The 60,948-nt window shown below is 43.9% G+C and overlaps 2 protein-coding genes and 1 long non-coding RNA gene across 5 annotated transcripts; 1 reads left to right on the plus strand and 2 right to left on the minus strand.

The window, feature by feature from the left end:
• Positions 1-14,638: 14,638 nt before the first annotated feature.
• LOC143487044 (cholecystokinin-like) lies at positions 14,639-18,885 on the plus strand. The gene is made up of 3 exons (XM_076986353.1): positions 14,639-14,688; positions 15,181-15,413; positions 18,366-18,885. The coding sequence occupies exons 2-3, from the start codon at positions 15,182-15,184 to the stop codon at positions 18,500-18,502; spliced, it is 369 nt and encodes a 122-aa protein (XP_076842468.1). The 5' UTR covers positions 14,639-14,688; position 15,181; the 3' UTR covers positions 18,503-18,885.
• Positions 18,886-24,703: 5,818 nt separating this feature from the next.
• trak1b (trafficking protein, kinesin binding 1b) lies at positions 24,704-45,904 on the minus strand. 3 transcript variants are annotated; one of them, XM_076986378.1, is made up of 16 exons: positions 45,739-45,904; positions 43,708-43,902; positions 32,986-33,062; positions 32,422-32,538; positions 32,006-32,100; positions 30,775-30,883; positions 30,005-30,083; positions 28,900-29,030; positions 28,556-28,630; positions 28,160-28,297; positions 27,885-27,961; positions 27,439-27,645; positions 26,816-27,075; positions 26,120-26,407; positions 25,651-25,753; positions 24,704-25,547 (listed from the first exon to the last, which is right to left on the minus strand). In XM_076986378.1, exons 3-16 carry the CDS (start codon positions 33,034-33,036, stop codon positions 24,776-24,778), a joined length of 2,502 nt encoding a protein of 833 aa, XP_076842493.1. In that variant the 5' UTR covers positions 33,037-33,062; positions 43,708-43,902; positions 45,739-45,904; the 3' UTR covers positions 24,704-24,775. The 3 variants fall into 3 exon arrangements, with proteins under 3 accessions (XP_076842493.1, XP_076842485.1, XP_076842479.1); XM_076986370.1 differs by lacking the exon at positions 45,739-45,904 and having other exon boundaries at positions 32,973-33,062; positions 43,708-43,747; XM_076986364.1 differs by lacking the exons at positions 43,708-43,902; positions 45,739-45,904 and adding an exon at positions 34,196-36,406.
• Positions 45,905-51,864: 5,960 nt separating this feature from the next.
• Positions 51,865-59,326, minus strand: LOC143487068 (uncharacterized). Its single transcript, XR_013123891.1, has 2 exons — positions 58,338-59,326; positions 51,865-53,574 (listed from the first exon to the last, which is right to left on the minus strand). It is a non-coding gene; the product is annotated as an uncharacterized LOC143487068 (long non-coding RNA).
• Between the last annotated feature and the right edge of the window lie 1,622 nt (positions 59,327-60,948).

Consider the following 60,948-nt stretch of genomic DNA (forward strand, 5'->3'; position numbering starts at 1 on the left):
TCATGCAGGAATAAACACGCGTAAATGCAACACAAACATGTTAGACATCTGGGGGGTATTCCAAGAAGCGGGTTAAGCGAGAAAACCGGGTAAGTTAACTCAGAGTTCACGGAAACTCGAGGTTTTCCGTTCCAGAAACCGAGCTTAGAGAGAACCTGAGTCAGTTACTATAGCAACTTATGCTCTGAAGCTAACCTGCTCGCTGGCAGGTTAACTTGGACCTAAACATGAATTACAAACACGTCATCATGACGTGTCCTTTCCTCTAGGATCATGTGGATATTAAAGCTCAGTTTATTCGCCGAGCTCTTTGTCGGGAACGCCTTATAAAATCCCGAATAGACATAGTATCTACTACTATCATTTTCAGATTATTTTTTTATGAACGTTATCATTTTTCAGCACAATCCATTACTTACATCAATAACATTATTAAGCGTCACATTTCAAATATTACACATCGCGGATCAGCCCTCAATTCTCTCCAAATTTTTATACATCGCTCTTCGTTTTTTTGCTAGTGGAAGTTTTTTTTATAGTGTAGGAGATGCGGAATCTGTCAGCAAAGCTACTGTATGTCGGTCTGTCCGAAAAGTATGTCTGGCATTAAAATGACTAGTGCCCAGTTTTGTGGTGTTTCCTGGGCTTAAGCCAGTTATGGACATCAAAGAGGAATTCCACAGCATTGTTGGTTTGTCTTTAATTCACACGGACAATAAAGAAATTAAGCAAAGGAGAAGCAATATATAACGAACTTAATTCCATTTAAATTTTAAGGATTTCCTAGAGTGATTGGCTGCATTGATGGAACCTACATACATGGGTGTGGTAGTGGGGGGAAAAGTGGACCTGGCTACCCAGTGCCCGAGTAGGGAGAGGGGCCCATTTTGCTCATGTGCCTCATTTTCTGGCATTTATAGGGACCCACTGACATTATATGAGTGTACAGGGCCCAGAATTAACTGCTACTCCCCTGCCTAAATATGCTACATATTACAGCACCATTAGAACATGAAGGTGATTACATAAACAGAAAATCCATCCATAGCATTAATGTACAGGTACTAACCTTTATAATCCTTCATGAATAATGTACTTATCTTTAATGGTAACAAAAATAACGTAGCTATTGTAACTGACCATTCTCCCCATCAAGATCATATGTGATGCTTCCCACCTCATCACAAATGTTGAAGCCAGATGGCCAGGATCCATGTATGATTCCACACTGTACAACAAATCTGAAGAGAGTAGGCCTGAGGTAGTTATGCTAGTTGTTCACATGCAGTGTAATAGTTAAATCATTGCAAACCCTAGTGCGATTATAGGACACTATGACGGCCTCCTTCATGGAGACAGAGGGTGTCCCTGCCTGTCCTATACCTCATGACTCTCTATTCAGATCCTGCACCTGGACCACAGTCCCACTACAATCAGGCCCACAGCAAAACCAGGGCAAGAATTTAAATGACCCTAGGAATCCTCAAGGCCAGGTTCCAGTGCCTGAAGGAGGTCAGAGTTACCCCTGAGAGGGCGTGCCACATAATAATGGCATATGTGGTATTACACAGCATTGCAACAATCCAGGAAGAGCGACAGCCTACCATCTCTGACATGCCCACAGATGAGGAACCTTAAATGCATGTGGGTGACAACAGAGATGGTGGAGTTGTCAGAGACTCCATCTGCAATCACAGCTTTCCACATTAAATCATGCACCACCACCACCCACCCCACCATCCACTCTGTAACCTTTTAATATACATTACAGTCACATTCACTGTAATGTTTCATTATTTCATTTTTCCTGTAAATAAATATATTTTATAATATATTTTAAGAATAAGATATAGTTATGTACAGCCATACCACTTTGTACAATATTCTTATACTTCATTTTTATCTGATGCCATGTGTGTTTCACACCACTCAGATTAGACCTGGAATTAGTAAGTGTTCAATTAAAAAAATATTTAAAAACTCAATACAGTATTATAAAGGTGGAGAAAAATAATAATATAATCGCACCCTTCTGCTAAATATAAAAAATATCATTTTCACTCATGCATTAACTCTGTTGGCAATTTTTTGACATGCTGACTGCCTTTCTCTAGCAGCTACCGCAGTATTACATTTACGTTTAATAATATCTAAATATTCTGCATACGCAGTCATTAATACTTCACGCTACAGTGGTGTGAAATACGATGTTCGGCTGATTTTCGCGTTTAAGTCCATGATAAATCCTATTTATCTGCGTTCCATTAAGAATGCCTTTCATAGTTACGCGTGAACGCGCTTCTGTCTGGGTCAACCTACTCAAAGTTGAGCGACCCTGATTACTTTAACTCCGATCAGCCGTTTTGGAACCGAAAATCGGGGTAAGACAACTCAGAGTTCAGGGTTAAGTTTAGAGTTTGTTAACCCCGCTTTGTGGAATACCCCCTGTAGTCAGACCACTGTTTACTGGTATAGCTCAATACAGCTGTTTATCTGTTTTTTGGCTGATTTGTGGCTGTTGTTTTGGTACAGGTTTAGTTTTTTGCTTTATATAATTTATGTGGTTGGTCTTGTGTGGTTGATTAGTGGCTGTTCTTGTAGTGTGGCTGATATGTGGCTGTTCTTTTATTGTGGCTAATTTGTGGCTGTAATTTTATTCTATTGTGACTGATTTTTGGCTGTTCTTTTAGTGTGGCTGATTTTTGGCTGTTCTTTTAGTGTGGCTGATTTGTGGCTGTTATTTTAGTGTGGCCGATATATGGCTGTTCTTTTAGTGTGTCTGATATATGGCTGTTCTTTTAGTGTGTCTGATATATGACTGCTGTTTTGGTGCAGCTGATGTGAGGCTGTTCTTTCGGACTGACAGACCTGTGATGCAGGTTTTTCAGGTGCCCAGTTGCAATGCCAGTTTTAGAATCCAAAGCAAAAACAGGCTGCTTTATAATTCTTTAATTCCTTATAGGACAAAAGCAAACAATATTGATTCATTTAAAACTACCATATATTCACAGCTCTACTTATATGTCAAATCCAGTGCTGCCAGGTGATATCCTGTGTAATTTAGCAATGATTCATACAGTCCAAATGCAATAGTCTATCAATATTGGGTGCAATTAACAATAGACACTGACTCTACATGTTGACTTTGCCTGATACGAACAAGCCTCAATGTCATATCGTAAAAGCTCAAATCAAACCGGTTCGTCAGACAAGTTGGAGACTAACCCCTTCCCCAGGCAAATTAGGTCCACAGTGCATGCCTAATCAGATAACCTTTAACGAACCAGGATTGCTTATTGATAAATCAATTAACGTATTTGTTTTTCTGACTGTGGGTTTTATGAGCTGGTTCAGACAGAGCAGAGTTGTGACCAAACGGCCAGAGCTCGACCCCAGAGGAAACGACGCTCAGAACATTCCGGAGAGGGACTGAGGGATCGGAGGGAATGTCATGCTCTCCAGACGTGGCTTAATTAAATGTGTAGTGGAGGTACAGGTGCACATTAACAAGGCAAGAGAACAGCCATCTGCTGCCTCTGCTAAGACATGCCAGAAATGAAATATTCATAAAGGCATGCGCGCACATGCACACACACACACACACACACACACACACACGCAGACACAAATTCTCTTGACAAGTGTTTGTATAAGTGCTAAATAGTGTGCGCAATACACACAGAACACACACACACGTGCACATAAAAAGAGAGAGAAAGGCAGAAGGAGAGAGAGAGAGAGAGAGAGAGAGAAGACCTCAGGGCTATGTGACCTCTCCAGAGGCGTCTCCATATTAGCACACACTTCTCAGGCTCCTCATCCAGTGCCCAAAGCTTCTCTTTCTCACCCATGCGTTTCTCAGCCCAGATAACAAGCCCTTCTCTGGCCTATTACTACACCCGCAGCCCAGTCCAAATCCACCGCAAACTGCAGCTGCCTGCCCTCACACCCCGGTCTAAATGCCCCGGTACAGAAACGTCAGGGGCAGATTCAAGTTGGTGCTTAGTAAAGCTTTTATATGTACGGTGCACATTTACCGCTTGGCAGGGGCGGACTGGGGAGAAAAAGTGGCCCGGGAGTTCCTGACAGACTGGCCCACTATATATATATATATATATATATATATATATATATATATATATATATATATATATATATATATGTATGTGTGTGTGTGTGTATACTGTATATGAATCTATACATGGCACGTAGTGTATATGACAGCGTTTATTGTCATATGGACAATATTAATTCCAGCAATAATATGATAACAAAGCCACATAGTGGCTTTTAAATAGTCCACTATAAGACCACCAAACAAGTTGTTAAATAGTCCACCATAAGACAACCAAACAAGTTGTTTTACGCAAAGTGCATCCTAAAGAACAACCTACGACTCTAACGTGGGTATTTCTTCCTCTTACCTATTTGTGGTGGTTAGTTTTAATCTAAGAATTTCAATAGCTTTAAAAAAACAGTGCACAGTGCTCTGCCTTGAAGACCGCCACTTGCGTCCGTGTTAACCGTGTTAAGGTAATTTGCCTTAGACGTTGCAGAGGCGCAGTACATTTAAAATAACATGTTATCTACAATTTAAACTGCTGTATGTTTTTGTAGTCCGGCCCGTATTTTCTGGGACAAGTTGGTTTTTTTCTGATCTCCGCTGCATACTGTCAGCCCGCACCAGCTGGCCCAGTCCGCGGCCGCGGTCCAACTCGTTCATGTGTTTACAGGCTCAGACCGCGGCCTCGCTGAGCAGGTTAGTCTGACTGGAGCGGGGGAGGTAATAACACCGTTAAACAGCAGCGTGACTACGGGCCGGGCCGCAGTGCGCGGCAGTGGCTCCTCCACGGGCTGAGTTAAACCACCGGCGGCCCACCGGCCCACTAACCCATCGGCCCACCGGGGAAATCCCCGGTAGCAATGTATGCCAGTCCGCCCCTGCCGCTTGGCCCGGACAGGGTCAGTGAAACTTATGCGTGCAACACAAGATCTACAGGACATTTGCAAGAGTTGTGATGGATGCCACAGGTATGGTATTACTGTCTATGCATTTATAGGTGTAAGTCAAGTTTAGCCGCACTTGTGAGAACTGAGAGGTGTGAGAACTGCAGAGAGGGGGCACGGGCATTACGCTTTATTCTCAAAAGAACAAGTAAAAAAAAACAACTTGCATGCAGCTTTCACATTGAAATGAAAGGGCGATGAGGATGCCAGAAAGGCTTTTGCCTTTCTCTCTCTCAAACACAAACTAACACACACACACACACACACACACACACACACACACACACAAACATATACAGATCTTGAAGATTCGTGACAGAGATCGCTATGGTTTGTAATTAAAGACTTCTGTGATTTTGGTGTTCTTTAAGGTGGCTGCGTGAGTGACTGGCAGATTCTCAAATCCATGACTTACGGCACCTGTCCAGCTGTGTTCTGTGTCTCACCAAAACGTGACATATTTGGGCTCTGAACCGCCCGGTCTCTCCATCGCACAAAAAGAAAGTAACAAGTCTTTTTTTTTCGAGTCAGTAATCTCTTTTCATGTAAATGCTGTCAGGTTTCTGTCTGAAATTGGGCACTGCAAATTGGGCCAGGATGGGAATTATGAAAGTTACCGATTCACAGGAAAAGCTCAGAAGTTTGAGCGACTCCAAGCCCAGATGACATCCCATTCTTTTCATCTCCCACAGGAAACCACAAGTGTTAAAGTTAACACTCAAAACATTTGAGTCCTGCCAAGATTTTCTGTCACACAGCTCATTTCACTAATTACCTGCTCAAGCTAATTAGCAAAGCCAGACATAAAATCCCGGGGAATAGTTTTACCTCCTGAACCAGAAGATGCCCGCCTCGGCTCCAGAGTCACGTCCGTGCACACAACAACCTTCTCGTAAGAACCAGACTCATCGTAAAACCGCAACCCAAATCTCAGATGGGCAACCTTCACTTGTCTTCCTGTAACGCGCACCCACATTGAGGCCCGTGTGTGTGTCATACACGAACTCACAAGTGGCCCCACATAGAGCGTAATTATAGGCCACCTGCCAAATCCAAAATGAATCATTTATTGTAATGCATTAAGCTGCTGGATACTCCAACATAATCAGGCACAGTTTCTCTCTCTCTCTCTCTCTCTCTCTCTCTCTATCTATCTATCTATCTATCTATCTATCTATCTCTCTCTCTCTCTCTCTCTCTCTCGTTTTGCCTCATCCATCTTTCACCCCCTCCAACGATACAAGAAATTATTTACTAAACAACTGACTGGTCCATTCAGAAATCCAGGCTGTCCGTGAGAAACAGATCAACTTTCTTCAATGCAGATGCATTGTGGGATCTCTATCTCTCTCTTTCTCTCTCTCTGGCAACATTCTACCTCTCACATGTCATATGTCACAAATTCATTCATAATTCAAGGCCTGCCTGTCTCAACACCAATCCCCCCCCCCCCCACGCCCCGTGTCTCTGAGTCCTTATCCTGAGCCCCTGGAGTCACGACATTATCTAGAGCATGATCCTGCTGGCTGAGTTCCCCTGCCTCCCACTCTGGGAACCATGGAGGAGAGAGAGAGAGAGAGAGAGAGAGAGAGAGAGATCTGTACATCTGCATGTTTGGTGATGAGGAGAATGTACTCAGTCAGGTTTGAGCTTTTACAGTGCATGTTTGGCTGCTAGCTGACAGGAACCCGATAAGGTGAGTGTGCATCTCTGTCAGTAGCCAGCATGATCAGAAGACTATGATCTAACAACCTGCTCTTAAGTCACACACGTCACTCTGTTATGCTGCAGTAGCATTTAACTGAGACCAGTGCCTTACCCAATGCACTGTACAGGTGCAGATTACAGAGACAGTCATACTGACCTCTTAAAAATAAATATTTTCCATGGAGACAGCATGTTATCAGCATAGAGCCTCTTTGGGTTATGATAAAGACCTCTAACCATTCGACCACCATTCCTGAAACCGACTTCCATTACCAAAATGGGGGGGTTACACTGATTAAGAACATCCTTAAACTTTGATTGGCTCTTTGAAAGTATGTGATTAATCTCCATAGAAACTGCATCCAACTTACTAGGACCAGACTGACCTTACAGATGGAAACAGGGTGTCTGTGCTGGGCAGTGTTGAAGACTGTGACTGCTGTGTGTACACATGACCTCCTTTAACTGTGAACGAGGGTTCTGGATGTCAAGGTAGTGGCATGTTTGGTTTCTTGCCTCTCTTATATGGAACAAACACTAAACATTTATTGTGGATATTTGTAATGAACTCACAACCGTTGTGCCCACCAATCAGATCTAACCGGTATAGCCAATAAATGTCTTTAAAACGAAAGAAAGAGAAAGAAAAAAAAACAGAATCAGAGTAAAAAAGAAAAAAAATGAGCATAAGAAGGAAAAGAAAGAAAAAGCTTCTAGCATGTCCTGCAACATAAACACTACACTATTAATAGAGGGCCAAGAGGTAATTCTGTTTAGGCCAGGTTGTTGCCATGGAGTCTTGATAACCACCATTCTAGAACCTTCTTTTGGAATCTTTTGGAATAGTTTTAGGGCATTTCTGCAGTGCAGGGTTGAGTCCCGGCACCAAAAGCCTCTTTAACATAAACCTCTCAACAAGGCACAAACGCAGCCGTCATTTAGTTCATTAGCATCAAAGTGATCTTCTTCAGAAGGCCTGTAGGATCCCAGTCATGAATGGGAGTCATTTGTCAGAATGGTACAGTGATTATGTTCTAGAAACAGTTATTCACTAACGTTGATGAGGGGAAAAACAGCTGTCACATCAATGCTGTAAAACAGGACTCAAGGTGTGACCGACTGTACAGTGACAACAGCAAAGGAACATCTGTGCTCACTAATAAACAATAAACACATGACACAAGCTCTCTCACACTCTCCTCCTCCTCCTCCTCTCTCTCTCTCTATCTCTCTACCTCTCTCTCACACACACCCCCAACACACATACATCCTACTCCAGGCAGCATCATGCAAAGCAACTTTTGTTTTCCTGGTGTTCCTGTCAATATTATTGATCTCAGTACCTCAAACAGCCATGCTCATAACGTAGATGATCAGATACCTATTTAAATCAGCCTTACACTGAAGCATTAAACTCTGGTGAAAAAGCATTAACAAATAAGAGCCACCCCAGCAATATTAGAACGGAAATAAATTGTAAATAAAAGGGAAGAAATGCCCGGCTGGGATGGGTTCCTCAATCCTTTAGCCTCAGAACACAGTCACATAAGCAGAGACTTAAGGAGAACCAGGAGAACCAGGTATGTCTATTCTCTCCTTGTCGTTCCATCTCCTATGGAGAGGAGGAGGTGGAGATGGTGGAGGCCCGGGGGGGAACAGGTGCCTCTTTCCGTCTAATCCAGGTGTCTCTCCAGTCCAGATTCACTCTATGTGAAGTGGTGCTGACTGCAGTTCAGGCATCTTATAAACACAGCACAATGGGCCACTGCCTCCCCCTGCAAAGATAATTATACCAGTTCCATGTGTGTGTGTGTGTGTGTGTGTGACACATTGCTACTCCGGTTGCATCCCAAATCTCCAGCGTGGGGTGAAGAGCATGGCGTGCCTCCAGATCCGCTCCATAAAACCTAAAACTGTGATTTTACTGCGAGAATCAAGACACGCAATTACACGCAATATAAAAACGTCCCAGACGTCTTAGGCAACGGTGACTGGTCTCAACTGGAGTCCTTGTTAAGCTTAGAATCTAAATATCCAAGATAGAATCTAAATATCTGCCTGGTCCTGTCTGAGATTGTGTGTGAACTCGTGTGTGTCATGTGTTTGCTACTCGTTGCCAAGGTCCAACAGGGAAATTCATTTTTGCACTCTCAGGTACTTGTGTACCCCCTGTGACACACCTGCATTTCTATCAATTGTGGGTGGTTATTAACTCCACTGCTTCTGATAATCAGAGCTTCACAACCATAAGAGGACATTTTATTATCTACGAATTTGGCTCTTGCATCCTGCGGCCTCCGTGTGATGGAGCTGACAGTTGGCTGGAACATCCCTGCACGGCCAGACGTGCGATATGCCAAGACGTGTTCCTCATCTCTGAACTGAAGCTCATGATCTCGGAATACCATGCCTGGAAGTGTGAATATCGCTCCAGGTAAACAAAACAACCATTAGACAGCAGTTTCCATGATGCAAACAGCTTCATGCTAACCCATGCCCTGTAGCTTCAACCCATGTTGAGCCATGTTAGCTTTTTATTTCTATGAAATAGAGCATCACAATCATCCCAGGGATTACTTCAGTTTGGTGCCACGCTGTTACGGGTTTTCAGACAGCACCCATTCTAGGAACCACTCAAACATCTCCACTCTCAACAGGGCTCATGCAAATACTTCCCATAAGCCCCTTGGTAGTCACAGTCAAGTGGAGATTTGTGGTGCTCAATCACACCTGATTCGTCTTGGTAACATACTTGATTTAGTAGATATGGTACAACATGTTAATATCAATATAAAATGAGATCATCAAACTGTGCTGCAGCCCGACTCTCTGGACAGATAAGTTGGGTTTAGGTAAGTTGGGTTTAAGGTAATTTGGGTATGGGTTAAGGTGGTTTTAGAGTAAGTTGGGTTTAGGGTAAGCTGGGCTTGGGGTAAGCTGGGTTTTGGGTAAGTTGGGTTTAGGGCAGTGGTTCTCAAACTTTTTCTATCATTCCCCACCTCATAAGAAGGGGAAATTCCATGCCCCAACTGTCCCATATCACCCGGGTGGCAAACGTAATTTGTTGACAGGGTGAGGGGGGGGGGGGGATCTAGCCCTGGTTCACACTGTTCCGCAGACATTTTAAACATCCGGGCCTTATGCAAAACGAACAGGCATTAAAACGACAGGCTTAAAAAGGTTAATTTCTTCCAATTGCTTGCTCCCCACTTGCAATACCCATGCGCCCCACACTTTGAGAAACACTGGTTTAAGGTAAGTTGGGTTTGGGTTAAGTTGGGTTTAGGGTAAGTTGAGTTTGGGGTAACTTGGGTTTAGGGTAAGTTGGGTTTAGAGTAAGTTGGGTTTAGGGTAAGCTGGGTTTGGGGTAAGTTGGTTTTAGGGTAAGTTGGGTTTGGGGAAAATTGGGTTTAGAGTAAGTTGGGTTTAGAGTAAGTTGGGTTTAGGGTAAGCTGGCTTTGGGGTAAGCTGGGTTTGGGGTAAGTTGGGTTTAGGGTAAATTGGATTTAGGGTAAGTTGGGTTTAGGGTAAGCTGGCTGTCAGGGCTGGGTCCAGGACCGTTCCCCCTGTCGCCACAGGAGGGCGCGCTCTACCTACTACAATCAGGGCTGGGTCCAGGACCGCCCCTCCTGTCGTCACGAGGAGGAGTGCGCGACTTAATGCGCAAACGAGACGCAATCAGCAGTGAGGACCTGCAGCTGTGCCTTCCCCTATTTAACAGGCACAGTTGCAGTGCCTCACTGCTGAGTTGTTCGTTGCCTCTCGCTCTGTGTTCAGAGGTCTCACGTTACACTGGCTTTGGGGTAAGCTGGGTTTGGGGTAAGTTGGGTTTGGGGTAAGTTGGGTTTAGGGTAAGTTGGGTTTGGGGTAAGTTGGGTTTGGGGTAAGTTGGGTTTAGGGTAAGCTGGGTTTGGAGTAAGTTGGGTTTAGGGTAAGTAAAAGCAAGTGCCAGGGAAGAGTGGAAGTGTGATTTAGTGTGCACAAAATGAGACATTCTTACACCATTTCAAGTTCCCCTCATACAACTACTGCAGAATCCTGGATTACAAAGGGACCAGCTGTCCTGCCTACTGGGAGAACCACATCGCACCACAATGTCCCAGCAGTAGCATTGGCTCATGCACACATAAAGACGCACACATTAATAGCAGTGTGAATAATTTAAGGTGTTTATCAGAGCCTCTGTGTATGGCCTGTCACTCGGACACCAAGGGCAAAATGAGCGTCTGGTCTAAACCATCGTGTTTGTCAGACAGTTCTTTACGTCTTTCATTTGTGCAGCTTTCCATATATGGGGGACATTTTTTTTCTCAGGAGGGACACATTTTCTAGGCTGTTCTTCAGGTGCTCCCTCTTTCTTTTCCTTAGTGTTAGGATTATCAGTGTATTTTTGTGTTGATAACATCTACATTAAGTAGTTCAGGAATGTCACTTCACTGGATGAAAATCGGTGGCAATTAACTATCATAAGTCTTAGTTCCGCAGTGATGGAGAGAGATATTCACATTACTCATCTGTGTAGGAGAAACCTCTTTAGTCTTTTCTTGCTAATTCTCATGACAGAGGTCATCCTCAGTTTTTAATATCATTTCAGTTAATGGCTGTGATATTTGGCCCGAGACTCTTGTCTGGCACACAGAGCTTGAAAAGCTCCTAGCCAGATACAGAAGGCAAAGATTGAGAGGAGGATTACTACGTACCCACAAACATAATTGATGTGCACAATGATTTGGGATCAGAAACTGTCTCCTTTCTGAACCCGCTAAGCCTAACTGACAGTTGGAATGAGGGTAGATTGACAGATTTGCAAAAAAAAAGGAGAAGATATTTGCTTAAACGAGTCTAAGTGTTTGTTAAAAACAATCAAAGTTAAGAGTTTGCAGTGAAAACAGTTTTGAGGCATAATATGGAATGCATGGGGGCTTTTAATGTGTGTTTCGCATATATCGTGCATCATGTTCTTGAACTTGCATGTTACAGCAATTGACCTACAAATGTCTGGCTCTTAATCCATCTTTCAACACACCTTGGGCAGGTAAATAAGAGCTTTGCTGCCCTGGATTATCTGAGTCAAGAATATGAGGAGCTGGAGTGGATCAAAATCTTGGACTGGCTGAGGGTTGGATTGAGAATTCCTGCTAGAAGTAACTTTCTTACATTTTTAAGATAGTATCCCAAGTAACTGTTTGAAATTGTAACGCAGTGATCAGAGTGATATTTACCATCAAACAATAACCAGGAAAGAACAAGGGAAATACACAGGGTTTATATACAAGGGCTAAAACGATCTAAACTAGAAGCATGTGAAAGCAGTGACAAAGGGTGGAGGAATAAACACGGGGGCGTGGAAACTAAATGAAAACAGAGAAGCACATGGAAAACAAACAAATGACAGATGGAGAGGGGCCCATTGACACATAAATATGGAAAAAAAATCACATTTGACAGATCAGTTTTACCTCACAAATCAAAATAATTTTGTGATTAAAAACTGTGGGTATCACTCCACCAATTATGACTGAAATCGCCTTAAAGTAATTCCTGTGATTTTGTGATCTTGTGATAATAACATACGCTATTATCTGAGTATATAGTGTATAATGTGCTATATTATACACTATACAACACAATACATTATTTTTCTCAACATGGCATTCATTACTGTCAGCATGTTACAGTGATTGGCCTTAGAGACACACATATTCTCTTCACTTGAATTTATTTTGCATAATCACCAAAGTTCTCACCACTCACCAGGTTCTACAACAACACTGCCTTGAGGAACCAGCCCGTTATTGGTTCTGACTACTGGTTCTGCTACATTCTACTTTCTCACCTCCTGCCACAGATACGAGAACAAGGAACTGGGGTTCAAACCTTCGAGGAACTGCCAACAGAACCCTGCCGTGAAAGTGGAGCCCAAAGGGAGACCTGCCACTGGAGCCATTCTTATCTCCACACCACGCCACACTAAGCCGACACTAAGCCCCTGCGGCCCATTGGTCAGTGGCGAGCTGCAGCCTTCTTGTGTGAAACAACAGCAAGATTAGCCAGATTACAAAGTGACGGCATGTGCAGAGTGGAAACCAATCAGCTTAATGCAACAGGTCCAGCAAGAAAGCCCATCTATCATGTCCCGTGCATGCCTTTGTCTCTGACACAACCTGTTACACATCTGAGAAGCAAACTTTCTGAACTCGCCTTGTTTAAGCATAAAGGCGACGATTAAAAGCATGCAGCAGGAGGTTCTTACATGCACCTGAAGACAAACACACACACAAATGAGGATAATTTAAGGGAGTGCAATTGCACAAACACCTCCCACACATCAGCCAATCAATTCCCACGATCCCCTGCACCTCCCACGCAAGTGTTCCCGCACTGGCCAAGCAAATGTTACACTCTGATAACCGAAAGAGAGAGCGAGAGAGAGAGAGAGAGAGAGAGAGAGAGAGAGAGAGAGAGAGAGACAGACAGAGCGATACAGAGAGATTTTCTTTAAAATTTTTCCCTAGACTAATCAAGTGTGTGTCTTCATACTTAAATATGCTTTTGAACAAGAACCCAAAGGCCACATAAAAGTGAAAGGACCAATCTGCAAGACAGTATCAATTTTAGTGACAAAATCCCATGGACTTATGTAGACTATACACAGACAGCTGAGTTAAAAGATCCCTCCTGAGATACATTCATATTTTTGAGTTACGAGCATACAGTGTAAACCACGGCTGTAACATATACTCAAAGGGGTTTGGTAGAAAATGCCCTCAACCGATATTAAGTAAATGTCTTGCATTTGACTGATCATATAAGAGAAATTGAAATCAGGGCAGCACTGATGATTTGAAGCAGTCGTCTTCCATGTCCAAGTGAAATAAGCTCAGCCACTTTTTTACACCATGGTTGTATAACATCAGAGTACCATGTGCATTGGGAGCAGAACTAACATTCGATGCTGCTACGCTTGGCGACCTACTCTACCACCTGCAAACAGGAAACCGGGGTAGAGGGAGGGGCTTTGATGTCATTTCCTTTCTAATGAGAACATGGAAGATGTATAGCAGGATATGAGAGGGTTTCAGGCTGTAGCATGGTATCATATGTCTTATATCATGTCTGATTATATCTTGTCATATATCATCATATCATAAACACACAGTCCACTCTGTGGTCCCTGCTGATGAACAGTATCGGGAGGATTCTGCTAATTTTAGCTACGCTAACAAAGTAATCATTACTTATTGATTATTTATGGATAATTCATGAGGGAGTCTGTTCTGGAAAGTGTTTTGAAGAGCAAGATTAAAAGGAATGAAAAGTAATTTATTAAAAATGCACTGAAGCAAAGTACTGTTATGCAAACATACTGCGAATAATTTAAAAAATATGGTCAGCGAATAGAAAGCCAAATATATACTTTAGAGCACGTAGTCAAGTGTTTCTCAAGCTGGTGTATGTTCTGGACATGGATCACACTCTTAAGAGAGTAAAGTGGCTGCGTAAGACAGAACCAGGTTCCAACACACAGCTCTGTCCTGTCTGTGAAACAAGTCATGAAGACTTTAGAAGTAGCTGTATATCTTTGTCACTCTCCCCATGCACGTGAGATGTCTTACAACCTCCAAAACAAACAAACAAACATACAGTGATCATGTAGAGTATGATAAAGGAGAATGATATAGTTGACAGATGTAACTACATTTATTTATATGTTTTCATCATAAAGAACATACTCATTCTTTTACATGCAACTCTGTAACTGAGAGGAAGTGAGGGAGAGTATGTGTTTGTGTGTGTGTGTGTGTGTGTGCGCGCGCGTGTGTGTGTGCATGTGTGAGTGTGTGTGTGTGTGTGTGTGTGTGTGTGTGTGTGCGCGTGCGTCACAGCTGGGTATATAAGTGCCTCTCCCTCTTCTTCATGAGAACATCCACTTTTACTCTCATACAAGCAACAGATACTCCGCAACACAGCAAGGTAAAAAAATCCATCTTCATATTTCTGCATGTGTGTTTCTGTCTCCGTTCTCCGTCTGTGTTCTCGTGAAAAACTGTATCTAGTTGCACTGAAACTTACTTAAGTGTGAAATTGGAATTTTTACCAAAAATGTGCTAGAATGGGAACGATTGCAGTCAAAATACAGATGTAATTTCTTGGATTTTTTAACATACTTTATATAATAAATATAAATAAAAATATAATAATATTTTTAATTAATATATTAATTAGTTTATGCAAAACTTTGCTAAAGCGTGTTATGATTATGCAACACTAATTTTAATTACATAATTAAAATAGGCATGTTACATTTGTTGAAATTTTTGTAAAAAAGTACCTGAAAAGATCTGTGAAGCAAAAAGAGTAGAGGAAAGACGACAAAAAGAAACGCTTTTACCTACAGCGTAAATGTGATTTTCTCTCTCCTTCTCCATCTCTCTCTCTCTCTTTCACACACACACACATGTCTAGGATGAACAGCGGTGTGTGCGTGTGCGTGCTGCTCGCTGCACTCTCGGTCACCTGTTTGGCTCATTCACGCTCCGCCGCTCCGCGGGTGGAGGGTGACGCCCCCCCCTCGCAGATGGACGTCCGCGCCAGAGCCACGCGCTCCGACGGCCCCTCCGTCGCGGCGGCCAGAGCGCCCGCCGCCGAGTCACGCGCCGACCTCAACGAACTGCTGGCCAGACTCATGTCCAGGAAAGGTGAGGACGGACGCCTGCTCCGCTTGTTGGCACGCGCCGCGCGCTCGCGAGGATCCTTCTGTGCCGGAATTTAGATTTTTGGGCCAGCAATGAAGCAGTGATGAACAAAAAATGAACTGAAAGGGAATTGTTTCTGAACTGGCCATTACAGGGGGGAGAGATATTTTAAATGCAAATGATATAATACAGAGGTCATTTGAGTGTGATCGCTTTGTGTTTTAGTGGGATTTGAGTGGGAATGTTTTTATCTTTTCAATCATAACGTTTTGAATATGCTTTGCTGTTTGCTATCATGTTTTACAAGAGTTAATCCTACAAGCACAGGCATGAAGTGTGAATGAAACTGATGAGAGACAGATAGACAAAGACACTACCAGGGAGAAAAAGAGAGAGAGAAAGAGAACATGAAAGAGAAAAGAGAGCATGGGCACTAACGATGGTTTCTAATGTTATGGGCATTACTTTAAAAAAAAAAAGGTTATAACTGTACCTGATGACATCACGGCTGCCTCAAAAATCGAATTTCTCCTTTAACGTTCAAATCTGGTTGTCTTCTTTTACTTAGTGTTGCTATCTCACTTTCTCTGAGCTTACGTGAGTATGTTTGGGAAGGGTTCTCTAATCAGTTATTCTAATATCTCGCACGCCTAAGCCCAGCACAGCAGTTCCCCGGGCCAGCACTGTAAGCCCATGGCCCTGTCTCACAACACTTCACACAATAGGACCAGCTAGCACAGGGCAACCGGGTACTACTGCGGCTTCTGATGAAAAACAACGCATGTTTTATTAATGGTTTAGCCAATTTACTTGATCCACTCAGTTTAACTCACACCCATGCAAAGATCTGAAAGATTTAGGCCTGACACACACACACACACACACACACACACACATACACACACACACACACACACACACACACACACACACACACACACACACACACACACACACACACACACACACCATGGAGCAAAATCTACTGTGCCATTGTTAACCTCTGAACCATAATGCTATGTGTAAACACTGGAACAGAAAGTTCTGCTCCTGTGAGTGTGTGTGTGGGTGTGTGTGTGTGTGTGTGTGTGTGTGTGTGTGTGTGTGTGTGTGCTGCATATATCCTTTACGTGTATAAGACATTTGACTATATATGTGGGGCCAAGGTACTAATCACACAGTATAGTCTACTGTTAAAACACTGCACACAGTATATATATATTATCACACACACTTCCCACGCTCGTGAGTGCGCGTGTGTCTGTGTTTAGGTACAACACGAACCAGAGTCACACGTTAAGCCTACATGCCCCGTCCGTGCACCACCGACGCGAACACGTCTTAACAGGACGCTCAGACGGCCGGGTTTGAGCCCCAGGGCTCGGCAGGGCAGCGCCGTGTCTTTGAGGGTGCCGCCACTCCGTTAATTGCGCTTCCTCCCTGGGCATGTCGGTCTTTGTTCTCCCCAGCTACCCCGCTACCGTGATGGCAACCGAGCTCCAAACACCTAAGTGCTTCCCGATGCGCGCCATCCCAACAGTCAAAACATTAAACATCGCGTGCCTGGCTGCGCTGTCCTGTCACGGCATCCCGAGGGAAAAGCACTCGCTGCGCATGATAACAGCGAGACAGTGGTCCCACGGGACGGAGTAGCTATTACGTGGGAGTAAAGCACTTACGAGCATAACGTGGTTTGAGAGTGAACAGCAAGGCAGCATTTAGCCGAAACCAGTTATTGCTAATCTCCTAACGCTCACTACATGATACGCACACGCGCGCGCGCACCCATGCACGCACCTCCCGCTCTCTCTCTCTTTCTCGTTCTCTGTGGCTCTCTCCATCTCCTAACTGTCTCTCTTGCTCTTTCTAGCGTGATGTGTGAATTATTGTGTTACTGTGACTGTGGGAAGTGTGAAATTCACACATGTCGGAGCAAGTCTATAACTTCAACCAAAATGGGGTAGAGACAAAAATGTGTGTTTGTGCGTTTGTGCGTGCGTGTATGTGTGTGTGTGTGTGTGTCAGAGAGGGGGTATTTTGTGCTAAAGACGACTCCCATCTGTTGCATCAGTATCACACCCCTGGTAGCAGCCTTAACTACACCCGCCGCCCTCTGTGGGCCCGAAAAACGTAATACAAACATCACCACCCACCGTGCTACACTGTTGCGGCAACGACTGTGTCCGAAAAATCGTAGAAAATCACGAAAGACAAATCCAAACATGGCAGCTCTGGCAACACCACCTGATGCAGCGCGACGAACCCCTGACGTGCCCCTAACGTACCCCTGACGCACCCCTGACGCAACAACAGCTCTCCGTCCAGTTATTTAGAACACATTACATTCTAGAACTTCCCTGGCAGTTCTAGAACTCCTTACGAGGCTAAGATCAGTCCTGACAGGCAGGAGACATAAGAAAGGTACTGACAGGCAGAACACATTAGAAAGGTCCTGACAGTCAGGACACATAAGAACTGGAAGGTAGGACAGCACACTTCCAGTGGCCAAGGAGCCAAGACAGCAAACTACAGCAAGTGTCCAGATGATAATGCTCCAGACGAAAATGCCACCAGGATGCAAAAAGACAAATGCGTGCGTGGGTGCGTGTGGCGTACAAGCCGCCAGACTCTGGCGCGGATGTTTGTCTGAGATGCTGCAAAATCAAGAGAGTTTTAGAGAATCTTAAAACATAACAGGAGGAAAATCTCTCTCCTTCTCTCTCTTGCCTGTTAATATTTTATGGCCTTCTTGAACGTATCAAGCTTAATTTCACTCAATTTTTTTGCCTCATCTCTGTCTCTCTCTCTCTCTCTCTCTCTCTCTCTCTCTCTCTCTCTCTCCTTACATGCGTCAGACGCTACATTCGATGGCTGATATCATACACAAACATATACGTCATTTACTCCTATTCTCTTTTAGTGTTACTCACTGCTTCACTCTTGCATCTGTCTCAGGTTCTGTACGTCGCAACTCAGCAGGCAACAGTAAGGCTAGCGCTCCCAACACTAACCACCGGATTATAGACCGGGATTACCTGGGCTGGATGGACTTTGGCCGTCGGAGTGCGGAGGAGTACGAGTACTCTTCATGAGGGAACCCTGCACTGTGCCCGGCGCGTCACTGACACAAAGAATATATTTATTACTACTCTCCTTCTTCTCTTTATTCTTACAATGATGCTGATGATGATGTCTTTGATGTACATTTGTTTGTAAACTAATATGATGCAATATATACTTACGCCAAATTTTTTCAGAAATGTCTTTCTCCACATTTTTTGCTGTTGTTTTTGTTGTTGTTTTTGTTTTTTTGTTCACGGTTCTAATGTCCTGTCACCTATAAACCATGTTTTGGTGGGTTGAGGTGGGAACAATGAGCAGAAGGGGCCCGTAGTCCACTCGGGGCCACGGCTTCCTGCTGCACTATCCCACAGGGCACTGTTAATGTGTTGCAATAAACCAGGTCAGCATTCAACTTTGGCCTTAAACACTGTGGGCTCTGACAGTTTTGTCCATCAAGCTCATTCAACCAATGCTGTGCAACACTACATTACCCAGAAGTGTTAGCACTGCTGGAAGCAGGTGGCCACAAAAAGGCCACAGCAGAAGAAGACACTTAAGATGAACTGCGCAAAAGGATGTGGGTAAAAAATAAATGAATCAATAAGTACTTTGAGGTTAATGTTACATCATGGCGGGCACAGAGGGGTTTCCATAAAAGGAAATGAAGCTTACCACATGTAATGCAACTCTCCATTCAACATGGTTTGTTCCCTTTTAGCCAGGCTGCTCAAATCTCCCAGCTCCCGACCCAACAGAACAGAACGTGCCTACAAATGAAGTGAATATTTTTAGCGGTAGTATTAGCTGACCAAAGTGACCAGATCCCAATTTCCCAATCTATGTAGAAAAGCAGTGAAATAAATACTGAAAAACAGCACACTGACGGCACACAGAATCTACACAAACGCACATGAGAATGCTCTGCACTGACACTGCACTTACACATGTTCTACTCATCATGATACTGGGACACCCTTTGCCTGTTCTCTGACTGTTCTGGTCCAACGGTACTCTTCAAACCCTCAAAACAAATACAATCCACTGATCAAAGGCTCGTATAAACACAAAAGCATATTTACCATAATAAAGTTACAGAAAAAGTAATAACTAATTTGGCCCACGGCAAATACGTCGTGCCAAGGGACTTCCAGGATCTTCATGAACACCACGGCCAACTATCAAGAGGCGAGATGTTGACTCCGATCCTGAACATATGGGATGATCTCGACTGTCGACATACTGGAAGCAGGCGCTCGTGTTTTCAAGATTTCACAATGTAACTATGCGGCCATTATGAAAGATGCATTGTAACGCAAAAGGCTGGTGTGTAGGAGCTTGGTGCCGAGTGCGTAAGAGTCACCGGAGAATTTGAACCAGGATCTCATCTCAGCCTCAGGTTCACAGACATCAGTCAGCGTCAAATCTTGAACGTGTCAAAATGTGCCCAAGCAAACAGGCCTCATGGCCAAGAACAAAGCCTCCGAAAAGAAACGACAAGCAAAGAAAAGTCTCTGGTGCGCAGTTGATCAATTGGCGAGAATGACTTCACTAGGGAACCGGCTCGATTTCAAAAAGTGAGAGATAGAAAGAAAGAAATGGTAGCATGAGGTGTATGGCAAAAATAAGAGGGAGACAGGAAGAGAGAGGGAGGGATTGAAAGGGAGGGAGGGTGGTAGGTGAAGAAGCTATCAGTCCTGTCAGTGTGAAGGCAACATCTGAAGCCCTCAGGACCGAACAAGTCTCCACTGGAGCGGTTCTAGGCCCCTTCCCCCTCGGTGCGGACATCAGGACAGGAAGTTTCCAACCATGAGAGACATGGCCGTCTCGAAATCATGCTGAAGCTATTTACACTTACAGACCATTTTCACAGGCTGCTATCTCTCCCCTCTCCGACCCACAGTCCCACACTTGACTCCCCGCCAGTCCAACAAAAACGGAAATCTACCGACGAGTCCCTCCTCGCCTCTCCCGCCCTTTAACATGCGCGCGCGAGCTCACGCGAGGCAGTAATGCAATACCGGGCAATATGAGCAAATGTTAATCTGATTACGGCCCTCGTTTACAGAGCGAAGGGATTAACAATCGTGTCAAACAAAAACACGAACGCGTATTGCATCGCATCACCACTTTATGGAATCGGATTCATCGTGACATTGCCGTCATGATTGGAAATACAATTTATCTGCGGGTGTCTGTGATGACCCGTCGTTGGCTATTAGGCTAAACATACCAGAGTGCGCATGTCCAAACCATAAACGGACAAGAAAGATAATTAGTTCACTTAAACGAATCGAAACGCACATTTCAAACCATCAACCTGCCTGAGACTGCGCCTTTCTACTGTAACACTGTTCGTTGTTAATCACTGATAAACATTTGAGGTTTAAATACAAGACAAGTCACTAGGGTACAGGACATTCTGGTCTAACAACCTCCATCAGCTCTGCAAATATTGCAGCACAATGGGCATCAGAACAAGAAACCATGATGTAGAATTCAGCTGTGATCAGCAGGGAGACTGTATATGGGCACTTTTCTCTGTCATGATGTCCCCAGGTGTCGGGGAAAGTTGCTCCTTCTGAACTGACATTAGTAAGAGATTGGAAATGATGGATGGATAAGAACATATTAGAACACAACAGGATCTTGATGGGTCAGAACAGAACAGGATCTTAATGGGCCAGAACACGCAGCTGCAGGAGCTACAACCCTAACCCACATACAACCATCTCAATGAGCAATTACTTCTCCCATTTCAGATCCTGCCCAGTGACGCAAACGTCTGGCAAGCATTTCAGATTCTTCACAAACAAACAGAAAAGAGAGGGGTTCAGAAATTATTTTTTTATTTACTTATTTATTTGGGTTATTAATTTTAGCCTGTTTATTTATTTAAAAGTTGTCACTTTGACATACATCACAGAGTTCTCGAGCAGTGAATAAAGTTATTTTATAGCATTATACAATATTAAGGGACACATTAAATTATTAAGTTCACATGTTTAAATGAGTTTACATGTGGCTGAAGTAGAACCACCATCATTCTCATCTTCAAATGCGTCTCCATGTTCTGGTGTTTCATTTCGTTTCATAAATCTGCAGAGCATATTTAATGAGTGCCACTCTTTAACGTATTCGGTTATTAACAGTGTCTTGGCTCATTATCTCCTGATGTAACGAGGCTGTCAGTGGGACATGGATGTTTATGGCACAACAGGGCAGAGGTATCAATTCCAGGTTCAGAAAGGCTGTGTTCGAAATAGTCTACTACATACTACTGGCGTACTGATCGAGCCCCAAATCAGTATGCCGTATGCAGTATGCAGTAAAATTTCCAGTACGCAAAACATACCCGGATGACCTACTACTTCCGCAAAATATTCCAGTACGCGAACAGAGCTATCTTCGTGGTGTACTGCATCCCATCATGCAACGCTACGTTCACGTGACCCCGTAGTGTGCTTTGCTTTTGTCGCATACTGGAAACTGTACTGCATACTACTACGAGGACCAGTATGCAGTATCCAGTATATACTGAGTCCAGTATGCAGTATCCAGTATGTAGTAGTCTATTTCGAACACAGCCAAAGTAAAAGTCCTCACCAGGCTTCCTGGATTGTGTTGATTCCACTAATTTCACCTGGATTGCACTAATTAGAAAAGCTAGCAAGCTTGAGCAAAATCTTGGTGAGGACTTTTACTTTCTGAACCTGGAATTGACACCTCTGAAATAGGGACAGGTATCGTTGATGTCTTCTAGCACAGGTAGGCCCTGCTTATGATCCTCAGAGCTAATATGATGAAGAGCCTTCATCAGCCACCAAGCAGCTGACATACCTCAGTAAGATGCCTTAGGTTAGGGTGCGTTCTGGGCAGCAGAGATGGAGGAAACCAGAAAGCCACCTGCATAAGTTGGCCTCCATTGGTGTCCTTAAGAAACACATCTACATCTTAGCCTTTCTCACCCTAGAAGTGGTGTTGACGGTCCGTGTCTTTGGGAGATGCGAGTGTCTAGGAGTTTGACACTGCACACCCTCTCGTCTTTGGCTAGAGACGGGCAGGATCCTTCTCCTGTTTTTGGAAGCTGATAATCGGTGTTGACTGACAGATTGTTAACGGGGCACCGTTAGCACTATGAATTATTCTCACAGTCCTCATTGTGTATCAGGCCCACAGCATTGTTGACAAACTTGATGACGCTGGTTGTACCTTAAGTTAGTGCCTAAATGTGTTTGAATACAACAGAGAAGTGGGCTCAGCATGTAACCCTGTGGACCAGGGTAGTGATGGCACCCTTACCGAATAGTCTGCGGCTGGTTCAGTAGAAAGGCTTGAATCCATCTGCGTGTCTGGCCGATAACCTTTCCAATGGACACGATAGTGTAGTAGACTGTGTGCCCCCAATGCTACAGAATATCACCGACCCCAGTGAACAAAATCAGTCAGGATATGCAAGAGTAAATAAAACAAGCAGCACCCTCTAGTGGCTAGACTTGGAAATAACAGACAAGAGGCCAATCTGGATTTAGCACGTTTGTTTTTGGCTTTATTGCTAATGTTTGACAGACGTTTACAGTGGATGGCATTGCCTATCACTACAGTTAACCGAGGCCGATTCAATATTACTTAAAACCAAGGAGACAATAATATGGTATAAACAATAATTACTGTTATAAAAACACCTGCTACACCTGCAACCTTTTGACATTTTTCTTTTGACAAAATGAATTATTGACTAAATAAATATAGTCAGGTCTACCAGACAAACAATAAATAGTCAGACACGTTGCCTGCTTCCAACATTTTCCCTACACTTCAGCTGAAGAATTAACAAGGAATCAACAACCTGAAACTCCCATTTTCTCAAATACGTCCAGCATTATTACATTAGAACCAACCTGCAGCATACTGCAGTTAAGCCAATATCCATCCTTCAGCCAGCAGGCCCTTAACGCTGGTCACCAGCGTGACATGTCCGCTCAATTTGTCTGACAGAGCTCTGAGAACTTTTCTGCTCTCTACCTTTGACCTTTCCTCACGAACACTGTATCTTTATCAAACCCACATTCCTAGGGTCCTGTGTATCCTTCAGAAATCGAATGAACAGATGAAAGGTTTAGTCAAGCTGCCCCAGAAATAATTTTATATTGTAATAAAGTTCACGATGTTCAGTAGTGGCCATGGTTGTGAATTAAGCACCTCATTGTCGCACTGTACTGATTTGAGTAGCAACAGTCAGGGGGGGGGGGGGGGGGGGGGGGTTTATGCACTGTACATAAGGGACATAAAACAACTTCTACATGTGTGAACTGTCCAACAGCCTTGATGAATAACGTAGCCATTTTTGGCAACTCATATCCATGTGCACTTCAGAAACACGTAAAAAAGCCAAAATAGCAAACTTTGGGGAATTCTACCTGAAAAGTTTTTTAACTTAACATTACAAACAGTAGAATAATTAAAAACTGAACACTCTCGGGATACGTGTGAGATCTAACAGCGTGGTCAGGTGTGTGCCCTTGGTACGGCTCGATACGTAGGACAAACAGTCAGAATACCCGACTTTTAATGGTATAGCAGAGTCAAAAAGTGCACGGTCTTCATGGGTAATGCTCGACTTGTAGGCGCTGACAATCACCATATCAGTTCCACTCCACAACAGATTCTTGGAAGGCCTCTCTGTAGTGTGGCTCTCCGGTTAAAAAAATGCTAATGTGCCAAACCGTGAAAAAGAAGCCCATGGTGCCAGTTAGCATAAAAGTGTCTGCGAACTGTTAACTGGTGACCCTTGACCTACTTTTATTCCACTGAAAACATGGAAGATGACGACCCAAGCGCTAAATGTTCACTGTTCACTGTTCAGCAGGACGGCTGATGTTATAGTAGAGCTGATTGCCAGTATAAGAGTTCAGGTAGATTAGGCAGGATGCCTGCTGTAGTTACACACGTGCACTGTGAGATACATAATTTAAACTGATTTTGTCTGGGTTAATGTTGGTGTTTCTATGGGCCACCCTGACAGGTAAACACATCCAGTGTTTTGGGCTGCCCAGAAGAACTTTTGCAGAGATATTTTACAAATAATTATCATTGGGCTGCTCAATGGTGGAATAGTGGGCAGGATCGGAAAGAGACAAAATAACCAGAAGCAGTATGAAAAGTTCAGAAGTGCTTCAGTGCATATAATAAATTGACAAAAGCTTAATTTTTGTGTTTGATTTAGAATAATGTATTTGTGTTTATGTGTGTGTGTGTGTGTGTGTGTGTGTGTGTGTGTGTGTGTGTGTGTGTGTGTGTGTGTGTTATTTGAGGCTGGTCTGCTTGGGAAGTTTTGGTGGTAGAAGCAGTTCCTCTTCTTGGGGCCCGGGGCCCTTCATCACCATGCTGGCTCCCACCACAGCTGGGTAGCTGCGATTGCGCCTCAGGCCTTCGTTCAGGGGAGCGAAGGGAGACGACGCCCTGCGCAGCCCACCAAGAGGCCCCAGAATTGGGCTGGGCCGCCGGGTCCCTCCTGCACTTGTTCCAGATGCTCCCGGACTGGCCAGCCCAAGCCTCTTTAGCTTATCCACCAGGTTCAGATGGTACACGCTCACATCCGTCTGGCTTTCGCAGTCTTTCGCCTGCGCCCCAGACACCCCCGCCACCTCCTTAAGGATGGAGCGCGCTGGCTTCGAGGCCAGGAAGTTCTCGTAGGAGGGGCTTTTGAAAGAGAAGGCGCCGTCCTCGTCTGCCGCAGCACCGGCTGGGCTCGGGGTGCAGTTGGTCGGGGAGCAGGGAGGGGTGGAGGGCCTCTGGGGGTCCGGAGGGGGTCGAGGGAGCACGGAGGTGGAGAGGAGGACCCCGCCGCTCGCCCTGTCCCAACTCTGCGGCTGGTAGACGGCCGCGGAGATGCCCCGCTCCTGTAGGAGGCGCACCAACCCCAGGGAGGTGCTGAAGGTCTTGGTGGAGTCCCGCAGGTTTGTGAAGGACTGAGACTGGGAAAGGCTCAGGCGTCGCGGGGTGCAGGGCGTGGCCACGGGGGTGGGGCGGCGGCTCGGCGACATCACACAAGATGACATGGGGGCAGGATTCAGACTGGGCGTGGAGAAAAGAGTGCGGCATGAAAACAACAGAAACCCAGCAGAGATAAGGACTCTAGGTTCCTTATAGAACCAGAAGGGTGGAGAGGTGGTCTCACCTTGGTGTTACTCTGGTCAGCTCGTCAGATGGGTGGAGGATCTTACAGGTCGTGAAGGTGTAGGTGGAGCTCGTGTGGGCCATGCACTTACCCGGGTAGAACGCTGCAACACAAGCAAATGTAGCAGTTCATATTCAGCCTTCATTAAAATAACTGGATCAGACTGCACCTAATTCTCTTTTTGTGTATAGTTTACATACATATCTGTGCTTTAAAGGAGCAATATGTTCATTTCCAAGTGATCCTTATTTACTTTACAAAACATTATACCAACACCTTGTGGCCTGGATGTTTCAGCACATGACTACGCGAGAAAATTAAGGATTTCACAGATGTTCAGTGCTCTTCAGTCAGCCATTAAGGTAGGCTATTAGCTTAGCATGGCGGGCAAGCCTGGTGAGGCTACATTATAATTATAATGTAGTATAATCTATACTATAATCTGTGTGAACAGGTGGAACAACATCACCTGTAAATTCCATGGAGGCGTGACTTGTGCTGAGGCAGGGGGAGGGAGAGGCCGAGGAGGCGTGGCTAACGCTGGCAGGCACGCTGTGATTGGGTGTGGCGGTGGTAGGGAGGTTCTGAAAGTACTGCTCTCCCGGTTCATCCTCCTCGTAGTCGGCGTAGTGGTAGACTTCCTCCAGCTCCAGCTCCAGCGGACGGAAGCCCTTAGGGACCACACCGGGCCGCGCGTCCAGAATACCGCCCAGGTTAGGCTGGGCTAACTCCTGCCAATGCAGAAGAGTAGCAGAACCTGAGAGAGAGAGAGAGAGAGAGAGAGAGAGAGAGAGAGAGAGAGAGAGAGAGAGAGACAGACAGACAGACAGACAGAGAGAAAGACAGACAGACAGACAGAGAAAGAGAGAGAAAACAAACAGCTTATAATAATAGTGCTCCATATACAATATTATGTATTATCAACATTACAACATTACAATACATATAAAGATCACTGTGGTAACTGTACAAATGTTTTTGTATTGCATTATATTGCTTGAACTGCATTACTTCCTTTCACCAGCAGGTAGCAGTATACAATGTAAACAAATAACAGGTACCACATCTGAGGACATTTCATTTAGCAAAAACATAATAATAAAAATATTACTAATGGTCCTGGCATAGCAGCAGGGGCGTGGCCAGGGATGGGTTTTCGTGTCACCTTCTATTGGTTTGACGATCTGGAGCTTGTCGGGCAGATAGGGGCGGCTGGCCCACGAGCCCAGGGACATGATGCTTTCGGTGGGCACGAGGGCTCGGGCGTGGCGCCCCCCGTCCCGGACCCCCGGGGGATCTCTCTGCCGCCTCTCCCGCTCCTCCTCGAAGAAACGTCGCTCGCTCAGGCAGTTCTGCCTCCGTAGCGACAGTCTCCGCAGGGCCAGCTTCAGGTCCTCCGAGCCGGGCCGCTTCTCCAGGTCCTCACTAGCAGCAGAACGGGAATCACAGTCACACACGCAGAAACATCGGTCGCCACAACGCAGTGGGCAGGAAGAACGTCTTAATGTCTTAATGATGACGTTGTAGTTAATGATGACTACAGCTATGCAGACTGTTAGTGAAACATAGCTGCGAAATAAAAACATCTCTCAGGATGGAGAAGGTCTGGGGTCAAAATGAGAGGACGACGTCATGAGGATGTTATTAAAATTAGCGCCACAAACATTGTTAACAAGACTGCTGTATACGACTCAAACTATAGCATAATTTACACTGTAATTATGTAAGAGTTTAGCTATTAAAATCTGATTAATGGCCCTAGAGTCGAACACTGTGTTGAACATGTACCTGCTGTCTGTTGACTCCAGGAGAATGCTTTGAGCACGGTTGTCAAGGGTTGATATGTTGAAGCCACTGCTCTCAGAGGGGGCAGGGCTTAAAGAGGAGAGCATCTGATTGGACCCTGGAATATTAGCAGGAGGCGGAGCTGGCGAGCGCTGTCTGACTGATTGGTTAATGTTTTTAACTGTCTCAAACACACGTTTATGACGGACCCTGTAAACACATACAGAACACAGCAATAAACACCAGTATCATCTAATGAAAGGGTGTAAAAATAAGACTCCAACGGTTCTGATCTAGCCTGCCAATTAAAACTAGAATATTTTAAATTAAAAGTGTTGTGTTACAGTCTCTGTTAGTGGGGAAATAGAGCAACATCCTTAGAGCCAGGTTAAAAGCAACTGACAAAGCATTCAGGAACAGGGGGAGTGTGGGGTACTAAGGGCTCATACTTCTGCTCCTCCAGTTCAGGACAATCCTGATTCAGCTCCTTCCTCATGGAGCCCTCAATTTCAGCCGCCAGCGAGTCCTACCACACACACACACACACACACACACACACACACACACACACACACACACACACAGGGAGGGGACACAAAGACAAATACATGGACACACAAACATAAACACATATGTTACCAAAAATAGAGTGCCAAAAATAAAGATTTCAAGCGGTGTGTGTGTGCGTGTGAATATATGTGCATGTCTCCATATGTGCGTTCACCATTGGAAACAGTCCAAGAGGATTGTAGCGCCGTGGTGTTCCAGAGGACACAGTCCTGTTCCTCAGGTTCTTCAGCTCTTCCTGGGCTTCATGCAGCATCTCGATACACTCCAGATACTTCTCCTCCAGCTCCTGGAGCTGCGTGTGTGGTTGGAAATAAGACCAGAGGCTTTTTGCAGATGTATGAAATAAACAACGTTCAGCAAACATCATTCCACCGTGATACCATCAGGCGTTTCAGAGGAGTATCCAACATTTAGCACCTCATCAACATCTCATCAATATTTAGGGCACATGGACCTGTGGCTTAGTGGTTAGTCCCTCAGTGCTGCGCAGAAGGTCAAAAGGTCAAAAGATCACCGAATATGTGCTTGTGAGGTCAAACAGGTGCAGTACCTCAGCTGTGAGTTGTCTCTGGGCATCCTTAGCAGCTAGGAGATGCTGAGAGAGCTCCTCATTCTCCAGTGCACACTGCAAAACACACACACACACACACACAACTCTGTGAATTTAATTTGCTTCCTTCTCACAGTTTTGGATTTTTTTTGTAGGTCCATTATCTGTCTGAGAAAATGTGTGATGCACTTGATACACTCCAGCCTATGATGATAAGATGATGAGGCTTCCAGATGTGTGAACACTCTCTCTCTCACACACACACACACACACACACACACACACACACACACACACACACACACACACACACACACACACACACTCTGAATTCATTCACTCACAGTCTTGGCCTTTTTCTGCAGGTCCACTATCTGCGAGAGTAAATGTGTGATCTCCTCCTGCTGACGAGATGCATCCTCGGTTTTTCTGGCCAGCTCCTCTGCTATGGTGGAGATCTGGAGACTGGACTGCTCTGGGGTGTAATGGGGGAGGAGAGGTCGAAGCAGAAAGGTAGAGAGAGAGAATATTGCAGTTGTATTAAACAGCAAACTAAAGATACTGTATATACAGTTAGGCCCATGAATATTTGGACAGTGACTCAATCTTCATGATTTTGGCTCAGCGTGCCATCATATTGGATTTGAAATCAACAACTGAGATGCATTTGAAGTGTCGACTTTCTGGTTTAATTCAAGGGGTTGAACAAAACTATCTTAGGAAACAATTAGGATTTGCAACCATTTTTATACAAAGCCTCCTCATTTCAGGGGCTCAACAATGATTGGGAAAATTAATTAAATTATACTAAATGGTCATTTTAATACTGTGTTAAGAATCCTTCGCAGGCAATGACTGTCTGACATCTTTCTTTACATATCTGAAGTCTAGAGAGTGTTCTTTGGGTGGATGTTGTGAAGGGGGTTTTCTTTAAAAAAAAAAAGATCCTTTACTGTAGTCTTCCGTGGACTTCCAGGTTTATCGGTGCTCCTGAGCTCACCACTGCACCATTTTCCCCCAGAATGTACAAAACTGTTAACTTGGCCACACCAAACATTCCCGCCATCTCTCTGATGGATCTTTTTCTTCTTTTCTTCTTCTTTTCTTTTTTAATGATGGTGTGCTTCACTTCCATTGAGACCTCCTTTGACCGCATCTTGTGGCTTCACAGCAACTTGTAGGTTCATAAATTCCAAATGCAAATGCCACACATGGAATTAACTCCAGACATGTTCCCTGCTTAACTGATGATGGGTTAACGAGAAGAGCCCACACAGCCCATGGAGTAGCTCTCCAGATCACTGTCTTCTGACTCCCTGAAATGAGGCTCTGTAGTTGCAATTCCTAAACATTTCCTAAGGTGTAATGTTTTAAACCTGAAAGTCAGATTGTGTCACGGTCCAAATATTTATGGGCCTAACTGTGTGTGCAAAGTGCCTCTCAACTCACTGAGTTCCTTCACGCAGTCATTAACCAGCTGCTGTTCTTTCTCCTCATACGTCTCCGTCTCTGACCTAAGATGGCTCGCCTGCACGCGCACACACACGCACGCACACGCACACACACACACACATACACACACACACACACACACACTCAATAGTAAGGATTACTTGAGGATATTTAAGCCTGCTAGAACAGGTAAAACAATAGATGTGAAATATTATGGCCCCTTAGGGTTTATTGTTATCATGACAGACCATCTTTTCAGATCACCCTGTTAAAAAAGAAAAGATCACTGAATCACCTGTAATCCGAGAGATAGGTTCCCCTCAAGGTCTCGGAGTTTCCTCTACAGAGTGTGTGTGTGTGTGTGTGTGTGTGTGTGTGTGTGTGTGTGTGTGTGTGTGTGTGTGTGTGTGTGTGTGTGTACCTCTGATCTGAGAGAGAGGTTCCCCTCAAGGTCTCGGAGTTTCCTCTGCAGAATGCTGAGGGTGTGGGTGTGTGTGTGTGTGTGTGTGTGTGTGTATGCGTGTGTGTGTGTGTGTGTGTGTGTGTGTGTGTGTGTGTGTGTGTGTGTGTGTGTGTGTGTGTGTGTGTGTGTGTGTATGTGTGTGTGTAAGCGTGTGTGTATGTGTGTGTGCGTGTGTACCTCTGATCTAAGAGAGAGGTTCCCCTCAAGGTCTCTGAGTTTCCTCTGCAGAATGCTGAGGGTGTGGGTGTGGGTGTGTGTGTGTGTGTGTGTGTGTGTGTGTATATATGTGTGTATGTGTGTATACCTCTGATCTGAGAGAGATGTTCTCCTCCTCCAGGTCTCTGAGTTTCCTTTGCAGGACGCTGACGGAGGATCCACTCACCGCTGCTACTGTTACCCCGCTGTGCTGACCCCTGACCCAGGAAACACAACTTAGCAATTAAAATTTCAGTTTAATTTATAGCCTAATTTTATCACCCTGCATTGAGCAAAACTGGACAGTACTGCATACAATCTCACAGAATTTACAGTGAACACTGACTACACATATTACACCTTTTTCTCATTAATCCACATCCACTCACCTTTTAAAAATTGTTCATAAACAGTTTGCAAACATTTTAAAGTGTGATTATATCACTGACTGTTCACTTGAACAACACCACCACTATCAACAATAATAATAAAAATCTACTAAAACAACTTCTGACCAGCTCTTATTATAACGGCAGGGCTAGAGCAGACGACAGGGACTAGCTGATGAACCTAGAGGTTCTCGACCCAGTCCTGAGGAGTACCTCATCCAGGCCAGGTTTTAGATGTGATCCAGCTCCCCGTACACCTGGCGAAGGCTATCAAGGATCCCTGAGGACCACTGGACTAACCTGCATTTGTACAGGCCTGGACCGTTTGGTTAGGCTTCTTGCTAAACATTTTTAGGAATGTAAACATGAGCACCTTGCTAGCCCAGTTTGCGTTATGCCACCGCAATGAACTGTGGGATCTACCAAAGCAAGCAACTGCTGAAACGCAGACTGAAGAATGCTTCATAATGCTTGACTACTGCAGCTCACTACTTGCATGTCTTCCCATCGCTGCATCCTCTTCAATGGCTTCCAGTAGCTGCATACATCAGATCTAAAACCTCGATGCTTGCCTACAAAACCAAAAATGGACCAACCCCTCCCTACATGATGACCATGGTCAATGCCGGATCCGTACCTCGGCTTGAAACACCATGCTTAAAATTCTCCACAAGACTATTCTCTGTCCTGGCTCCAAGATTGTGGGGTGATCTTCCACTGGCTGTTCAGACCTTGCGGTCTTCAAAAGTAGACTGAAGACTCACTGTACTATCTAGGATAAATTCTGTGAGCAGATGGCAAAGCACTTTGTAATTCTCTCTGGATAAGAGCGTCTGCTAAATGCCCTAAATGTAAATGCCACAACTGGGAAGCTCAAAAGACAAAAACATTATGGGAAGATGAGGGCATTATGGGAAGATGTGGGCATTATGGGAAGGAGATCAGACTGACGTGGGAGATGTCTCCTCCTCGCTCTCTTCCACTGCGCTGGTGTAGATCTGCAGAAGTTCATCCTTTAGGTTCAGCTCATGATGTAACTGAGTAACCTGATAGAGAGAAAAAGAGAGAGAGAGAGAGAGAGAGAGAAGGAGAGAGAGGAGAGAGAGAGAGGGGTAGAATGCAAATATGTTTAATATAGTAAAAACCAATATCAATAATAAGGTTATCAGGTCTTGTTTTACTCTAAACAATAAATGTCTTATTATCATGCTAGACAAGATTTATAATAATCAGTTAACAACGCCACTGATTCACTCAATCCAATGTTTTAGCACTATTTGATCCTGACCCAATGCCTACTGCAGCCAGGAGAAGGCCGCCTCCCCGTTTCAGGGAGCGCTGGATTGTGATTGGCCAGCCCGCCTCACCTCCTCTCTGATGCTGTCCACCTGCTCCTCCAGGTATTCGTTCTGCTCGGTCAGGACCCGGTTCTTCTTCAGGAGGGACTGGCCAATCCGGGCCGCCAGCTCCAGGTCTCGCTCTTTCTGTACGGATCATGCAAATTTAGACTCACTGCGGGGGGTGGATGTACAAGTAGTTAATTACATTACTGGAATTACTGTACAAGTAATTAATTACATTCCTGGAATTAATTACAACAATCCCTAGAGACGGTACAATCTAACGCATTAATAGTCATCATGTCAGAAAGAAAAAGTGACTTAGGAAGTGTGTCTTGTTTGAGGTATGTTTAAATGTTTCCATATGCTTTTAGAACTAATAGAGACTGATATCGTCTGAACTACACAGTTCTAGGTAACTACTGTCCATTTAGATGCTCTAATAAAGCTTTATTCAACATCCAGCAGCTCAGAAACCATGCACAAGTTGCCTCATTAAATAAACAACAATCATCATATATAAACAAACAAACAAATTCAGCATCAACAAGTGCTATCTGATTGGAGGGGACGGTTACCATGGCAGCTCACCTCCTCCAGAAGTCTGGTGACGGCGTCGATGTCATTGTAGGTCTTAGTCATCTGGCCTACTCTCTCTGCACATAGCACTACGGGTAGCACAGAGGGACACACTAAAGAGCAGGCGACGACAACCTTCTCATCTCCTGTTTCCAAAAATCAAAGCTACATCAGTATGAAGCAGTGCAGTTCAATACAGTGAGCATTAAAGAATGTTATAATGCGTTATGAACGTAAGTGTAAAATTAAAGTGCAAAATGTCACTAGTGAGGATGAAATTATCCCAGTGTTGTTCAGCGTCTGCCACAGTGAGCCGATTTGCTAGACTGGTACCCTGTCAGCTGAAACGCACTATGCCCCAGATTACATTATCCTCCTAACACCAACATCACCACGGCCACCATGGTGACGTTACCTAGCAACTCGCATCCACAGTCAGCCAGAGTCACAAAGTCATATCGGCTAACACATCACAATAGTGAATACACACACACACACAACCCCTTTCAGAAGGCATGATCCCACAAGCACATCACAGTCGCATCACCTTCGTTCACAAACACAGAACACACACTTTTCCTGGTCCTCTGATATGACGGTGTTTATTACCCAAAGGAAGGTGTAAGGACAGGGAACAATTGTGCTTTGAGCCTCACTATTGAGGGGATTGTGTCCACAGTGAGGGACGAACAGGAAGCTGCAGCATTATGTGGGTGCTGGGAGACGCTGGGAAACTCAGGAACCAAAGGGTGCAGGTCTCTGGGAGCAGGTGGGAAGGTTTTCAGCGCGACACGTGAACAAAACTGGCTTTGTCTGTATCCTTTTCCGTTGTCAAAGCAAAATGTCCAGCAAAACATGTGTCTCAAATACTGGACTTATCTCCACTCTCTGGGTGAGTAAAATGGGTTAAGGAAACTGGAAAGACATTAAGGTTACTGCACAGTGCTGCAGCTTTAACATCAGTCTATGTACACACACACACACACACAGTGTATATGTTCTTATGTCTGTCAGACCTAAGGCAACATGCATCAGTCGAAGACTAGACGCGAAAGAGACCGACAACCCAGTCAGCTCAGAACTCAGACACCAGCCTACACACAGCACACACTATATTACTGCTTAGGCCAAATGCAATAAATATTCACCACAAACACTTTTAATAAGCTTGAAGAGGTCCTCAAATAACCCCAGACTATATCTAAACACACGCAGACATTACCGTTGCCGCTCTGCTCACAGAGACGCTCCGGCTCAGAGCGGTCACTCCCAACGCTCACGTGCCTCCTCCCTCTCTCTTGCCCCATCCTGCCTGGTTGCCGTGGTGAAAGAGGGCCGGAGCCCTCGGTCGTCATGCTACAAGAGCGGGAGGTAGCTAAGGATATGCCAGCAACGCTGCAAGTCAACGCTACCAGACTGCTATTGCAACCAAGGCACAGAGAGAGAGAGAGAGAGAGAGAGAGAGAGAGAGAGAGAGAGAGAGAGAGAGAGAGAGAAACAAACACAGCAGTAGAGTGATGCTGGGAGGAGGGACAGAGAAGGAGAGGAAGAGAGAGAGACAGAGAGAGGCAGAGAGAGAGATACAGACAGAGACAGAAAGAGACAGAAGCACAGAAGACAGTGAGACACACATGTGAGAGATTTTCCTTTAATCTTTTTTTTATATCTATCTTTTTTATGACTTCAAAAGCAGAACTTGTTGTGCGAGGGCACTGTCCAATCGCAGATGCCAGTCACCGGCCTCTCGTAGAGAACATTACGCCTCTACTCGGAAAAGGACCACCTCCTACTCGCAGGGAAGGAGGACAAGATTTAAACCTGATCACCAGACTTAATACAATCATAAGATGAGCCTCAGCTCATTAACAAAGACGTCACATGATCTCAATCTATTAGCTTGAATGTGGATCCAGTCTATCAAAACAAAGACATAAATCCACAACAATGTCTTTAGTACAGTTAGTTTTGTAGCATAAATAAGTGAATTCAAACCAAGTCAGTGAATTCAAACTAAGCAATTCCTTAATTCGGTTACAGGCTCTCACTGGTTACAAATTTCTTTAAAATAAAATGTGCCATATTTTGTCAATTGTGATTTTTACACCCCAATCGAAATTTGTCCTCCGCTTTTAACCCATCTGTGCAGTTAGAACACACACACACACTAGTGATTACTAGGGGGCTGTGGATCACACGTGCCCAGAGCGATGGGCAGCCCTAGCCCGGTGCCCGGGGAGCAGTTGGGGTTAGGTGCCTTGCTCAAGGGCACCTCAGTCATGGCCTCAGGTCTGGGAATTGAACCCACGGCCCTCTGGTCACAAGACCAGTTCCCTACCACCAGGCCATGACTGCCCCACATCTTTTTTTAACATCTCTACACCTCTCGAGCGTCCCATCACACAGCTAGATGGGCTGCACTAGGACCTGGGGGGCAGCTGACGAAGGCCAACCTCCTTCCATGTAGTCACATGACCACACGCTTCACACAACATAAGAAAACAGACTGGAAACAGAATGTCTCACACACACACACACACTCAGCAGTGGGTTGAAATCTATTTCCGTGGTTGCGTTTGCGTCATGAGGAAGAGGATGATCATGGTTCTGGCTTCACTGATGCCTACAACTGACTAAGGCTGAACGATTTTGGAAAATAATCTAATTGCAATTTTTTATCTATAAATTGCGATTGCGATTTAAAATCGCGATATTTTCCCACTGTTTTCAGGAAACTCTGTTTCGGCATTTCTTATACAGCTCAGATTCAGGGTTGGCAAGTTTTCAAGATCGCTTGGAGTGAGACTTGAACCTGGAGTGGGTGGCGAACGTAATTTGTTATTGGGGGGGGTAAAAATGGACTAAATTTAAGTATTATTATTATATCGTGATCGATCGATCGCCTGTGGTTGGCGCCAGAGCGAACTAGTAACTTTTTAGTCCAAGACGCTCAATGCGTGAGAGTTGGCAACCCTGCGGGTATAGCAACTTGGCTAAAATATGTGCGTGAGGGCATTTGGTAGCGCATATTCAGTGTGTTTAACAAAGCCATGAAGCCGGGCTTGTTCACTATATTAATGGACATCATCTTTCACTATGACCTCCGTTACTTCCCGAGTTATTTCAGCGTGCCGCTTCGAATTATATCCATAAGGAGTTACACTTTCAAACGGTTCGGTCAGTGAACCCTGTCTGCTGGACCGCGGTCAAGCTATGCGCGCTTTTGCGATTCATCCGTGCTTTAAATCTTATTGCGCCTATATGCGTGATTTTACGGTATTTCGCTGCTCACCGCATACTAAAGCTGTATAAGCGCAGAGAAACACTTTTGCGTATTTGAAGATGGAGCACTGGTCGTTGGCATTTTAGCCTTACAAATATCATACGAGGCTTTGTGGTGTTTTTTTTAAATGCTGAAGAAGGTTTGTAGTGTTTCCTCGCGTCGTAGCGACAGTAGCAAGGCACGTTTTAAGGCTAAGATATACTTGCTGTTAACTACGCGTTCGCGTACGCATCATGGCTGCTTCGCGTATCCTGCGTCGGTTTGGCGCGTAGGTCTTGCACGTCCTCCAATAAGGCTGGAACATACTTGCTGTTTGCCCATGCGTTCGTGTACACAACCGGCTGCGTTGTGAACGTTACTGAGAACATACTAGCCTATGTGCAACGCGTGAAACTGGAGGCATCCACTAGAGGGCAGAACGTAGAAAGGGCTTCGGTATTTTAACGATGCAAACATGGCAACACTCGAGGAGATTAGCCTTTGGGTAATTTTACGGTCACGGCAGAAAAAACGACGACAGCGATCCCTTCGTAGGTGGTATGTAAGGCCGTTAAATCAAAGACGTGGTGAGAATGGCGAATTTGTGTCGTTGGATATCGTTGTGTCCATTTTGATGCTGGTTAGCGGCTACACTGCCCCTAGCGGTTTTGTGTGTATTGCACCTCGCGTACGCGTCGCGTTAACTTTTGGAGGACGTGCAAGACCTACGCGCCAAACCGACGCAGGATACGCGAAGCAGCCATGATGCGTACGCGTACGCGTAGTTAACAGCAAGTATGTTTTAGCCTATAGTTAACGCGACGCGTACGCGAACGTTGTCTACGCGAGCGCATAGGCCCTTTTCACAACAAAACGGAAATACGTCACCGCCGGGTAAAACAAGTTCCGGTACTCGCAGAAGATAGTTGTTGTCAATTCACCTCAGCATGGAGCGTGTGTTTACTTCATCCCTGTCGTCGCTGCCGAGACTGAATTTTAAATACGTTTCCAGTATCGTTGGAGAACATTCAACAACGAACGGTTCCAAGTTAAATAGAGGCTACAAATTGTTTGTAGAATATTTTATTCACTTATACCAGGGTAAGCTAACACCAGCTAGCACTAGCTAGGTAACTAACTATTATTTAAGGTATAGCTGGTTCCATTAGTCATCCTACGGAGTGGTAAAACAGTCTATATTATTATGTTATATATTATAATAATACATATTATACTGACAGCTTTAGTTAACAATATCTAGCTAGGTTAAGCTGGGCGTACACTGTGCGATTTTTGGCCCATTTTCAGCCGATTTTTCACTCGTGCGACTATTTTTGCGATCGGGCTGAGTTTCGGCTCAATCGCGTGTCGTGCATCGTATAGTTTACACAGGTAAACGAGGAGCGATTCACACCTCACGACCAACTCCCGATCAGAAATCGCAGCGTCGCAAGAATATCAAACATGTTTGAAATTCAAATTGCTCCTCGTGAGAGTATTGCACTGTTGAAGCAGCTCCACGAGCCGACTCTCCCTGCGATTTAGTCGTACAGTTTGAGCTGGAGCTGAGTACACGATTTAAAATACTGTACAGCGTACGCCCAGCTTTAGCAAGCCAAGGGACGTCAGCTATTGATTGTTTGGTTTACATCAGTATCAATAAAGTTCATGACACACCAAGTTATTACGTGTTATTGTTTATTCAGTGTCCAATATAGTCGACAGCAAAGTGATGGTCAGAGCTGGATGCTACCGAGCAGAGCTGGATGCTAGCGGATCACAACTAGTTTCAGAGCCGTTTCAGTGGAACAGTTGCTGTCCGCATTTGAAAGAGCAAACTCTCGACTAGTAGATGTTCGTGGTGTACTGCCAGCCGAGAGCTTGCTCTTTTCTAGCTAGATGCTATCGGATCACGGCTAGAAGCTAGCGAACCGGGGCTAGAAGCTATCGGATCACGGATAGAAGCTATCGGATCATGGCTAGAAGCTAGCGAACCGGGGCTAGAAGCTATCGGATCACGGATAGAAGCTAGTGAACCGGGGCTAGAAGCTAGCGAACCGGGGCTAGAAGCTAGCGAACCGGGGCTAGATGCTAGCGAACCGGGGCTAGATGCTAGCGAACCGGGGCTAGAAGCTATCGGATCACGGCTAGAAGCTACCGAACCAGGGCTAGAAGCTATCGGATGACGGCTAGAAGCTACCGAACCGGGGCTAGAAGCTACCGAACCGGGGCTAGAAGCTATCGGATGACGGCTAGAAGCTAGCGAACCGGAGCTAAAAGCTAGCGAACCGGAGCTAAAAGCTAGCGAACCGGAGCTAAAAGCTAGCGGACCGGAGCTAAAAGCTAGCGGACCGGGGCTAGATGCTATCGGACCGGGGCTAGAAGCTAGCGAACCGGGGCTAGATGCTAGCGGGTAACAGCTAGATGCTAGGGGACGTACGTGTACTCCCAGCCGAGAGCTTGATCTTTCAAACGCGGACAGCAACTGTTCCACTGAAACCGGCTGGGAACAGTAACAGTACCGGGGACAGTAACAGTACTGGGAACAGTAACAGTACCGGGGACAGTAACAGTACTGGGAACAGTAACAGGGAACAGCACCAACTTTTAGCCGCGAGCTTCCTGCTATGTAGTCTGCAGCAGTGAAATGCTGGCTACACACAAAGATGCTCCGTATCACAAAGTTTTCCCCTTCATCCCTCCTAATTGCACAAACCCATTTTCTTTTCTGCTCGTCGTCAGCCGGAAAACCATAGAAACTGAGATACGACTGTTTTTGCTTCGAGATCGAGCAGCCTGGTGCACTGCAAAAGCTCTTGTTATTGGACTCTGCCATTGTTTAATGTGTAACGGAAGTAACTTTACCCTGCAACGAGAGCTTCCGGAAGAAAAAATGCGGAAGTGTGAAAAGGGCCTATGGGCAAACAGCAAGTATGTTTCCAGTATGTTTCCAGCCTAACACAGTACCTGACATTGAGCAGCATCTTTTTAAAAGCCAAAGTAATTTCACACAACTGATGTGCCCCTCTTTGGTATTAGATTTTCAGTTGTTTCAGCTTCTGTCGAGCCTGAAGCCATGGGGGCGTCGCCCCCTCAGGCGAGGTGTCCCGCCCCCTCAATGTAAAAAATAAGACCCATTTATTTTACAACAATCGCTACATGGTGCCCCCTCGGCTGCTCAACAATCGTTACACGCACCCCCCCCCCCCCCCCCCCATGCTCAACAACTCACATTCGCTACCCCCCCCCCCCCCCCCCCCCCCCCGCTCAACATCCTAAATTGCTATTCTTATTTACTCACTTGCCGTTCATTTGTGAACAATCACGAATGTGAAAGTTAGTTCATAATAAACCAGTTTTCATCTTGCTAATGCTAGTAACTAGTTTCCTTTAGTCATCGTACAAAATCTGACTGTTTCTGTTTACACGAACACTGTTAAGTTTATCTAATCTAGGTGTCTAAGTAAGTCACGGTAAAAACTGATGTTAGAAGACGAGCGGTTAGTTAAACAGAGTACAGATGTATTAAATACTTATGTATGTTGTGTTCTTCATATTGGACATAAACTGTTAAATTAATTATAATGTGTAATGGTTGTGCTGTTCGGTACCGCATGGACACGTCGAGGGGGGTTATTCAGTAGTGTGTGCATGTAACGGCCATGATTCTCATTAACCAGTTCACTGAAAAACTTCACAACTAATATTATATAATGCTATTTATATTTTTCCATCCATCTATAGATGCATATCATGGTTTTGAAAAAAGGACAGACGCATTCAGTTGTGCAGTGCACTACATGTTGCAGTAAATACCACTGTCCATTCTGCACACCTGAAGTGTACCGTCCTAACGAAAAAAGTAATTTTTATTAAAGGTAAAAAAAATGAAATAGTACATATTTAAGAAATGTACTGTACTTTATTATGTTGGCAATCACAGATCATTATTCCTGTCCACTTTTACATTTTCTTGTAAACTTAAAAAATGTGCATTGTGTTATTTAAATAACATTTAAAGAACATTTTGATCTTTAAACGGTAAAAGTCTTCAGGGTGAATTTATTGGATTTATATTTCCTGGTCGGAAAACGTAAGCGACACGTAGGAGGAGTTGGATTAGATGCAGCTCCGCCCACCCCCTGGACCGACCAAAAGAAACTATGGACAGTGGGAGGAGTTGGATCTAGATCTAGCTCCACCCACTGGACTTTTGCTTCTGCAGCGACGGGTACTTGCTTCTTTGGGGTAATGTGTATAAGCAGGGGGTTGAAACCATAACGAGATCAGGGGTTTGAAACCATAACGAGATCAGAGTGCAGGACTAGCTAGAGGAAGATAGAAGGGAACTACCTTCATTAATGTTTACTCTTCATCTCCAATCATTCATATTCTCATTATCTCCATTCATACGTGTATTATAACAGATCATCTCCATTCATACGTGTATTATAACAGATCATCTCCATTCATACGTGTATTATAACAAATCATCTCCATTCATACGTGTATTATAACAGATCATCTCCATTCATACGTGTATTATAACAGATCATCTCCATTCATTCATATATTATAACAGATCATCTCCAGTCAATCATATATTGACAGATCTTCATACACATTCATTGTGATGGATCATCTCCCTTCATAACAGTCCTACTCTAAGCAGCCATTGTTGTTTACGCTGTAATGTAAGCAGATGCACTCAGATCAAATATGCTTAGTGTGCACAGGGGACTGTGGAGAGAACAGAACCTGATTTACCATGAGAAGGAAGAGCAGGAGGACACACACAAACACACACACACATCCACACACACACAAGCACACAAGCACACGCACCCATACACACACACACACACACACACACACACGCACCCACCCACACACACACACAAGCACACATACTCACACACACGCACCCACCCACACACACACACACACACACACACACACACACACACACACACAAGCACACACACACACTGACACAAGCACACACAATGACACACACGCACACACATATGTCTGGAATTCATATAATAGAGCAATATATGACATACCTGCTGCGCAATCCGGACACCATAAGATATTACTATGACAACACATATGGTAATCTGACCTGACCTAGACAATGACCAACCAAAACATGTGTGTCCCTCACGTCAACGTGCGTGTCTCTCATCCCCAACATCAACATGCGTATATCAGTCAGCCCTCACGTCAACGTGCGTGTCCCTCACACCTCACATCAACGTGTGACAATCAAGCTTCACATCAATGTGTGCGTCCCTCTCCCCTCACGTCAACGTGTCCTTCACGTCAACATGCGTCTCTCACCCCTCACGTCAACGTGTCCTTCACGTCAACATGCATGTCCCTCACCCCTCACGTCAACGTGTCCTTCACGTCAACGTGTCCTTCACGTCAACATGCATGTCCCTCACCCCTCACGTCAACGTGTCCTTCACGTCAACGTGTCCTTCACGTCAACATGCATGTCCCTCACCCCTCACGTCAACGTGTCCTTCACGTCAACATGCGTGTCCCTCACGTCAACGTGTCCTTCACGTCAACGTGTCCTTCACGTCAACATGCATGTCCCTCACCCCTCACGTCAACGTGTCCTTCACGTCAACGTGTCCTTCACGTCAACATGCATGTCCCTCACCCCCCACGTCAACGTGTCCTTCACGTCAACATGCGTGTCCCTCTCCCCTCACATCAACGTGTCCTTCACGTCAACATGCGTGTCCCTCACCCCTCACGTCAACGTGTCCTTCACGTCAACATGCGTTTCCCTCACCCCTCACGTCAACGTGTCCTTCACGTCAACATGCGTGTCCCTCACCCCTCACGTCAACGTGTCCTTCACGTCAACGTGTCCTGCACGTCAACATGCGTGTCCCTCACGCTTCACATCAACGTGTCCTTCACGTCAACATGCATGTCCCTCACCCCTCACGTCAACATGTCCTTCACGTCAACATGCGTGTCCCTCTCCCCTCACATCAACGTGTCCTTCACGTCAACATGCGGGTCCCTCTCCCCTCACATCAACGTGTCCTTCACGTCAACATGCGTGTCCCTCTCCCCTCACGTCAACGTGTCCTTCACGTCAACATGCGTGTCCCTCACCCCTCACGTCAACGTGTCCTTCACATCAACATGCGTGTCCCTCTCCCCTCACATCAATGTGTCCTTCACGTCAACATGTGTGTCCCTCACCCCTCACATCAACGTGTCCTTCACGTCAACATGCATGTCCCTCACCCCTCACGTCAACGTGTCCTTCACGTCAACGTGTCCTTCACGTCAACATGCGTGTCCCTCTCCCCTCACATCAATGTGTCCTTCACGTCAACATGCGTGTCTCTCACCCCTCACATCAACGTGTCCTTCACGTCAACATGCGTGTCCCTCACGCTTCACATCAACGTGTCCTTCACATCAACGTGTCCTTCATGTCAACATGCGTGTCCCTCTCCCCTCACATCAACGTGTCCTTCACATCAATATGCGTGTCCCTCTCCCCTCACATTAACGTGTCCTTCACGTTAACATGCGTGTCCCTCACCCCTCACGTCAACATGTCCTTTACGTCAACATGTGTGTCCCTCACGCTTCACATCAACGTGTCCTTCACGTCAACATGTGTGTCCCTCACGCTTCACATCAACGTGTCCTTCACGTCAACATGCGTGTCCCTCTCTCCTTACATCATACCATTTACTTTCACTTTATTTCACTTTACATTTTAGGTGGTTAGGACATTGCCAATGCCAACAGACACCATCATAGAGCGTTTCCAAACTCATTACACTCAACAATCGAATCCAATCATGCCTCTGGGCCCCTGAGGTAAACGGTAAATGAGGGGCGGTTAGAGCACTCAAAGTGTCAGAGAAGCAATACTAGCATCGACCGCCTGGTGACAACAGCACGTGAGGAGTGTTGAGCCGTGAGGCCGTGGCCCTCCGGCGGGAGGAAGACATGGTGACGGCGTGGATTATCTTTGAAAACCCCTCGAATCTAAAAATACACTTGAAATGTGGCACAGTTGGATTCACATCATGTAATAATTGGTCAGTTCCATGCTACACCTAGCTCTCATCACAGAGAACCCAACTAGAAGTGTGAAAAAGGCCTTCAGAAACAAACAAACACACAACCCCCACGCACCCAGTTTCTGTAACTCCACACCAAGACAAGACAGACCAAAATCCTCCTCTCAGAGAGAACTCAAGGAGAAAAGACCATTACCCTCTGATCTAAGACCATTTTAGTGCTTTCTAACTGTGATTGCGAACACCATGCATGTGGGACAAGCTGATTTTAGATCAGCTTAAAAAAGGAGCTTCAATCCTGGCGTCTTAAATGACAAAACCAGACAGAGATGTGACAATGTGACAGAAAGCCAGGTAATTTAAACGCACACATGCTCCTCGTGTGAACGCACGTCAGTCACTTACAGAAGTAGTTGAGGGTCTCCTCGATCTGCTCAGAGGTCAGGTCGATGTGCGTGTCTGGAGCAATGATAGGCGTGTGTAGCCAGTCGTCGTGGTCATAGCCGTACACGCAGTCCGCCCTCAGCCTGTAGATGGGGAGGTCTTCCTCCAGAAGACTGATAATCTCCACCTCAGGGAGCTCGGTGCTGTTACACACATCTGCAGAGAGAGAGAGAAAGAGGTGAAGTGTGTGTGTGCAAGGCAGGAAAGGAAGTGAGAGAGAGAGAGTGAATGAGAGCAAGGGAGAAGGAGAGAGACAAAAATGAGAAACAGAGAAGAAGGGGTGTGAAAGAAAGGGTGTGAGAGAATTGGGGGAACAGGAAGAGACAGAACCAGAAGGATGAAGAGAATGAGGGAGACACAAGGATAGAGAGAGAAATCAGGATGAGAGCGAGAGAGAGAGAGAGAGAGAGAGATGAGGAGAGAGAGAGAGCAGGAAGCAGCAGTGGGAATAGGGGACAACGGTAACAAGATGGGGAGTGAGTGAGAAGTAGAGGGAGCAAAACCACTAAATGGGGGAGGGGAGTCTCATGTTTCAATCTGGTTTCAAACATTTTTCCAACTAAGCAGTAAGATAGTACGTGACAAATATCACGTAACAGCAAAGGTTTGTCTATCTCTCGTGCAGCACTGCAGTCAGGGACTTAATTTATACAATAGGAGAGAGCACCCCCTAGAGGTATGTTTTGAAACAAAAGGCACTGCAAAATAATTTAATAGCATTAAATTGATGTTTAGATATGTGCTAAACATCACAGAGACATCCACCATACAATAACAGCAGACTTTGGAGGTACAAACCAATGAAAATGAGGCTCACCACACTCATCAGCCTAACTAGTGAACAGAATGACAGAGCTCCTGAATCAAACTCACAGTGAACAAGATTAACGTAACATATGTAAGGTTAAAATTGGATAACTTCCATTCACTGATTAATCGTACAGACTTTGCCGACATAGAATATAATTAGAGTTGCAAAAGGTATCAATTTGATTCTATAAAATTTCTTGCATCCGATACAGAATATAGCAAGAGGAGCTAAATCAGTAGGTCATCTGGCTCGAGCAATGAGAGGACAGTAACCTAGCTAGCCAAGTAGCACGGCTATGACAAAAAAACTAAAGACATTCTGTCTCGTCCACAAGTTGCAGCAAAAACAGGATCAAGGAGTCAAGTCTTTATCGCTGATGAAGACAGCCTGCCAACAGATAAGACAAAACCAGTATGGATTTGTTTGTAGGAGGAGCTCTAAATATCTCCACTGCAATTCGGGCAAGACAAGCAACATGGCTAATCATGTGACCAAAAAGTACTCTGACCTCTACAAGGAGCTGAAAAGACAACAGAGAAGCACAGGAAAGGGTTACAGTGGAAATTTCTTAAGTGAATGCCGAAATGTTCCATTGAGGATTTAGCAGTTTTTCAGATAAGCTGATAATTCATCTTTGCTATATGAGCTCATAATGTAACTTCATACAGTCAAGTCACCATTACATATCTGTTAAACAGACACAGAAAATATGGCTGACTCCAGAGACACCCAGGCTAAACACAGCAGTCCAGGGAGAATAAGACAGAAGCCCACATAGACACACTGGACCTTAAACAGAAAAAGAAACTTCCTAATGTAATTTCAGATGAAGACATTTATTTTGTCCTTTATATAGTCATTTTACTTGCTTTATTTGGCAAGGTTCTGTTGAGCAAATTTGCAGCAAGACGTTTGTGTTCAATCCAATAAACAATTTATGTTCAGACAATTTTTGTGGGTTTTTATGCCAAGGTATCATTTTGGTATTGATAACTCTGGTTGTGATGCTACATATGGTATTGATATCGAAGTTGAAATTCTGGTGAATAGAATACAACAGAATAGACCAAATGACTAAAATCAGAAGGTTATGGCTGGTAGAAACTGCATTTGGTCAGCTTTGCTGCAGTATGTTAGTGTGTAAAGTGTTATTGCGTGTATGGTTACACTACAACACACACCTGTGATGGTTTCAGCGTCCCGGTAACTAGTGTGTGGAGGCAGGGCTGAAGCTTCTATGGTTCCTTTGCCTACATACTGCTCCTCCAGTAAGGGGCCAGTGTGCACGGGTTCAGCTGGAGATGCTTGCGACCGCTCAGAATCCAACTGGTCCAGCTTGGCAGCTTCTCACAGAGTACCTGCCATAGAATACCACCCCTCCTGATACCTGAGAGAAAGAGAGAGAGAGAGAGAGAGAGAGAGAGAGAGAGAGAGAGAGAGAGAGAACATACCGTTGACTAAATAGGTACCAGCAATTAGATTTTACGTTAAAGTCGTTTTACAACCATATTTGTACACTTCTGGTAGACCTTAAACATTTCTCGCAGTTCCTTAACTATAAACAAACCCTCTCGGTAAACAGTAAACAGAAACATCTGGGTGCAAGTTACTAATTCAGCAGTAATTATGCTTTATTCCATAATATGCATACACTCAACAGCAAAATATTGAACTATCATGATATTCATCATGCTGGTGCGGTTGGTTGGCCATCATTTCTGGGTCTGCCCATGCGTCATGACGCCGCTTCTCAATGCTGCGGTTCACCTTTCGTCAACAAACCCATTTACAGCGTGGCAATAAAACCCCGAATTTACAATATGATTGTACAAGACTGTCGTATTGTAAGCAATTTATATTCTGTTCGCAATTCTGGTTGTCAAACCTTACAGAAAGCCGCTTACAAAAAGTCCAATGGTTTCGTCGAGTCCAGTGATGGTAGCTTCTCTCCGAACAGAAGACGTTACGTTGACGAGAGGAACGGAGAAACGGGATAAATGTGGAGGATGCCCAGGTCGGTATTAGTGCACCCTGCTGAGAATATGCCTCTAATTCGCCAAAGTCAACGAGGTGACCGCTTGCGGAGTTGTCTCAAAATCTGGAAGCGATTTGATCAATTCCGAGAGAAGGCGTGAAATCTCCGGTAAAACGTCTTCTCGGTTCTCCGTCACACTTTGGAGGTACCTGGTCCGTAATCCATGCCCCTCTCTCTCTCCACTGCCCAGCCCTCTTTCTCTCGTCTCCGTTCAGGCCAAATTACAGCGCATCGGTCCACCGGGCGTGACGTCACTCCTCGATCACCGGGCGTGACGTCACTCCCCGGAGCCCTGCGCGTTCCTTGACGCTCCGGGTTCTGCAATCTGCACCGAAAGACGTGCGCGCGCTTTCGCAGATGCCAGTGAGCTCACGTGATAGCAGCTTTTGGTTACAATTATACCAGCAATTATAGAAGCACAGTTGGTATTGATGTCCTTAAAAAACATCCTGCACAAATATTTGTTGAGCTCAGTATTCCTCGCGCGCACACACACACACACACACACACACATACAAAAAGGCTTTGTGCTTTCACTCAGAATGTGCTCAGGGAGACGAGGAGTCTGCCATCCAACTGCCCACCAATGACACACCAAGTCACAGGCACACGACAAAGGAGGGGGAAATACACACACCAACCAAAGTAAACACAGTCAGCAGCACGAGGAGTTGCACAAACACGAGCGTGTCCTTGTGGATTGGTAAAGTACCACCACTAGATGGCGATATTTCCATAGACAAGGTCGGCGTTAAAGCAGAAGCGCCCTCGGTCCTACGTTAGGCCTCAGGAGTTGTCACGTCACGGTTTTTAAACTTTGGAGCACGCGGTGGAGTTCTTCACGCGCTTCTTCACGTGCACCTGCCTTACTTCCATCTCCCCGTATGCACGTAGATGGCACGCGAGGACCTTTTTAGTTGGAGAAGAGCACGTGATTACTGAAACCCAGAGCAAACCTGCTGTGAAGTGATTCAGGTCTGAGTCACGTGTTCGGCCACGGCGTATGAACATCAAAGCAAACCTTTACGCTGACTAATATACATTTTGTCAAAATCTAAAATTACAGTTACACACCTCAGGCTAGGATGTTAAACCCTTTTTAAAACCCCGTTAACACACAAACAGGTTCAGGTAACCCTCGTGATGTTAGACACTGATTTACATTACGTATACAGTTAGAAATATTCAACCCACTCAACTCCAAAGACATTATAGAGATGTGGATGAAAGACTGACAATAAATGACAAAATAACCTAATTAAACAACAAACAGTATTTATTAATACATATTTGAGTTATTTTGACAACAATTTGACTTAACTTTGAAGTTCAAATGAAAAATGTAACTCTTTGTACACATGTGCACCATTATTCAACCCCCTGCTTCAATACTTTGTGGAGCATCCTTTAGCTTTTATAACTTCCAACAAACGTTTTTGGTAAGTACTAACAAGCTTCTTACACCTCTCAATTGGAATCTTGGCCCATTCTTCACAAAAGGCTCTAGTTCAGTGATGTTTGATGGCTTCCGTGCTACAACTGCCTTCTTTAAATCCCACCAAAGATTTTCAATCAGGTTTAGATCTGGGGACTGAGAAGGCCACTCCAGGACATTCCATGATCTTTTTCTCAACCAAGCTTTGGTTGACTTGGAGGTGTGCTTGGGATCATTGTCTTGCTGTCCAATGATTGCCAAGGTTTAATTTGTCAACAGATGCCATCACGTTCCTCTTTAAAATGGCCTTGTATTTCTGAGAAACCATGATGCCAGGTACACAATCAAGATTACCAGTTCCTGCTGCAGAAAAACAGCCCCACATCATCAATGACCCACCTCCATGCTTGACTGTGGGGATGGTATTCTTCTGGTCGTAAGCCTGGCCTTTCGCACGCCAGACATACCGTTGGTCCATATGTCCATACAGTTCCAGTTTGGTTTCATCAGTCCATAGAACTGTGTCCCAAAACTCTGTAGCCTTATCCAAATTCTTCCTGGCATATTCTAGTCGACTTTTGATGTTCCTTGTGGTTAAGAGTGGAGTGTGTCTTAGAGTCCGGCCATGAAGTCCTCTTTTATTCAGCGCACGTCTTATAGTAGCTACTGAAGCACTTGTTCCAGCCTTCATCAGGTCATCCTGTAGGTGTCTTGCACTCACACAGGGGTTTTTCTTAGTTGTCCTGACTAAGTTGCTAAGGACCCTTGATGAAATTTTGGGCTTTCTTCCACAGCCAGGCAGGTTTGCAGCTGTTCCATAAGTTTTAAACTTCCTTATAATGCTCCCAATGGTGTCTCTTGGGATGTTATATTTTTTGGAAATCTTCTTATACCCAAGGCCCTTTAGGTGCGATGAAATAATCTCCTCTCTCAGCTTTTGTGGAAGCTCCTTTGTCTTTCCCATGATTGCAACTCACCTTGAATTCCTTCATGGGTGGGGTTTATATATGCATCACAGCTGAAGCAAATGAAGGATCATTATAGAGTTCTCAAAAGCTTAGTTATGTTTCAACTCCACTTTAGTCCATAAAACCTGTCAGAAAGCTTTAAAAACAACAATATTATATAGGGGTTGAATAATTGTGACATGGCTATCTTAACAAAATATACTGTTACACACAAATACTATATCATGCATTTTCTGTTCTGATTTTATGTATCACTCAACTCATAAAGAAGTCATCCAAAGCAGAATCTTGCTATTTGAAAAAGCATATATTGATAAATCCTTAAAATCTTTGGGGGGTTGAATATTTTTGATTGCAACTGTATAGGGGAGACTGGGTATGGTTGTAACACTTTTTGCTTCAGCACCTGTAACTCACTGAATTTTTTAGCTAGACTTCTCAAACTTTTATACAAAGTACACCCATTTGTTTACTACAAATGGCACCAATTCAAACTTTAATTGAAATATCACAGCCATCGTGAGTTGATGTCAAATACATGGTGTTTCTTTGTTACAACATACCCCACTACCGGTGTAGGTTGTAACACATGCTGGGTTAATGTAAGTTGTAACAATTGAACAAAAGAAGCAAAAAACAGAGGCAAAATGCTTCAAAAATAGTTTTTTTTTTGTTTTTTTTTTAATAAAATAACAATCCAGAACAATCTCTCTCTCTCTGTGACTGACCATATCTCATATCCACTTTCTGTTATCCTCAGGAGTGTGTGTGTGTGTGTGTGTGTGTGTGTGTGTGTGTGTGTGTGTGTGTGTGTGTGTGTGTGTGTGTGTGTGTGTGTGTGTGTGTGTGTGTGTGTGTGTGTAAATTAGTGTACTAGAACAGACATTTAACAATATGTATGCTTAATGCAATGTACCTGTGTAAAGGTAAGTCAAATAATAAACAACGTCAATGTGTGTGTGTGTGTGTGTGTGTGTGTGTGTGTGTGTGTGTGTGTGTGTGTGTGTGTGTGTGTGTGTGTGTGTGCGTGTGTGTGTGTGTGTGTTACATGGCAGATACCATGTGCCTTTGCAACTGATCTGACTGATTTGCCCTTCTTTGTGACCTCATCAGAAGCCTCTTTTAAAAACATTTGCAGGCTCATCTCCATCAGTCTTTCTTTAAAATTATTAAAAATTGTGATGGAAATTTTATGATTTTACTTTATGCCAGGCTTTCTTACTATATATTAAACACATTAGATGTATAATGTTAGGGCTCTTTGCATGTATGTGTGTTAATCATGGCTTCAGTAGGCCTCAGAAGTGTATTTTCTTCTCCCTGGACGGCCTCGGCTCAGTCCTAATCTGATGTTCCTCTGATGTTCCTAAACTGACCTTGCTGGAGGCGCCGGCCGGTCCCCCCTAATCTCAATTTGGAAGGGGCCACGGCGGCACTCAGTCCATCATGCCATCACGAGGATGCTGAGCGTGGAGGGGTCATGCAAGGGGAGAGGCCAATATACATCTGTCAGATCATGTGTTAATTATGTCATGTTTACCCAATCATATTTAGTTAATCACCTCATGTTCACTTCGTGGACACCGTGCATGCTTATGATTAAAGTATAAAAGATGAGAGTTTGGAGAGGGGAATTAGCTCTCTGTGACAGATGCCTTGTGTGTATGTAACTGAGATATCTGGATTAATCCATACTTTGTTAAATAAATCATTGTACTTTATTATCTTACCCAACTGCTTCTGACTTTTATTGTGATCACCATTTAAGGGTTTCAGAATTTCAACCACAAAATCAAGAAAGTTTTCTTAGTTGTATGTTAGGTGATGGTTGTAACATGTTTTAAAGCTGTGTTACAACCCACCCCACCCCTGTCAGCCATTGTTTAACTAGCTGTATTAGCAAGGTGATTTGAAATTAACAGGGGGAAAATGCATCACAATTTACCTGAGAAATGACAGTTTAATGTAATATAATTCACATGGTTTTATCTGCAATAGTATAAGTACTAAACAAAATATAGTTTTGATTCAGAAATTTACTTTCTCACCTCAAAATCAGTTTTTTCTCGATGGAATCTGCAGGTGCCTGTTTCCAGCCTTGATATTCACCATGTAGTATCAGGGAGGAATTGGGTAAATCATATAAGACTCCTATCTTATCCATGATCGGTGGAACTGATGGTGTTACAACTCCCCCCATGTTACAACCATACCCGGTCTCCCCTATATATGAATGTGTGTGTGTGTGTGTGTGTGTGTGTGTGTGTGTGTGTGTGTGTGTGTGTGTGTTTCATAGTATTTCTTATAAAAGCAAAAAATCAAATCCTTATTTTGAAACTCAGATTCAGCTCACCAGGTTAGTACTAATCTTTTCTTTAACCAGCCCTGTTAAATTTATCAGGCTCTCATATTCCACTATTCAAATGCACAGAATGATCAGTTAAGAGTGATTAATTAGAGCTGGGATTCATTTCAAACTTGAGAAACAGGACTGTTGAGAAATCTGGCAAGCTGAATCAGGCGGAAGAAAGCACTCAAAACATCATCACCATGTTTTGCTATAGATATCTTATTACTCAGTTGGGTCAGTCTTCTTCAGTGTGCTTCGGGTGAAGAATCAGGAACCCCATTGCTTAATTGTGGCCTTCCTAGGGACAACCCCTGTCCAGGTCAGTAGAAAACCCAGAGACTGGTTGTCCCAGCTATATGTATGACGGAGCATCGTCTCCAGGTGGGTGCAGCACACCTCTGGACACTGAGATGACGTCTTCCTTCCTTACTCCACCCTCACATAATGTTCTGTCGCGCTTAACCTTTCCTTACCTTAGCGCAGCGTGTTCGTTGATTGCAAAAGAAAACATTACCAGTCTTGTCTTTAGCCTTTTATTAAAAAATACACATAGGCCTATTAATTAATTAATACAGAGATCTCTGGAGAGCTCACATTACCTAATCATGTCACCCCATGTGCAGCTCTGAAGCTGTCTGCTCTCTTCACCATTATATATGCTTTCCTTCCTAAACATAGGAACTGCACATTCCATAGTTCAACCTACAGCTGTCTCTATTCTGGAAGCGAGGTCTTACTACCTGGCCTTACCACATAAGGTCACAGTGAGCCTCCTCTCACACATCCCATTTTAGCCTACTGCAAACGCATGGAGTATTGGAAGTGGCACACAAGCACGTACACAGTCATTCTTACTAACAAGCAACTTAATCCTTAATATAATGAAAGCAAAACATATAATAATTAATATTAGAGATTTGATTAATACTTTATGACTAGTCAAAATATATAAATTATGATAAGCTGTTGATTCAATACTGTAATGTAAACAAACTATGAAGGGATTAAGATGAAAACCACAACAATTCCCCCTTTTTGATCTCTAAATAGATCAAACTTTAAGTTAATCCAAAACTACCTTTTCATCTTCTGACTCCAACTATGACATCATACCCAAACACCTTTGTGGTTCCTGCTTCTCAATCTTACTGCTGATTAAGCTTCCCACTAAGCTTCTTCTACATTGGAATACAACATTTACCTGTAATCATAAGTCAAAAACATTCTCACATAAGTTAACACAGACATAATATGACCATCATTCAATTATCTGCTGTCGTGTCCATTTAGTATAATCTGATCCACGAATGCCTTATATCTTAATTTCTGACGTATTTTCCAGTGATGGTCCCAGTGTTGGGGCAGGTCTAAACCATACTATGTTTATCCTAATTAGGCCTAAAGGGTCTTAACCCGATTGGCCCACTCCTATTACTAGATATACGGTACATGACCTGTACTAGAGATGTGCCAGTACTCCAGATGAAAACATCCCAATTCTATTGACAGAATAACTAGGTTCTTGGTACGATGTGCGTCTCGCTGAAAAATAATGCTTACCTTTGAACTTTATTATTGCTAAATGGCCGTCCCAGCCGGCCAGTAGTATGATTATCAACTCCTAAAGCTTTATGTGAAACTCTCCAAGGGATCTCATTTATGCAGCTACTATTACAACAATATTGGCCTTGACCCACCATGGATCCATATGCACAGGGGGCAGTCCCCTGTAAGGTCCTTTAACATGTTGTTAAATACTAACAATCACAATGCTACTACTTTCAATGATAATATAAAAACATATAGACAAAAAACAATGTTACACAAGGCCTGTAAAACAACATTAGACAATATTACTAAACATCCAAATACATCACAAAACTTTTACTGCAGCATCATCTATTCTTCCGCCCTGTTGGAGGCAAGATTATCTTCTTATCCCGCGAAGGAGGTCAGGGTGGACTACCTGGATGTACCTCCGCTCTCAGGTGTTATTTTGACCTGTCGTTTGAGAGCTCCGTATCTCGGCGCGCTGGTTCTGATGCTCAGCACCGGCTGAGGTGGTACCACGTTTCTCCTTTGCCCTTCAATCGGACAGAGTGTGATGTTCTCTTTAGTGACCTTGAATGAACTGGTCCACCTGGGCTCTGACCACTTTCTTTTGATGACCTTAAGCAGGACCCATTTGGTTACCGGCAGGTCCGTTGGTTCTAACTCCTCTCCTGGTACCTGGACAGAATAAGCTTCACAAATTACTTTTTTAGTTCACTGTAACCTTCCTTGTACGACCCCGAGTGTACCTGTCAGGTTTCGCAAGCGCATTGGGGGACCCCCGAAAACTTCTCACTGTCATGAGCTCAAACGAAGTGAATCCTGCAACAAAATTCACTGAAGATCTTCTGGCCAACCATATAAATACCTTTGTGCACATACCTTTTCCTTTACCTTTACCATTATACTTACCATTTATAATCTCCATTTTAGCCTGAGATTGAGAATGATAAACCAACCCACATTTGTGTCTCAAACCCAAATTTTGTTCCACAAATTTTAGCTCCCAGCTAGTGAAGTGCATCCCATTATCTGAGCATACTTAATTTAGTAAACAATGGTGCAGTATCCAGTAATTTTTATCAACATTCTGCAGACTGACCTCGAGTCATCTGCCCTGGTGGAAATGCTTCTACCCAACCTGAGAATTTATCCTCAGTCACTAACAAATACTTTAATCCCCGTATTGGTATTTCTATACCCATGTAGTCAATCTGAACTTCATCTCCTATATTCATTGCATTTGTACATAGTCTTAGATATGTGTATTTCCTTACACAATTCTCTGCTGCTGTAACAATGCAAATTTCCCCACTGAGTGATTAACAAAGAATGATCACATCCTATCTTAGCTCCTTTGGTCCAGGGAGCCTGCTTAGACCTTTGCTTAAAGCATGACAGCTGTTATGCATGTCTCAAATATCACATTACTCTGTCCAGACTGCTATTACGTCAGTATAGGTGCCATCAGTTAACCAAAATTTTTCTTCATTTATTTCTACCCACGTGCTACCCTGTGTGCCTCAGTTAACACTGGTTTGATCAATTGATTCTATAAAATTCGTTTCCCATTTTGTCCTTTCCAGACTTCCTTATTTCTTACCATATTTACTCAGCAATGCTATTTTATTTTAATAATAAAATTTTATTTAAGTACTCTATTTCTTAAATTTTTTCTCTGGGGTCAATTCTCCTGTACTTTACATAGCTCTTAGTCCTGTGGTCTGCCTTGCAAACCATCTAATGTGCTCCTATTTGCCTCTGTCTCTAAGCTTACCCCCTTTTGTTATCTTGTCACTCTGTACGTACAACCTATGCTGTGTGCATGGTGTTGTCTAACAGGTGTATCTCCCCCTTTACTGAAATATCATTCAGGAATGTATTTCAGAAACTTCTAAAAAGAGTAATAAGTTTTAATCAGTAATTTGCTAAGTCCACTGCCTGTGCCAAGTTCTGTTTTAGTTTAATAAGTTAAATTAAACTTTAATACATTAAATTTAAAATAAAATAAGTCTTTCTTTGTGATAGAAAATACTAGTCAAATTAAGTTATTTTAATACACTAGTTATTACAAGATTTAAATTAGCTCACATTCAGAAAGTTAGTTGTTACCCGATGCCTTGTTGTACTGGTTTCCTTATCATGCTCACCTACTCCTTACCCATGTGACCATGGTGTGAAGATAATTAGATTTGTGGAGTGGCTGAATTTCCCATTATCTACCAGCACTGCTGCGCATGTCTCAGCTTTGCAGGGTTGCCGCCCCTCAGGCCCCAGTAACCTAGGTTACCTGATCCTGTAGCTGTTCTTCAAATTCCTCCCATGAATTGGATCCCCTCCTATGTCATACAACAATATAACAAACTGGGTCGGGTGGCAGGACAAAGGTTCAATCAAAGTGATCTGGCTACCAAGAAATGAACTGGGAGTGGACGCCCCTCGCGGCTCATGAGTGAGGCTTCAGGAAACCCCTGTAGCAACCGTGGAGGCCAGTCTGTGGACATCAGGTGCATCAGGTGTTTGCTGTCTGTAAACAGTGCATTTGTAATGTCTCTTCCACAGGTTAACAGGTGCAGTCTTTGATCTCAGGAACCTGTGTTTAGTGGCCTGCTGGCCACATTGTACAGTCATTTGAACAGTTCTGTGCAGACTTTGATATTCTCCAGCCAGAAATGATAGTCTTTGAGTACCGCCAGTGAGGGACAACATAGGGTTTGCCGTAGCTTTGCTGTCCAAGTTCTCATCAGGGCCCCGCCATTGCCCTGGTACTGCAGAAGGGTTTGGTGCTGGACCTCTGACCTCTGGCCCTCATCCTACGGTTCTGTGGGGACTCTCTTTCGCCCAATGACTCTCCTGAACACAAAGAGAAAGCATCCACCCCACCTGCCACAACGAAGTTGCCAGGATCACTGTGACCTTCCTTGCCCCTTCCCAAAACCCCTTCTTCTAAAATTTAGGTTAAACCCATACTGTTAACACTACTGCATAAAATAATACACTTAGGGGACATATTGAGGTCTCTGGGGCGGATCCCCTGTGCTCTGAGATCTTTTAGATTGCAACAGCTTGCTCAGAGACATTTTATCTCTGCCCAACTTCAAGAAGAGTCTCAACACCTTCCTGTTTAGATCTGCTTTTAATTAAGAAACTCCAACTTTATTCTAATTGCCATCTTACTTTCTTTATTGCAATATTATCTTATAATTTGTTACTCTATTACATTCTTTTATTATGTTTGATTTCTTTTAACATTTTTCTTTTTTGTCTATTCTATAAAACACTTTGAGTTGCATGTATGTTTGAAAGGTGCTATACCAATACAGAGTATTATTATTATTATTATTATTAAACATTTCCTAGTCACTTTAACTGGCATCAGGTTTCTCATATTAAACTGACAACATACAGACCTATTCCAAAATTAGAAAAACATAGAAACATTGATTATAATTCAAAAAGCTACTCTCCTAGATTATCTTTTTAAGGCCCTCAGTGTAAACGATTTCAAGTATTTATCTTTATTATTATAATACTTAACACCACAAGTCTGCCAGAACCAAGCTCTCTAGCTGCTGTCAGCTTGTCCAGTTTTAGCTATCCAAATACCTCACCGTTTCACTGACATTTCCACCTCACACACTCGCTTTACTTACTCCGGTGTGTGTGTGCTATTTATAACTACTCCATCCAAGTCTCTTTTAAAACGCAGTTTACACTTCACCCCACGGCATGCGTTCCCTTTTTTAGCCTTAAATACTAATATTCAGTGTCAAGGGTAACTCGCGCGTTTTAAACTCCACGTCGTCGATTTTATCTATTTGTACGATTCCTGTTTTTACATTAATTCCTGGATAACTTAGTTAGTGGGCATTACCGAGTTTAAGTCATACGGTGGCTGTGGTGTATCTTCCTGAATATCTGCTGTGTAGACCCCACTCCTTCTAGTTGATTATGAACAACCCCCAGCAAACAGTATTTGTACATGCGTCTCAGAGCTAAATCTTCTCCGCGTTTGATAATTTTGCGAGTTAAACGTGTGCACTTTAGCCAGTTGGTCTATTTTGCGATGATGTAACAATTCTCGGTTAAGAGGCGGAGGCAAATACACGAATTAAATTTTACTTTTTGCTCGCTTGTCTGCTTGTCTAGGCACACTGTCCCTACGCAACAGGTGCGCGCGCTGAGGCATTTCTCTAGACGTTCAACTAAGATTGATTACTTAGTTACTAAATACAGAGGAGGGACAAAACCCATACTGTGTACAAACAATACTGAATTCAATACTAAATGACCTAACCTAGCGTTAAGATATAAGAAATTATGAGGAAATTAAATACACCCACTTACAATCAAAACTAGAACACCTCAGACAAAGCACATACTATGCTATTTGTTAAACAACGAAGGAAGAAATTTATCCGATGACTTATAGCCAATATATATATGGGATACAGAGAAACAACTGTCATTAACAGGACAAACCCAGCAATCATTTAAAGTATAACAAAGACCGTCAGCATAGCGAACCCAACTTATTCAACACAATAAACGACACACGAACTTATTAACAACCGGACTTGTTTTATGATCCCTAAAGTATAGTTTTAGACTATGGGTTGGCCTGAAACATATTCAACACTCAAACAATGACAATATATGAACCCACAAAGTATAGTCTGAGACTAGGGGAGGGTGCGAAATTGAGAAATTTAACTCAGAAGTAAAACACAAGTAATCTCAGGACGAGAAAATATCCACGCACGATCACTAAGCTTTACCGACCAGACACAAGGAGAACTTATATACAATATGCAAACAATGCATGGAACAGAAACAGATGCAATAGACTTAATTATACAACATGACCCACAGCACGCCTTACTTACTATGCAAATGAATACTCAACGTAATCGCCAAAGACACAAGGTACAGCTGATACTAAATATATGCAGGACCAAACCAAAGGGGAAACCTGAATAAATTAAATACAAATGAGGGAGGAGTCACATATTACATACGAGACTCTAATGTTTTATTTTGATCAATTAATTACATCTGAGGACACACGATTCTGTGTTGGTCACCCATACTGTCACATAACAGCCAGCCCTTCAAATATCACACTGCTTATGATATTCTTCAATAGTATGAATCACTTTACTAGTCACACTCATCTGTTCCACTAAGGTACTCCATACCCTTAAAACTAACATTATATTCTACTTAAAACCATTTATAAAACTTGCATTTTCCTCACCAGTTACATACGTTGATAAAAACAGATACTCACCCAGAAGTTCTAAATATAGAACGAGAGTTCCGTTCTGACACCGTGAGGTTTTACCATCCTTCAATCAATCAGGTGCATTATCCGGCTTTTTGCTTTATCGAAATAATATTAATTTATGGACTCCTCAAGATCCAAAGGTTAATATCAATACCTAGCTAGCAAGACTCGAACTTGCGTAGGTCTCGTTCCTCTCGTCAAAAGAACGGATCGGCCGCCACACCACGGAATAAACCTTAAATAAAAACTTGTTAGTTTTCATTATTACACAAAAACTTGTTAGCTTTCATTTTGCCGGTAGGGACTCGAACCCTAAAATCACCTTTATGGGACTCAAACCCATTTTCCATAGTATACTTATACTTTTACCTTTTCAGACAAGACTGGATTTAATTTAGAATCATCCAAGTACTGTCAGTTCACCACAATTTAGTTGCAATTCAAATTTTGCAGATTTGTTTTAACAGGTTCTGCTTTACCACTATTGTTGTGCCGGCACGGTCAAACTGTCAGTCATTAGATGAAAAGAAAAAAGTTCCAAATTATTTTGCAATCACGTCGGGGCTCACCAAAATGTCGCGCTTAACCTTTCCTTACCTTAGCGCAGCGTGTTCGTTGATTGCAAAAGAAAACATTACCAGTCTTGTCTTTAGCCTTTTATTAAAAAATACACATAGGCCTATTAATTAATTAATACAGAGATCTCTGGAGAGCTCACATTACCTAATCATGTCACCCCATGTGCAGCTCTGAAGCTGTCTGCTCTCTTCACCATTATATATGCTTTCCTTCCTAAACATAGGAACTGCACATTCCATAGTTTAACCTACAGCTGTCTCTATTCTGGAAGCGAGGTCTTACTACCTGGCCTTACCACATAAGGTCACAGTGAGCCTTCTCTCACACATCCCATTTTTAGCCTACTGCAAACGCATGGAGTATTGGAAGTGGCACACAAGCACGTACACAGTCATTCTTACTAACAAGCAACTTAATCCTTAATATAATGAAAGCAAAACATATAATAATTAATATTAGAGATTTGATTAATACTTTATGACTAGTCAAAATATATAAATTATGATAAGCTGTTGATTCAATACTGTAATGTAAACAAACTATGAAGGGATTAAGATGAAAACCACAACAGTTCTCATCTCCCACAGCCCCTGATTCTGAGGGACCGTGCCCTGGCAATCAGCCCGTCTGACTGGGCTGCTTCCTCTGGGCCCGATTTGGCAGCCATCTTGGCTCTTTGTGGGCCTTCCTTGATCTCACTGAACGAAGAGCAAATGTCTGTTGCTCTTGCATGCTGTACTAATTCTGAACTCTTGAATCATCCAGGGTTCTGCTTTTGAAGTAACATAGTAACATATTATCCAGTGCATCCTTGCTAATGGCCGGCCAACAGATATGACCAGCTGTGTGGCACAATGCAAGGCAGAGACAGGAGAAGAAGATTAAACGCAAAACTACGTGGCATCCCAAGGTTCCTAAACCCCAAGCGCTGGAGGGCGTCAGGACGGCTCTCCCGTGGCCTTGGCTCACGATGGGACTGATGGTCAGCAGCTGTGTTAGCATGTGGACAACCATGAACTGTGCTGCCTCCACAGAGATGTTTCTGTGACTTAAGAATAGCCTGTCGGCCATACGTCAAGTTTTGTCCAATAGGAACGCCCCTTATTTTGTGCTACTGCACAGAATGATACACGGATTCATTTCCCTCCTCTCCAGCAGAGGGCTGTCACAGTCAATGTGGTTCAGGGAAAAGAAACATACAGACAGAATAGACTCTCATTTCTATGTTAAAATAACAAGAAGTATCATTTTAACAATAAAAGGTGATTTCTCTGGACAAAAGACTAATAAATATTACAAAACAATAAAAAAAGAATACAATTTGAAAGAAACAAATCAATGAAACAAAATGTGAAAGAATGAGAGATTTATTTTCTTTTTTGTCAGATCCCCCAGTAAATTAGCAATATATCAACATCCCATGTAATCATTGAAACAAGTTCATTCATTAATCATACACTTTATATTTTGGTCATATTTCTCTCCCTTGTGTTTCAATAACAGGAATAGGACTAATTTAACTTGTTTGCATTGAAATGCTGTTCCAGAGATTTGCATAGAAAAGTTATGAATTTTAATGCCCCGGTTAGAGTGGATATTTGTGAGCGAGCTGAAGTTTGATTGGAGTTGTAATGAAAAAGTTTAAGCAGATGAATATGGAGGGTAGGTGATGAAGGGGGGGTGAGGGAGGGGGTGAGGAAGTGGGTGAGGGAGGGGGTGAGGAGGGGGGTGAGGAAGTGGGTGAGGGAGGGGGTGAGGAGGGGAGGTGAGGAAGTGGGTGAGGAGGGGGGTTGAGAGTGTGGGTGAGGAGGGGGGTGATGGAGGGGGGGTGAGGGGTCTGCTTTCTTCACCATTACATCAGTAGTTGCTGCGTTGGCATCCACAGGGGGAGAATGTCGTGTTGTGGCTCTGATAATTGTAGGAAGAGAGAAAAGCAGAAGACATTACAGTTTATGTTTGCCTCTCACTGTTATGTCATCTGCAGCCTCAGAGTCTTGCCATGTCTCTGTTTCACACAGGTGTGTGAAGGTGTGTGTGTGTGTGTGTGTGTGTGTGTGTGTGTGTGTGTGTGTGTGTGTGTGTGTGTGTGCGGGGGTGGTGGTGAGGTGAGACATAAAAGACACTCAGGCCCCTGCAGGTCTTTCTCCACCTGTGCTAGTACAAAGAGATGAGAGAAAAACAGTTCT

The sequence above is a fragment of the Brachyhypopomus gauderio genome, chromosome 2 (assembly GCF_052324685.1).
Source record: "Brachyhypopomus gauderio isolate BG-103 chromosome 2, BGAUD_0.2, whole genome shotgun sequence".
In the NCBI taxonomy this organism is placed as follows: Eukaryota; Metazoa; Chordata; class Actinopteri; order Gymnotiformes; family Hypopomidae; genus Brachyhypopomus; species Brachyhypopomus gauderio.

What these genes read in the sequence shown, in the direction of transcription:
- LOC143487044 (XM_076986353.1), top strand. Translation starts at nt 15,182, where the DNA reads ATGAACAGCGGTGTGTGCGTGTGCGTGCTGCTCGCTGCACTCTCGGTC. An exon ending in CAGACTCATGTCCAGGAAAG is followed by an intron (nt 15,414 to 18,365) that starts GTGAGGACGGAC and finishes CATCTGTCTCAG; the next exon opens with GTTCTGTACGTCGCAACTCA.
- trak1b (XM_076986364.1), bottom strand. Translation starts at nt 34,328, where the DNA reads ATGACGACCGAGGGCTCCGGCCCTCTTTCACCACGGCAACCAGGCAGG. An exon ending in CTGGAGTCAACAGACAGCAG is followed by an intron (nt 27,076 to 27,438) that starts GTACATGTTCAA and finishes TTCTGCTGCTAG; the next exon opens with TGAGGACCTGGAGAAGCGGC. An exon ending in CTGACCAGAGTAACACCAAG is followed by an intron (nt 25,548 to 25,650) that starts GTGAGACCACCT and finishes CTCCACGCCCAG; the next exon opens with TCTGAATCCTGCCCCCATGT.